This window comes from Meleagris gallopavo, chromosome 6, assembly GCF_905368555.1.
Source record: "Meleagris gallopavo chromosome 6, MGAL_WU_HG_1.1, whole genome shotgun sequence".
In the NCBI taxonomy this organism is placed as follows: domain Eukaryota; kingdom Metazoa; phylum Chordata; class Aves; order Galliformes; family Phasianidae; genus Meleagris; species Meleagris gallopavo.
In genome coordinates, this window is record NC_139409.1 from 1,158,943 (window position 1) to 1,231,031 (window position 72,089).

At 38.5% G+C, this 72,089-nt stretch overlaps 1 protein-coding gene across 1 annotated transcript; it reads left to right on the top strand.

The window, feature by feature from the left end:
* Window positions 1-15,830: 15,830 nt before the first annotated feature.
* On the top strand, window positions 15,831-34,167 carry GHRHR (growth hormone releasing hormone receptor). Its single transcript, XM_010712226.4, has 12 exons — window positions 15,831-15,976; window positions 19,072-19,174; window positions 21,069-21,169; window positions 23,344-23,441; window positions 25,057-25,189; window positions 26,083-26,236; window positions 27,122-27,182; window positions 27,900-27,969; window positions 29,360-29,451; window positions 30,032-30,161; window positions 31,539-31,580; window positions 33,227-34,167. The coding sequence occupies exons 1-12, from the start codon at window positions 15,932-15,934 to the stop codon at window positions 33,347-33,349; spliced, it is 1,152 nt and encodes a 383-aa protein (XP_010710528.1). The 5' UTR covers window positions 15,831-15,931; the 3' UTR covers window positions 33,350-34,167.
* The last annotated feature ends 37,922 nt before the right edge of the window (window positions 34,168-72,089 follow it).

Genomic DNA, 72,089 nt, shown 5'->3' on the forward strand with positions numbered 1-72,089 from the left:
CCAGAGTAGTCGAAAAGATGGGATGTTCAGTGTAGTTTCTCCATCCTTATTTCCAAAAGCATTGGAAAAGCAGGGCTGCCTGACTTTAATAAACATTGCCAGGGGAGGAGGATGGGGGTCTTGGGTACACGCAGGGCTGTGAACAAATAAAAGCAAAATCAATCATTTTCTAAAGTGTATTTCAGGATTTTGAGCAACCATCTTACACGGACTCAATGCCAGCCTCTGAATGCCGGGAGCTGCCTCACAACCACTAAGAGAAGGGACTGGTGTTTAAATATTTCAAACTGGATGAATGCTTCTTTTTACATCTCGAATAAATCTGCAGCTTCCATGGGTCTCCTGGAGATTTCCCAGTCCCTGGTGTCACTGTCATATCCTGATGCTTGTAATGGTGTGTGGATGTGTGTGTATATGCATGTGTATATAGGAGTGCTTGCATGTGTACAGATCTATAAATATCATTTCCCAGCCAAGATCTAGAGTGCAGAGTGCCAGCTTGGTATTAAGCCAATATTGTTGTATTCTGGGAAAACACACGAGAACTTGTATTTGGGTTATGATAAGAGTTCAATTTAATCACAACAGGAGCCAAGTCATCCCATATTAAAACTTAATGCAGGCTGTGATAGCAGTGAATTTGCAACACGTAGTTTTCAAATAAAATGAGATAATGTCTAGAAAATAGGAGTGGAGGAAAGGCCCTGGAATTTGCTTCTGGCCCAGTCACCATTTCTGGTCTCAGGCAAATCACATTAGGCAATATTTGCTAACTGGAGAAGAAGGAATTGGTGTCCATGTAAAAGTTGTAAATGAAATTGGAGAATGTTTGGAGAGCTTCAGAGTGCTCTCATGTCAAAATACAATATGCACCTAAACAAGGATACAAAAGATAAACACCCAAGTTTTATTTTTCTTTCCCTGAGCTGGGATTTTCAAAGATATTTGACTTAATAAGGAATTCAAATCTAAACATCATTTTACAAGGACTTCTGCTCCTAACTCACTCAAATGCTGCTGCAAATCTGACCTGTGATGTGTCATTGCCTCTGCTTCCCTCCATCTGACTTGGAGATTATGTCTATTTCAAATTCAGAGGAATTTAATTACCTGCATTTATGCAGCAATTAGAACACCAGCAGAAGGTTCTGCCTGAGTATTTTATATTTTATTTATTTATATTATTTTTCATTATCTCAGAAAGATGTTCTGACATTTGATTACTTCCTGATTTGCAAATACTCTGAGGTTTTGTTTTCAGATCATTCTTGCTATTATCTTATTGACAGGATGATGTTAGAGCCAATATTTATAGCTTATTATAAATCTCTGTGTCATGGTTTTGGGTAGTATAGAGCTCATTTTTTTCATAGAGGCTTGTGTGGTGCTGTGTTCTGGATTTTTACTGAATGCAGTGGTGACAATACACTGATGTTTCAGTTGCTGCTGTGTCAAGGAGAGACTTGGGGTGTGTAAGGAGCTGGGGGGCTGGATTGATGAAAAGGATGCACCATCCTGTACAGCATCACACTCAGCAACACAGAAAGAAGGAGGAACGTGTGCAGCCATGACATTTGTTTTCCCAAAAAACTATTGCACGTGATGATCTCTGCTGTCCTGGAAGTGGCTGCACATCTGCCTGCTGATGGGAAGTAGCACATGGATTCCTTCTGTTCTACTATCTCTATTCCAACCCACGAGTTCTCCCACTTTTACCTTTCCTGTATTGGAAGAGTGAGCGAGCGGCTGCATGGTGCTGAGCTGCCAGCAGGATTGAACCACAGCTCTCTGCTTTTCAGACATGGTCCTCACTGATCTGTGATTTGAGGGTTTTTCAATGTTAAGAAACTGCATGCCAAAAATCAGGGGGATGTCTCAGCAAGATCTACATCATACAGCACAATGCGTACCTCATTAAAAGGATGCTCTGATGCCACATTGCTCTGAGATTATGTCTTTCCTCGCATCATTGTCTTGAGAACTTTTTTTTTTTTTAATTTCAATTATTCTATCTACATTCTTTCCTCCTCATTACACAAAAGATTGCTCTTTGCAATGGCTGAATCTGAAAGACCCCAGCAAGTCACTTGCTGAGCTCTGTATCCACACTTCTCTTGAAAAGAAGTATTAAGGAAGAAAAAGAAACAATAAAACATTACTTTGAAGAAGTATGTAGCAAAGCCACTGTAATTTTCTTGTCCAAACTAGAGGGATAGCCATGACATAAACAGCAATATACATGATATAACACACATTGATTTGAGTGCATAAGATACCTGACTTGTTTCTGATACCACTGTGACACTGTGACCAAGTATTTCTGCCCTCTTTGTGCCTTTTGAAACTCCTTTCTTTTTTCATTCTTCTTCATAATGCTATAAATGCTTTTGAGCAGATGAAGATACAGTTCATGCTGTTTAGCTCTTTAAATGCAGCTCTCAGCTCGCTGCTGTCCTTTAACCACCAGGCTGGCACTGCTCTGATCTCACTGCAGGTTTACAATGAACCACTTTGTATAAACAGCTCTGTTCTCTCTTTCACAGCTGCTCCTCTTTACCCTTTTGAGAATTATTGCTCAACGTCTCATCTTTGGTTGCAAGACTTTCGTTTGGCCTGGCTCAAGGGGAACGAACTTCTGAACTTTTCAAATGTGAGAGATAGTATTCATGGAGCTACGCAGAAACCAACACATTCTTGGGAAACTGGCAGGGCTGCAAATTTATTGCTGGCAGTTGCCCATGTATGTCTCGTTAGCGTGAATCAGATCGGTGTGAGGGATGAGCTGTCTCACACTCAAAGCTGATGAAAATGCCTCTGCCAGGCTGGATCTTGCAGAAAAGTTGAAGAGAACTGGCAGCTTTTGCTCAGTGGGCTGGAGCCTGGCATGATGAAGTGAAGTCTGAGGATCACTTCTGCTTGAAAACCATTGCTGAAAGATCACAAAATACTGACTGGTGCAGTCAGAGCAGAGAAAAGGGGAAAAGTGTTTCTCAGTATATCCCTGTGGAGAAAATCAACGTTGCAAAACTCATTAGAGTACCTTGAATTCACGATTCGAATCTAAGAAGCAGAGATTATGAGGTGTAACAGGGCACTAGCATTATGCACTGCTTCTATTTCAAACTGTCTTATTTAAAAAATAGAAAAATGTCTTTGAGAAGAAAGGAGGGTCAGTGATATGGCGTGGGAGTTGTTTTTACCCATTTCTATCAAGGAGGTGATGTGAAACCACATTCCCCTAACTTGTGTAGTTTATCAGGGCAACAGATGAAAGATAAACCTTTCCTGACATTTTTGCACAAATTAGATGAGATTCCAAAAGAGAGAAAAAAATAAAAAACAAAACAAACAAACAAAAAAACACAAAAAACCAACCACTGCAAATATTTCTTATTCTATAGGAAGTGGAAATTAGGCTTGAAGAAAAATCAAGAGATGTTACTCACAAAGTCAGTGGAAAAAGATCTGTAAGGGAGTATGGCCAATGCATATGATGGTAACAGGAAAAAAAGCACTGAGGAAAAAAATAATCACAAAGTTTAAACTGATAATATGTGTATTGCAAAAAAGAAATAGTAAAAAAAAAAAAAAAAAAAAAAAAAAAGACAAATCCCACATCTAAATACCCAAAGCAGAAGTCAGAACCTTCATCTAGAAGGTTTTCGCATTATGACATGTGGAGACAACTTCCTTCTCTGCTGATGCTGTGTTTCCATAGCCTCATGTGGATATGTGTGATCAGAGGCATGGAGTGATCTAATAACCAGGGAGAGATGCATGCTGTCAGCACTGAAATCTGCAGCTCTGGGGACACTCAAGTGCAGTTCATCACACAAATCAAGCAGTTCGTGATACTTTGCTCTCTTCCACCCATCCAAACTTCAGATTGTTTCATTACTACTGTTCTTATGTAGGAGCAAGACCAAGAATTATTTCACTGTGTGGAACTTCCCAGGAATTGAGATACATAGAAGTTTATTCATAGAAATGGTGAATCAGTCAGGGAGACAGATTTCTTCTTTCTGGCTGTTCATGTTGGGAGAAAATGTTTGTTTTATTGCACTCTTCAGGGCAAAGAAATACATCTCACTGCAACTGCCAGTCATGTGAAATGCTGTTTGTTATTCATGCTGAATCTTAAATCACACAATCACAGAATCACAGAATTGCAGGGTTTGGAAGGAATCAAGAGATCATCAAAACCAGCCCCCTGCTAACACAGGGACCCTACAGTAGGTCACGCAGGTCAGTGTCCATATGGATCTTAAATATCTCCATAGGAGGAGATCCCACCATCTCTCTGGGCAACCTGTTCCAGTGCTCTGTCACCCTTACCTTAAACAAATTTTTCTGCATGGTAGTACAGAACTTCCTATGTTCAAGTTTTAGGCCATTACTCCTTGTCCTCTTGCTACACATCATGGAGAAGAGCCTGGCCTCATCCATTTGCCTCCCACCTCCCTTTAGATATTTACAAACATTGATCAGATCTCCCTTCAGCCTTCTTTCCTCCAGACTGAACTCACTCAGCCTTTCCTCATTTGGGAGATGCTCCAGGCCCTTTATCATCTTTGTGGCCCTCCACTAGACTCCTTCTAGGAAATCCCTGTCTTTTTTGAACTGAGAGCCCAGAACTGGACACAGTAGTCAAAATGCGGCCTCACCAGGGCAGAATAGAGGCAGAGGATCACCTCCCTTGACCTGCTGCCCACACTCTTTTTAATTCACCCCAAGTCCCATTGGTCTTCTTGGACACAAGGGAACACTGCTGACTCATGGTCAACCTGTTGTCCACCAGGACCCTTAGGTCTTTCTCTGCAGAGCCCCTCTCCAGCAGCTCATTCCCCAACATGCATGCAATAATTCCATCCCAGCTGCAAGGATCCACTCTTGCTCTTAAACCAGGTTCCTCCCTGCATGTTAATGCTGATTGCTGCACCTCAGTGCACTGTCTCATACAAGATGCAGCTTGAGTTTCCTTGCTCATTCTTACAGAACACACCAGAGGAGAATTGCTGTTGCCACAAGTGCTGCTTTACTTACAGTTGACAACACAGACTTTCCAGCAGCAGACTGGAGTTATAAATGGTTTCCTGCCTCCGACACAGCTTCTTCGATAAGGTTACAACTCTGCTTTGTTTGCAGTTTAATTCTTCCTGCACGGGTTTCTGCCCCCTAGCCCCCACCTCTTTGTATGGACCTGGCGTTTTGCTGGTATGTGGATGTCCTCCTAACAGAGCGAGAAGAGAATCAGAGAGGGAAATTACTACACTTCCCCCATCTGATCAGAGAACAAATGAGAAATTTTATGACTTGCTGTTTCCGAGGTCAGTTGGTCATACTGTCCATTCCTGATATTAGGGTTCAGTCATTCTCTACTGTCTCCTTTTGTCTCTATGAGGAACAAAGCTCGGAAAGGCACAAAATCAAGACAATGCCTTCTGCCCAACTTCCTGCAAACTTCTGGTCAGCAGATAGAAGAAAATAATAGCAGAATCACTTTCTTTTGGACAATGATGTTAAATATTTCTAGATAGTTCAGTGACCTGGAAACCCCAACATTCTACAAAATTGGTGATTTCAGTGAGCAGAGAGGGCAGGAAGCTGCAGAGAAGCACCAGGCACCAGTCAGCTGTAGTCAACATTTAAAGGTATGGCTGGGTAGCACTTCAGATGCATTAGGGACAAAGTGAAACAAATTCTCAGAAGTGGAAGATAGAAGATACAGGTCCTCCCCAGACATGATCTTTTCATCCAGGTCTTTCCTGGAGGAGTTAAAAATATAACCCAAATCCCTGCTGGCAGAGCTACTGTGGAATGTTAAAATAAACAACAAAAAAGCATCTTACTTCACTTTCTTTGTAGTTTTTGAGACACCTCAGCAATTCAGATTCAAAGCTCAATAGCAATGAAGGCACTGATGTGCAGAACAGCTTGAACACATGCATGAACTCCTCTGTGTCTCCTGGGCAGAGCTGTAGCTGAGATTACATTCTGAAATAATGTGTAAAATGCTCCAAGTTGTTTCTTACTCTGTGCCATCATCAGATGGAGTGTTGTGGCCTTTTTGGTCACAATTGGGTGCTAATGAGGGAACAGCATTTGACAAGGCATTCAAAAGAAATCTCCAGAGTAAGTGACTCAACAGAGCTGCTTTTTCCTGGCTCTGATACAGAAGAAAAAAAACCAAAGAACTAAAAAAAAAGAAAAAAGAAAAAAAAAAGAAGGAAATATCACAGGTATCACAAATACCACAAATTACTTTAAAAAAAAAACTCAGAGGAAGCTGAATGTTGGAATGTTGGAATGAAGATTTGCAAACAAGACTTCAGAGAGAAAGTTTAAAGAACTGGGCTCCAGAGACAAAGGGAGAAAGTGATTAACTGAGAATGGTTAAGAGAAATGTTACCAAAGAGGCAAGCATCAGTTATTCCCTCTTGTCATTATGGGTTTACAAGACAGCAGGGAGGCATTACATCAAATATTAGGAAAAGAATCAAAACTAGAAGGCTGTGGAATTGGAGAAGATGTGAGCAAAAAGAACAATGTTGACATTTTCTGATTTTAAAGGTATTGCTACAATGCTCAAGAGTGAGAAAATAGAGGAATTGTAGGAAAAATAAAGAATTTCTCATGGAGAAAGCCCCTGAGATTGTGTAAAGTCCTGGTTAAAAAATGGAGCATTGTCAGTGACTATTGCTCTACTCAGAGAATATAGTAATTAGTCCATGGATATCCTGCACTTTCTGATGTGACAGTCCTACAGTTGTAAAACTAAACTAAGAAACTGTCCTGATTTCAGTTGGGACTGGGTGAACAAATGCAGAATCCTGAGAAACTATTGAAATGTTTGGAAGAATTGTGCTGTCACCCTGGCATTTCCAGAGAAACCCAAGTCACTGCAAGCTGCTGAAGCCTGACCCACAAGCTCTGTTCAACACTGCTTAGAACTATCAGAAAAGGTCTCTGGGTCTGCCAGCAAGACAACAGACACTGCAACTAAACTTATTCATGCAACAAACACCGTGGCTGATCCACTCCATAGAATTAAAACATCACTGTGCTGTCAACGTCATCTTCCTTCTAAATCCAAAATACAGCACCATACCAACTGCTATGAAGAAAGGTAGCTTTATCCCAAAGTAATTAATAAATAGATAAATAAACAGAGGTTGGAATTGCTATTTCAGAGGTTTTTGTTTATTGGGCTAATTTCATCTTTGGTCTTTCTCCCGAAGATGGTTTTAGGATTTTAATTATATAGTCTTCTAAATTAAAATCAAACCCTGAGTTTTCTAGAAAGAAAGTTTGGACCTATAAATGAGGAGACACTGAATCTGATGACTGTCTGGAAAACAGTCACAGCATATATTCTCCACCAAAACTTATATATATGTATAACAATCATCATGGTTTAGCCCACTGACACATTCATTAATACCTTCATTTGCACGTATTTCATGTTTTTTTTCCTTCAAAAGGTATGATGCCAGTACTTCTCTAAGGTGAACAAATTGAGACGTGAACTATTTCTATAGTACTTGGGTTTGTAGGAGAGATTACTTCCATGTTATTATGTCATTTCCTCAAATAAGGGACTGTGTTGCGAGATGGGCTAGTTAATTATGGTTCCCTTTTCTCTTTAGGCATTCCTGAATTACCACGTTGTGTAATTCCTCAATTACTACTGTGTAATCAAAATAATAATATGTTTCTTCTCATTACTGCCAAAACCAATGCAACCAGAACCCCTACTTTTTGGCCAAACATTTTACAGCTTTTAGCCATCTGCAGAATAACCGCAGACTTGGGGCTTATCTGTGATCTTAGGACCACCATGGTGAACACTTGACTTAACTCATCTTCTGCTGGTGCTAAAACTGTAGAGTCAACACCATGACTACCACTTGGGTATTGCTGCTTAAGTTATTGGGCTGTAATAAGAGATCTAGCTCCTCTTCTAATTTGAGCTCCCACTCCGGTAGGTACTGTATGAATATGGTAAGAATTTCCAAGTGCCTAAAGCTTAAAATCAAATAACAAGACCAGATAAAGAAACTCACCCAAGCTTTGACATGTCTTCTGGAGTAAGTTCACTTTGTTCTAGAAAAAAAAAATGTCATAATTAGATGTATAGGTTAGGGGCAAGATCCACCTTATAAGGCACCTTATTTTTTGCACCTAAACATGGGTATGCAGGAGATGAAATTTCTGGCCAAGGTGCTCTATTTATTTGTCCTAACATGATGTTTATTGCCATTTGAGAAACTGAAGACACTCACATTGGTGCATCTAGGAACACCTGTGCTATTCCTGACCAGCTGGAAGCTAAATAGGATGAATCAGAACATCTAAGATGTCAACAGCCGCATATGTTCAGGTAACTGAATCCTGTCCCAGATGTTAGAATTTATCCATAAGCCCACAGAGATCTTTTCAATATGTAAGAAGGCAGTTTTCCATTTGGAAGAAGAAAAAAAATCACTGCTAAAAGAAGGAGATTAATCCATCTCTAATGGGCAGAAGTTCAAACACAATTGTTCTGCCTAGATCATGAGACAGAAATACTGTGTGTAAAAATAGGCTCAAAGGTACTAAATATTGTTTTATTAAAGAATGGGTCATACTTTAGGTTTCACTTTTCAGTGTGTCTTTAATGCACAAAATTTCTTCCTGGATGAGAGGAATAAAAATCTTTAATGGTGACTAGCAGCTAAGCAGTTGATTAGCAGGTGATCAGCTAAGCAGTAATGAAGAAGCTATCCATCTGCTTAATGGTTCCTTCATCTGTGGTTTTTGCTTCAAGCTAGATCATGGCAATGTTAGTTTATAGAGCTCACTACTGGCCTATTCAATGAAAATATAAAGACAGCTAACAATTGCTTGTCTGTGATCTCTTCTTTTGGTTAATTATTAACATCCTGCTGCTGTAAATGATTCCCTGTATTGTAAGTGACTGTACCAATAACTGTCTATTCTTTACTAGATTTCAGCATTCAGAAGTCAGCACAGTCTTTGCTAGTTATTCTTCTGCTATTCTCTGGTATTAACATTAGCCCAAAAAGCTTAATGTCATAACATTTTCACTAAATCTATCTGAAGTCTATGGGAAATTGTCTTATTGTGTTCTTTTCCACTTTTTTGACTGATGTTGGATATAAAGAATCATTAACTTACTTGCATTAACATAGAAAACTCATATTACCATGACCAAAAAGGAGAATTTCCCTAAGAACAGCACCATCTTCTGTCTTGATCCTCACTACAATTAATACCTTTTGTGATTTTGCAAGAGTTGTAATGTTTGCACAATGAAGTTCATACTGAAGTTCACCTCAGTGGCATGGTAAGTAATGCCAGGTTTTAATTTGTTTTCTGTGGGGAAAAAAAAGGAAGAGCATTTCCTGCTCTCTCTCACTCTGATTAAATTCTAAACTTCTTAAAAAAAGGAGGAAGAATCAAATCAATTTATTTTGCCAATACATCCAGGACATGAATTGGCGCAATCAAAAAAATACAGCAAACTTTTCCATCTCTGGTTGTTTTTAGAAGTATCTGATCTCATATAAGATTTGTAAAATGGACTTGCACTGATGAAGACTCATGGATTAACTGGCAGCGTGTAAACTAACAGCTCCATCATTGCATTGCTGCCTCAACTTTTCTAAAGAGGCATATGAAAGGGAAATTTTTTACATGTAAATAAGAGAATCAAATTAAATATCACTGATTTAACTGTAAAGAAGACAAAGTCAATAAATTTCTGTGATGCATCTACATCAACCTACAGCTTTTCAGCAGTGGGTTGCCATTTGAAGAGCTAAGTAGTCTATTTTGATCATTTACACAGGTCATGTGCGTGAGTTTATTTTCTCTTATTTCTGCATGCAGAAACAATTGGTTTATCTCAGCTTTTTATTTTATTTTATTTTTTTCCATAAAGCATTTTTAAAATACAGCACTCAAATGGCAAGACACAAGTCTGAAAGCATCACCTGCATCCCCTAGGTAGCTGCAAGACATGGTTTCAGGTTTGTTTCAGCAATGCCAACTCTACTAGCAGGACAAGGGGAAATGGTTGGAAGGTGAGGGAGGGCAGATTTCAGTTGGATGTCAGGGGGAAGAAAAGTTGTTTGCTGTGAGAGTGGGGAGGTGCTGGAACAGCTGCCCAGAGAGGCTGTGGATCCCCGTCCATCCCTGGAGGTGTTCAAGGCCAGGTTGGATGGGGCCCTGGGCAGCCTGGGCTGCTGTGAGATGTGGAGGTTGGTGGCCCTGCATTGGTGGGGGGTTGGAGCTTCGTGATCCTTGAGGTCCCTTCCAACCCAAGGCATTCTGTAATTCTGTGATTCTGTGATACTAAAACTGGCCCTGTCTCCTCTTTCAAGGGCTTCCTTCTCATTTATGAGACTTGGGAAGTTGAACAAGGAAATTGATTCTTCTGGGGGCAAAAATGTTTATGTCTTTGGTTGCCCACTCTGCCCATGGATGGCTCTGGCAGGGAGTAAGCGGCCCAAAGAAAGTCAAAAAAGAAGTGCTGAAGTTAGCACTGTGGTCCAGTACCTATGCCATAGCCTTACTGCCACGTGAGAAAATGTATCCCAGCGGAAACAAAACCAATCAGACACTTGATGTCAACTCCCAGTATATGAAAGCTTAAAAATTGTATTTAACATGGTTGCAAATTAATGCTCTACATTTCACATAGGAGGTTTTATTAAAATCCACTCGTTTGCTGTGATGGCACAAGTAAAATTTCAGACACTGTGTAGAAAAGAAAAAATAATTCCCCCGTGTCATTTTCGCTTTGAACATTTTTGATCTTCACTATTTAAATGATAATTCAAGGCCTTATTTCTAAAAGTTTTTGAAGTTCTGGATTGTCTATAGTTGCACTGTTTCAAGCATTTCTTTCTTTCTTTTTTTTTTTTTTTTGTTAAAAAACTAAACATTCATCTGTCACGTCTGCACAACAAATTTGCCTATTCTTGGAGCTGTGGTTAAATGACTTAGACCCAACTTTCCTCCCCCCTCCCCTCCCACACCTTTCCTCTAAATTTCAATAGTTTGAAAGAATTGTCATGGCAATAAAAGACTGTGGAAAGACAACCTTAGAGACAGAAATTTCCAATTTATTTTGCAGTAGATTTGACTACATTATTACAAACTTCATCACGATGGTATCTCCCCATGGGTCTAATCCTGGTAGACCACAAAAACAGTCCAGACTCCACTTCCACTTACTTTTGGCCATGCTGATGGGATTAACAAGTTCAGAGCAAAATGCTTACTCTAGCTTTTTTCTCAGTGCTGAATTCCAGTACCTTTTTTTGGGGTGTGAGCCATGGGAAATACGCAGCTGTAGCAATGTCTTCCCAGAACTCTTGGCTATTTAACTTCAATTGTTTATGTTTAGTTTTGGAAGCTCCTAATTTTCTAAATGTCAGTAAAAAAGCTGCAATTATTGTCTTCCCAAGCACAGAGGTGAGCCTCACCAGCCTGTAGTCCCTTGATTCCTCCTTCCTCCCTTTCTTGTAAATGAGAGTGACATTTCATTTCCTTTTTTCCAGTCCCCACAGACTTTGCCCAACATCCACAACTTTTCAAATATGATGGAGAGTGGCTCAGCAGCCTCATCAGCCAGTTCCTTTAGTACCCTGAGATGCATGTCATCCAGCCCCATTGGATACCATAGATGAAATTTAGCCAATCATCTAGCACCTTTTGTGTTATAAATCCAGCCTTTTTTATCGTAGAGGAGAGAATTTACTCTCTCAGATGTTTAAATGCAATGGCATGGTGTTTAGGGGGATAGGAGATATGACTCTGAATCTTGCTTAAAGCAAGCCTGGTATATATGAATACTGAATTCTCAATAACATGGAGAGGAATAAAGACAATCTGAAATAATTACAGCCTTGCTCTTGTTTCCTGAGGAAATCTATCCACTTGTCTAGAGAGGCCACCTAGCTTTGGGTAAATTTACGTTTTTGTGCATTTACTGTATCACAGTCTCCAGCATCCAAGTGTGATGAATTGACTCCTACCAAACCTTGCCATTTTCATCGTAGACAAAATGTTTTGAATAAAAGAAGCAGCCATTTTTTGCCTGTTTTGAATTGATCTCCTGTGAAAATGTGGTCTCTGTAATAGAGATGAGAGAGAAAGAAATGGCAGGGAAAATGTTTTTGAATCTTTGGAGGATGCTGCTGTATGTGTAGGGAGAAAAGTGCAGAAACAGGTAGGAGTGTTGGGAGGAGGCTACAAGCTGCTATGAAAGCCGTTGGCAGCTTACAACCTAAGCAGGCTGGTAGCACAAGCTGGCCTAATGCCATCCTGTAAAGAGAATCCTAGGGAGAGCTGTGAAAATGTCAGACTTTCACCTTTGAAGATTCCATGGGGAGAAGCGTATTTCATTCACTGCACATCAGTATCTCCACCACAGCTCTGCTGTCCCAAAGGCAATCTGCCACCACTCGAAAGAGCTTGGCAGAGAAGCATAGTGTGCCCAGGAACACACTGATCATGGATGTCAGAAAAATAAGTAGAGGGAAAATGGAGTAATTACTGAAGCATCAAACAGTTGTCTCTGCACAGGAGAAGTGTGGGAGTGGGCTTGCAGGGGTGGTGATATTCAAGAGTGAAAAAGCTTGGGCAGAGTAGGCTGGAAGTGATAACTTCTGTCTGTGCCTGTGGTACACCAGTCCTTCAGATGTGCTTTTACAGCAAAATGAAGAAGCTCAAAGTTCTGTAAGTTACTGAGAAAACTTTTTTTTTTTTTTCCAATGACAAAGCAGTCATTTTTTGTGGAAAAAAAAAAAAAAACAACCAACAGACATGTAAGTCTATTTCTTTTAGATGTGCCTTCTCCTTAATCACAAACAGCTGGGAATTTGCACAGAACAGCGACAGTAGGAAGGAACTCATTTTAATGGAATGTCTGTGCTGCAGATTGGCAAAATAATGTTGATAATTCAGAAATGTCAGGTTTTTCAAAATGAACTGTGGCCATGAGTGTTTCAATGTGGTGGATTTCAGAAGGAGACCCCACTGTATCAGTGCTCCCTACCCCTGAAAAGTGGACACCATCACAGATGTTTTCCATTGGGTTCTCTATGTGCTTTGATACTTTGGAAAGTGGTAAGCAGTGTCTTCTGTGGGTTTTTTTTTAGGCATGACTTCAACAGCACTGAATAAACACAAAAGATGTTGTGGCCGAAATGGAAATTTCTGATACATACACTGAAAGTTACTCATAGGCAACCGATTTTTTTTCTAAGACTTGAGCCAAAAATGTGCATCCCTGTGAAACGTTGAGGCGTAACTCACATGAAACAGGACTGCTTATGAGTCTTATTTGAACAAAGGTTGAAGTGTCTGTAGGCCAGAATATTCCAAGACTATTTGTAACATCATTTGAAAGTGAAGACAGTTATTCTTAACGGCATTAACCATTAGAGGGGATGTGAAGAAGAAAGGAGAGGCCTCTACTGGCGTGAGCTGCGATGACAACAACCGCCACTGTGGTTTTACAGGATTTTCAGGGAATATAATGATATTAAATATTAGTAAGGCAGTACAGCTCCTTGTTCCAGCCTTATTACTGAAGAGTCGTACAACCAGGTTATGTATCTCCTCAAATGGTAATTTGAGGTAATCAGCAAAACACTGGTGGGAATTGAATACTGCTTCCAGAGGTTATTTTAAAATCATGTACCATGACAAATTAAGACTGCAGCTTTATGTTCTCTTACCAACTCTTTTTCACAAATTTGCCAGCTGAAAAAAGGAATTTTACACGATGGGCTGAGTTCTTCATTATGTTTTGTTTAGTTTGTTTTTTTCTATGTTAGCCCTCTGCAGGGGAATATTTTAGTTCTCCAAATTATGTAGTTTCTGAAATGAGGTTAGGAAAAATGATAGGAATTTGACCATGGTAAAAGCACTGATGGGTGTTATACACCAGTAAGTCTAGAGCTTCATCCTCTGGAACTGGATGATGAATGGTGTTAGGAACAGAGGTCTAATTTTGTTTTCAGCAGCCTGTGAAAGCTTGCCTGATTTAGGTAAGGCAAAATGCTCCGGGGAAAAGGAGTAATCCTCATGTGCACAGTGAAGTAAAACTTGCCAACTAAATTCAGCTCTCTGAAGATATCTTCTGCACTGCACACACTCACTTCTCTTTCAGCTCCAACTTAAAGCCAAACCCTGAATACTTTTCATCTGCTCAGATATTTCCAAGCCCTGGTCCAGTCCTGCATAAGCACAACTTTAAAGGTGCTCCTCATAGCTTTGGTCACTCAGGACTTGTCAATTCACCTGTGTTGCAGGAAGGGGTGGAGCCTGGCTCCGCCTCTCCTAGACCTATTTAAGAACTGACTGCCAGTGGGGAAGGGTCTCTTCTGGAGATCTGCTCCACTGGAGTCTATTATGCAAGCCTAGGATAGGGTGAGCGTCTTTCTTTCCTACTCTAATATAGTAATTACATTAGCCAAGCTCCTGGATATACTATAGCATCTGTATATTCATTGATTATACACCTGTCTAAGCTGTATAGATAAATAGTAAGATGCCATGTGATTTAACTAGTGGGAAGATGGAGGAAAAAGCAGTGTTAGAGGGGAAAACAAGTATATGGGATAGACTGTAGGAAGACTTGTGAAAAGATGGAAGATGAGGCTAAGAACTAATTTGGAGGAATGGCATTATATGGATTAAAAAAACAGGAAAAATGAAAATTTTAAGGGCATTTCTCTTCTTGTATCTCTGCTTTTGCAATGTTAGCATTTGATGAATGTTGACTTTTGAATTTCTTGTCCTTCAAGACATTATCTATCGACAGACAAAACTTCATATGTACTCAAGATGACTGGAATACAGCTGACTAGATGGCACCTGGATGTGAGATATTTAGATATTTAGGCAAAATGAGTATTTCTGGAGTAGGATGGGGACCAATCAGCCTGTTCTTTGCTCTTACCCTGTTCTGAGCCCTTTCTCAGTACGCCATCCTGAAATCTTAACACAAATAGTGAATTAGCACATGAAATTTCCCAGACATGCACTGGATGCTTCATCCCTGAAGACACTCAAGGTCAGGCTGGATGGAGCTGTGGCTGTCCCTGTTCATTGCAGAGGGGGTTGGACTAGATGGCCTTTAAGGGTCCCTTCCAACTCAAATGATTCTATAATCCTTCTATGATGATGACCTATCCCAAGGTTCATCTTAAGAGAATGAACAGAGTGTACATATTTCTATACTCTGACTGCAGAAGATGTCTAGTTTAGATTTAGACACTGGACTTTAAAAAGTGAGAAGAATCACTTGCAAATGTTGCCTTCAGATCAACCTACAACATGTGCCCCACAGAAAACTTGGGTTCATATGCTTGTGAGTGGATTTTGAACCTGTATTTTGAAATGTAGTGCCAGGGCCATTATTTTCCATATAAACACACCCACACAAAGATTCACTGAAGCTACAGTAAGAATCATGTTTCATTGGAATGAACTGGTATTAAGGAGAGCTGGTAAAAGTGGGTTTGTGTTTTGCAAGCCATGTTGTTTAAATGCAAGATTAGCAACATTTGGAACTTTTATCCCTTCTGATTTATTTTGTGTCACGGAGAGATAAAGTGGCATCTCTCCAGGAGGTGCTGATCTTCTGATAATCTTGGGAACAGTCTCTCAATCCACCCATCCAGTCTTTGAGTATACTGAAAAATTAAAATGTGGAAAGCAGGTTAAATGCAGCTTAGGGAGTTGTTAATATTTAATTTCCACTTCACTGTGCTGCTACGTCACTTCTGTGCAAAGAGATAAATGCTTCAGATCAGCAACTGATGGGAGAAAGGGAAGCCAAAAGGAAGGTGAAAGATGCTAAGGAAGATAAAAGAATTAAAATCTCACTTTGCTTTGGACCACGAATCCTAGCATGTTATACCACTGTGTCCTGTACACCCTGAGTCTTGCGGTGCTTGTGAGTAATTGCATGAAATTAACTTTTCCTTCAGTATTTTTTTAATAATTGCTTGTTTTCTCCTTGGATCAGATTGGATACAGCTGTACTTCTTTGAATTGAAAATTTGAATTTTTTTTGTTTGTTTTTTAAGTTGCAGTTAAACAAGGTAAGAAGCTATGAAAAGTGTGAACAGCTTCAGAAGGGACATAATTTCTAGGATCTGTGTATCAGTGCCTTTCACTGCTTTCTTCCCACTTGCTGAGGAGAAACATCATTGGCAGAATTTCCTTTTTTTTGTGTGTAGGCTTTGAAAGATGGTAACAAGAAAGTAGAGGAGAGTTGTTACGTCAGTTGAGCAGTTCTCTTGATTTTTCAGAACATGCAGCCTTATTAGTTCTCATTTCATCTGCCTTTTTGGTAGCATTAATGCTATTTAATGTGAGCAGCTCAGATACCAAAGGTAACAAATGAGTTGAATCAGCAAGGATACTTATGATGTAGTTAGAAATATCCAACCTTAGACAGCTTAGAGGCTTTGCTGATATTTTGCTTCTGGCATTGATTAGGAAACCAGCATTCAGAATCGCACACGTAGCAGAGAAAGTATGAAAAGTAGGGGAAGGATATTTTCTTTGCTTTTGAGCTGATGTTTTCAGCATCTTCCTTTTGCTATCCTTCTGCTATACCATTTGTTCTCCCCTGAGAATTAGAATCCAGGGAACCTCTTCTCTGATGGATCGTTCCTTGAGGAGTGGCAAAGCAGTTCATTCTTCGTGGATTGAGAGAAACAAAGCACTGCAAAATCACTGCATATATTTCTATTCATGCAAAGCTATGCTTTCTTTTGTGTTGCCAATGTGACCATCTCTGCTTCCCTGTAGTCTGAGGATTGTAACTGCTCCTGTGTGGAATATCGGGATCCAGATTAATAGTGATATCAGTAATATCACTGAAGGTCTCTATGAGAACGTGCCCCATTTGTACAAGAGAAATAAGAAGAAATTTTCTTCTACATAGTCATGACAGTTATGATGTTATTCAGATCATGCACTGAATAAAACCCATGTATTTATGTGTAAGTATATAATATAAATCCCATATTGTGCATTTACATATCTTATTGTAACGGAGGTTATGCAAAAATTATTTTGCCTACAGAATGGTTTTGAAAAACAGCCACTTCTTTTCACTGTTTGCATAAACTAATAGTGTGCTTTCCTTGGAAGAGATGAAGTCAACTTTTGGAGAGGTTTTGAATGTTTTAGAGGCTGACTCTCACCTTCTATAAACAGAGGCTTCTTCTGCTGTCATCACTTGTGTGATGTTTACTGTAATGTGAAAAGAATAGAGATATTGAGCCATCCTGATGCGTATGAGAGAAAACAGTGGTAAAGCAACATTTAATGGGCAAACTTTGCATGATATGAAAAAACGCCTAGAATAACTAAAACCAATGTCTTTTTTCTTCTGTGTGCATTTCATGTCCATCTTTAGAGCATGATCTGGAAAAGGCTTTTTGTTGATTTGCTGTTGTTTGGCTTTTCTTTTGTTACACTAACATGACTTTCAGCTGAGGTTGTCTGACAATCAAGATTTGCTTGATTTTTTTTTTTTTTTCCATTCTTATGTGAAACCACAACTTCCCTGCAGAAACTAATGAACACAGCAGCTGTAAATTCATCTTCTATTTGGAACATATCAGTGTTTATTTGCAGTTTCAGTTTTCCACATCAGCAAAGAGATTTCTGGAGGACAACCTGAAATATTAGTTATGATCCTCTTGAAAGAGTTTCGCTCCTACTACATGATTCCTTTGATTTCTGCCCCTCGAAAAGGATTTGGGGGAAATACCCATATCCTCAGTATATGCAAATATGAGCACAAGAAAATCACTTACACTTTGTCTATGCTGTATTTACTTTATAAATGATAACTTGGCACACAAGGGTGGATCCTGCCAGCCAGAACCCAACCCACTACCTCTAGCATGCAGGCAGGGGAGACTGGGGTGACAACCAGTCTGTGGAGGTCAGTATCAGGATCAGTGATGGAAATCAGGACCAAAAATGGCTTGGAATGATGAGATGGAGCCACGCTGACAGGATTGAGCTAAAGTCAGGCTCAATGAGACATCATAGAATCATTAAGTCTGGAATAAACCTCTAGGAGCATCTGGTTCAACTGTCAGTGATATGGTCTATGGCCCAGAGCAGGCTTGCAGTGGAGCTCGTGACCATAGAATCATAGACTGGTTTGAGTTGGAAGGGACCTCAAGGATCACTGAGTTCCAACTCCTCTCCTGCAGGCAGGGCTGCCAACCACTAGATCAAGTACTTTATCAGATTTCAGTACTTTATCAGATTTCCCAGGGCTCCATCCAACCTGGCCTTAAACACCTCCAGGGGTGGAGCATCCACAGCCTCACTGGGCAGCCTGTTCCAGAACCTCACCATTCTCTCAGTAAAGAACTTTCCTCTGACATCTAATCTAAATCTCCTGTCCTTTAGTTTAAAACTATTCCCCCTTGTCTTATCACTACCTATCTGTGTAAGAAGTTGATTTCCCACCTGCTTATAATCTCCCCTTATAATACTGGAAGGCTGCAATGAGGTCTCCCTACAGCCTCTTCTAATTCAGGTCGAATAAGCCCAATTCCTTCAGCCTGTCTTCATAGGAAAAGTGGTCCAGCCCTCTGATCATCCCTGTGGCCTCCTCTGTACCCTCTCCAGAAGTTTCACATCCTTCCTGTACTGGGGGACCCAGATCTGAAGGGCCTCCCTGCAGGTGGGTCCTCATGAGAGCAAAATAGAGGGGGACAATCCCCCTCCCCTGCTGGCAACCCCTCTACTGATGGAACCCAGGATATCACTGGCCTTCCGAGCTGTAAGAGCACACTGTGGGCTCATGGTCAGATTTTCCAGGCTGGGAGGGGACGTGTCTCTGCTGAGAAGCAGGCTGGTCTTGTATGCCCTTCGCTATCAAGAAAGGGAGAACATTCTAGCTCCCTGGATCCAGATTTGGTAGGGACTAACGTCAGGCAGCAAATGAGTCGTGTCTTCTCAGATCCTTCCCAAAACTTTCTTCCTGATCAGCTGAAACTCCTCTTTCTGTAGGTTGCTGGGAATGTCCATCCAGAATGTGATTTTATAGCAGAGCTGAAGAAAAAAGAGGCAGAATGCCTGGAAAACTCAGAGGAGCGCAGGAATGCAACATCAGGTATCCGTTAGAGAGGGATGAATTGAATGATGGAGAATAAACACCCTACAAGAATCAGGACTAAGTCACTGTCAATGCATGTTTGATTGTTTTACTCACTGTCCCACATCGCTGGGCTCTGCTCAATTCCTCTTCCATCTGCTTCCATACCTTCACTTTTTCTTTACTAATATTTTGTTCACATTCAAACACGGACAGACTAATGGATATTTCTTTGTCCTGCTCCTTCCCCTAGCTGAGTGCTATCATGGCATCATTAGTCTTTAACAACAGCGTAACCTCTTGACATGATCTGGTCTGTCCTCCAGCAGAACTCTCCCTCCCATTTCCTAAACACATTTTCATTTGTTGCTTCATGGGTCTAACTAAAGCAGAGTAGATGGTCATCTGGAGGTGTTTATCTCTCACTATAAAATAAAAACTGAGCCTAAACTATTTTTATAAGAAATGTGAGGGGCAGAGGGTTGAAGTTAGAAAAAAAAATCTTCCATTTTGCTCAAGTGTAATCATGCTTAAAAATGTATTTCACTTTCTGTCTGAGGTTGCAAGAAAACCTGGGACAAATTACTGTGCTGGCCAGAGGCAGATGCTGGAGAGACTCTTGCCTTACCTTGCCCAAACATCCTCTTTCACTTCATGGAAGAGCCAGGTGATATATTATTTTGGTTGTCTAACTATTATTGGGCTGCATGCCTGGGGCAAGCATATCTGAAAATGATTGATGAAGATAGAACACTGATTGATGAAGACAGAACACTGCAAAAATTTCAGCCCTGTACTCAGATCAGGGGATCACTGCAAAAATTTCAATCAGATTGGAGGGTGCTGAGAAGATATCTCACATCTTATGCATGATACACAGCTACCTGTAATCCCACAGTCTGTGATAAGATCCTGATCCAAAGAACACTAAAATCAGTCAAGTGATTTGCATTGGTTTCTCCAGGATTCAAGATCATATTGCTGGGTACATTTGTACAGAGCTAGCACAGGACTCATCTAGGTCAGAAATTAAGCATGGGTCTTTGTGAGATCTATGCTCTGATTAGCCTTGGATGAAATGAAAGGCTGAGGAACGAATTATTTGATTGTTTCTTAAGACCAAGGTTGGCAATACAAAGCAGTATCTTGTCATTAAAATAGCATATGTTTGTGTTGGGTTAAACACAAGGCTATGCAAGTTAATGCCTTTTGTTAATGCTTACTCTCTGGATAAAGCTGGCCAGGAACAAACTGCAATCTCATAAGGAAGAAATGATCTTCCAGGAAATATGTAGCTTTGGCAGTTCCACAAGAAGAAAACTTTTCAAACCCCAACCTCAGCCTCATTCAGCACTTGCTAGCTATGAGCAGGGGATAAGGAAAATCCCTTTCATCTGCGTACTTTCATTTCCTCTTCTGGGATTCTCTCACTTATCCTTCATCTGACTCAGAAATCTTTTTATAGAAATGTGTTATCCCCAAAAAACAAACTTCTTATTCCAGTGCCTGGTCTCCAGAGGAAAGTAAGCCCCAAGGAAGGTGAGAGAGTAAGAAGGTGTACATTAGAGGGGTGAGAGATGAATGAGGCAGAAACCTGACGGAGCAGCACCTCCCAATCTTCTTCAGTGGGCTTTCTCAACCTACCTATGATTTCTTCCTTATCATTTCACCTCTACTTCTGTCTCCTTGGTTCTCTCACTTCTTTCTGCTGTTTATCTCCAGAAAAACAGTTAAAATTTTGTACCTGACTACCTGGATGTACGCATGCAAACGGTCCTGTCAGCAATATGGGATAACAATGGCCGTGGTTCTTTTCTCTTAGTTCAGTCTTCACACTAGCAAGACATCTCCTGGTTTTTATTTTCTTTGTCATGTAACTCTTCACTGATAAGAATAAGTGATTCTCTTTCAGCTGGGATAATAAGAAGAAACTGCACAAAGAAAGGCTGGTCAGAGCCATTCCCTTCCTATCATATTGCTTGTCCAGTTGAAGATGAGATTCCACTTGAAGAAGTAAGTTGAATTAAATAAACATGACATGGTGACGTTACAGGATTCCTTTCTATTTCTGAAGACCACTGGGGAAGGAAACTCGGCTGAAGCTGAAGTTTCTTACCAAGTAAGGAATGTAATTCAAATTTTACTCTGAACACCTATTTTGAGGAACTATGCTTTATTTTTCAGCTATAAGAGAGTAATGTTTAGAAACCCAGCTGCAAATTCTATGCAATCACGCAGCTCTGTTGAACATGCTTACAGATATAACAGTCAAGATTCTCGTTCAAAATATTCATATGATATACATTAGGGCAATCCAATAGGATCAGTCAGCAAGATGGTTTTGTGGTATCACAGCACTGGTACAGCAAGTGCACTGCTAAAACACCACTACTCTGAACTCAGCAATATCTAAGCACAGGTTAGATAGGGTTTCTCACCCTAATGTAGAATATTTAGATCAGCAAGGAAGTAAAAACAAAATATGTTTCAGAGTCTATAGCTGTGTATGGAATATTGCTTCAGCTAGATTTACACACTGGGTGATATTTAGAATTTATCTGCAGAGGAAAAATAATATAGTGCCAAATGAGGATCAAAAAATACTGCATGTATTTAGTTTATGTTGTCACTGAGATATTTCTCATCTACCCATTACTTTTTGTGCTGATTGGTGTCAGTTGTTTAACTCAGGCTTCCTTCCCAGTCTCTGAGGCACAGTACCTGCTGCTCTCTATAAAAATCACTTCTAGAAAAATCCTTTCCTTGCTTCCTTGCATTTATGCTGTAAAATAAGCAACCTCAGTGAGTCTCCAGATCTTTCTTTTTTAGCAGTGACTCACTTACCTCTACCTGAAGTCCCACTTTGTATGTTTATCTACTTAAGGCTATTACTTGCTGAGTTTCTCATCTCTGATTGATAAGTGGAAGATGCCAAGTAATGCAAGCCCAGCACAGCTTTCATACACTTCTTATGGAGCAATGCCTTCCAGACCACTGACAGTAAAGGCCACTTTGTGCAGTTTCCAGATCAATTAACTTTTCCAATCTAAAAATGAACACACAAAATTATTTTGTGTAAGGCTAAGCTAATGTGATGGATTACTTTTCTTGCTGATGGAAGGCAATCAGGCCTCATCTTCAGATAAGATGCATTGCCATCTGGAGGTGCTTGTTTCCCTTCACTAACTGAAGAGGAGCCATTCATAAGCAGTGCTGTGATAACATCTAACCAGCACAGTCCTGGGACCATGCTCTCACACTGCTCATTTTAAGATAGACTTTTCCTTAGAAAGCTAAATGCTAATTATCCAACATAAATGAAATAAGCCCTACCCAATAGCATGCTTATAATACCTTTGATGAAACTCAGAGCTCAAAACAAATACATGTCATCCTTCACCTTGAACTGTAGGTAATCACACTGCGCAGCTGCATGGTTGTTAGGATGTAAGAATATTGAATGGAGGCCCAAGAGGCAGAGCCAAGAGATAAAAAGGAAAGATCTACAGAGCTTCTTCATTCTGTTTTCTGTGTCCGTGCATGACAGCTGAAGTCAGATAATGCTCACTCAGAGACCATGTCTGATAAGAGGTGCCATTAAGATAGAAATGGATTTTGATTGTCACAACTTGAAAATGGAAGCAAGAAGAAAAAGGAAAGAAAACATCCCCAGGAAAAGAAAAATAATGTGTCTTTTTATGTTTGTTTGTTTGTTTTTAAATGGAAAAGGGAATAGGTGGCAAAATTATAAATAAGGAGATAGAGCAAAGGAAAGTGGAGAGACCATAAGGGAAAGCTGAAAGCATTCTTTATTCATCATGCAGCCTGCAGGATTGTCTTTTCATTACTGCTGTGCAGAAAACACAGTATGAATGCAATGCCTATGAAAATGGAGTTTTTTCTTCATTATGGAAGATTTACTTAGGCTTTTCAGGGCTTATAAGTGAGTTTGAAACCAACTTAATAAATAGTTCAACTGTGTTATGCTCACATACCCATAGAAAGTGTCTTTGTAAAGAAACATTAATGATTGATTTCAGTTGAAATTTCCTGTGGAATTAGGGTAAAAAAGGCTGTCAGGGCTCTGAACAGATTGGAAGCACCAAATAAAGCAAAACTGCTAGAATCAGAAAAGCAGCTGTCATCTGGCTGCAATTTATGTGACAAATCATTCTTTTCTCTTATAGCAATCCTACTTTTCTACGATAAAGATAATATATACCATAGGATACAGTCTGTCTATTACCTCACTTGTTATTGCTGTGACAGTTCTTATGGCATTCAGGTATGTGAAGTTATCTTCTAACTTGATTCATTTAACAGTTCTCTGTGCCTTAGTCTATATGCGACATGATTAGACATGAGAAAGTAATAGAAACAGACATTCTGAAGAATAAATTTAAGACTTTCAGGCAATATTGGTTTGGTAATATTAAATTCAGATTAGAAAATAAAGATTATCAGAGAAACAAATAAAAATTACCCAGTCAGCAATTCAGATAATAATAGCCAAAAGATAGATTTGCTTACTTTAGCTGGAATGAAGATAGATTTTTATAAGCAATGTATGCTTGCTTATATGAGCTCAGCAGATTTTATATCAAGGAAAATAAAAAAGAACTCAATTCTGAGCCAGTGTTCCTATGGCACTGTGTATATCACTATTGAAACATTTAGAACAAACAACATACCCGTGAATTTTAGTCTGAATTTGGCATGTTTGGTAACATTTTTTTCACACTGAACTGCTCATCCATTAGATATTTTCACATGTATTTTAGAGTATTGTATTGATTGCTTGTATTCTTATTCAGTGTAGATACGATGGTTGCTACCATACAGGATTTATTTTACAAATCTTTGCTTACTTCTCGTATCTGTGCAGAGTGAAAAATAAAATAATAAAATAGAGATTTATTACCTCTTTTTACTATTCTGTGAGAATCAGCTTTCTCTGGGGAAAGTTTCTTGACCTCTTCTGCTTCCTAGTTTATGTCTGGAAGTCAACAGTTATGTGTATTGACATCCATCCTGACCCTAAGAAAACAAACCAAGTCAAATAATGGGAAAGAAAGAAACAATTGACAGAAAGAGATTTAGAAATAGGGAGGAAAGACTTATAGTGAAGTGCCAAGAATGGGGTTGGCATTTCTGTTTGGTAATAAAATTCTGCACATACTAACTGAGCTTTAAGGGTAGGTGACCCTGAGATTAATGGATCTGAAGGGAATTCAGCTTTTAAGTCTGTATTTAGTAACAATCAGAAAAATTAATCTCTATTGATTCAGTGTGGGAATTTAAAATAGATGTGCCAAATTGTTTTAAAGCAATTATCTGCATTCATTTCATTCATATGATTAATTTTTGGTGAGCTAAGGAAGCATTCTTTAATTCTTGATAAGGCAACCCACATAGAGATTTAATGCAATTTAACTCAACCATAATATTTTGCTATGGAGGAAACTTTGCTAAATAATCATTACCTTCTTCACTGATGTTCAACTGTCTAGAGAGACAAGAGTATTTCTGCATGTTCTTAGGAGTGGAGTAGTATAGCTGTAATCAAAGTTATACCAGTGAAGACCCTTCTCCAAGCACAGGTTTCTCGTTGTCCCCAAACAATGCCAACCATTGAACATCTTAGTTTAGGCACAACGAACATACAACAAAAAGGAGGCCATGATCTAACTAGAGAAAAGATGAAGATGTAGACTGTGGGTGAATTGCTTTACGTGAGGAAGGTTTCTGTCTCTGCCTGTTTACCCGCTCAGTGGATTGAAGAGTTCTTTCTAGATGTGCCTGGAAATACCTGAGGTGAAACAAGGCTTTATCGTGTATCTGAATTACTACCAGCAAAGTCAGTGAACTACTTCAGAAGGACTTTTCTTCTTTTCTTCCAGGAGGCTCCACTGCCCCAGAAATTACATCCACATACAGCTCTTTTTCACTTTCATCTTAAAGGCTATTGCCATTTTCATTAAGGATTCTGTCCTCTTCCAAGAGGAAGACATTGACCATTGCAGTTTCTCTACAGTAAGCACTTTGAAAGCAAGATATTGTGGTACTTGATAATTTTTTCATGCCATCTATGTGTGGACTTACAATTCATTTCTCCTTTTGCTTTTTAAAAATTTATTTATCTATCTATTTATTTATTTATTTTGTGGTGATGAACACTAATCCTCAGGCACTGTGTTCAAATGTTCTACTTCCATAAGGGTGGTTATTCTCTCCACATCATTCATCAATCTGTGATTCTATTTATTCTGAATCAGATTTAGACTGTGCTGTAGAAAAGAGTAGTACCATTATTCTGTTACTCTTCTACGACCTATAACCTAAAATAAAAAATCTCTTGAGTATCTCGTAACGTATTTCTGTTTTCTGGAAAGGTTGGATTCTGTGTTCTAACCAAAGCTCCAAACTGTGGACCAGAGAATGTGCAAGAGACTGGACAACCAATTTAGCTTTGAACCAGTGACAAACATTGGCAATAAGGTTGTTTTCAAACAGAACTTAGTTAGCTGATTCTTCTTTATTGCTCATGGCCATACAAAATTTAAAACAGAGAAAGTGAAGGGTCTTTGAACATGCTTATTTCCAAAGGCTAGTGAGCATTTCAGTCTATTTGTATAAGCTACACTGAAAGCAGTCCATGTGTAGGAGAAATCTCATGATTGGGAGACCCAGCTGTATTTATAGCACTGAGACAGAAAGTAAAATACAGTGCAGACTCCAAGCTGTTAAGTCCTACTCTTTAGAAAGCCATGTTACATTTGACAGTCTCCCTTTAAACATGGCAGTAAATGTGAGATCCTACTCTTTTTAGGTCTTTAGATCTTTAGGCTCTTTAGATATTCAACATCTGGAAATATAATTTACATATCCACATGTTATGTCATAATTATGACTTTGTTTACCTGTAGACTGAATGCAAGATCTCAGTTGTTTTCTGTCACTACTTCATGATGACCAATTTCATATGGCTGCTGGTAGAGGCTCTTTACCTTAACTGTCTACTACTCTCATCCCTTTCTCATGGAAGAAGATATTTCTGGTGGCTGGTTCTCTTTGGTTGGGGTAAGTAAGGATTTTACATAAAATTAATGAAAGGCAAGATGTTACAAAAAGCTTTATTTATCTGATTAAAAAAAATCCAAAATGTAATTGAGTCTGCCTAACTGAAGTCAGTAACAAAAATCAAAACAAATGTTGAGTTTGCTTTTATTTTTAAACACACACGATTGAGGAGCAATTGAGCTTTTTAAAAGTATAGCATTGAAGACCCTATGAAAGAAATAGAAAAATAAGTACATCTGGGGATTCATATTAAGTATCTGTCCCTGAAAACTCACTGTGGAAAGCAAAAATCAGAGAACTTCCTCCTTTGGATATATGGACCAAGGGAAGTTTTGGTCAGTTCAGGAAAGGAATCCATGCATGTTGACACAAAGGTTAAGGTGATCTTGGCAACTAAGAATATCGATCAGTCTTTGTGTTTTGGGAAGATTTCAAGGAAGGTTTAAATTGGAGTGCATCACAATCAGTGTTTGCAAACTGTTCATGTTGCTATTATTTGAAGAACTGATACATTAGTCTTTTGTCATGTGAAAAGAACACATTACATCAATCTAGGTTTTAATGTGCTATCTGCATGCAAGTGCTAAGGTAAAATCAAATGTGAATTGTGTTCATGTGGGTAAGAAGTTGCAAGCTCAGACCTTCCTGGCATCACTATGCCATGATCAAGTAGCTTCTGTATCCCTCTACATTTCACATTGATGCACGATCACCAAATAGTCAACACTATGTCCTGTTTCATTCCATGAGATTTAGGGACCCACAAACAATAATTCCAGTTCCAAAAATGGCTGAGAAGCAGCATCTCAGCAGAATTCCAATGGACAAGATTTTGATTAATTGATGAAACCAGAAAACAAAGTTTTTTGTTTTATTGTCTGACAGGTTTTCCAACACTTTTCACCTTTATATGGATATTGGCAAAATTCTACTTTGAAGACACAGCGTAAGTCACTGTTTCCTACATTACTACATGAGTTATATTTTAAAAATAATGGTAGCTATGAAGGCTCATGTCATGGATATGGGAAAATAATATCAGTATGTTATTGGCTTTCCTTTCTCTACATCACCATTTAGATGAGTGCCTGCTGTGGAGTTCTGAGTTTCCATTCCCCTGTAGACATAGTGAACGGGGATTACACTATCTACTCAAATATAATCTGGCAGCAGTATTGTAATTGTGTAGGGCATCCTTCCCAGGAAGTTGATATATTTAATTTGGCTGCAAGAGAAAAAAAGATTCCAGTCAGATAAGGAAGATGATACAGCAGAATTTTTGGAGGTTCTGATACAAAATACATTTGGATTTTCTGAACCTTGGGGTTCAGACAAACTGTTTCGCATTTTAAATATGTGTCTTCGAAGAAGAAATCTGTATCTTTATATCTGTCATCTGTTCAAGTGTTTTATTGGAACTGTCACAGTCTTGGCTGTCTTTTAATGCTTCATCATAGCTCTGTGTCTTTTCGAAGAAAGTAGGATGATCTATAAGAAAATATGTCTTGTAGAAAGCAGATATATCTGCATATCTGAGTACTTGCAGTATACCTACACCTCCATAAAAAGTACAGCTATTGAGAATTTCACTGGCACTGTTTTGGGGTTCCTTGATTGCAGTGATTATGTACACCTCTTTCTAAACATATCCGTATTTTCTCAGATGCTGGGATATTAATCAAGACTCTCCTTACTGGTGGCTAATCAAAGGACCTATTATAATTTCTGTTGGGGTAAGTATTTCTAATTTTCTGAACACTACTTGGAAGAAAAAACAGTCTTCTAAATGCAAATCTAGTTACTGTTTGATTAAATGTTTTAGTTTTGAAGTCAGGAGTGGTAGAATTTATACTGTTAAAATGTTCTATCACTTACCTACATCCAGTGTAGGCCAGAAAGAGGCAGAGCACTGCCCTCTCCCCATTACTTACACCAAACATTCTTCAAAGAATTGAAATTTTCCTGGAATTTTTAGTCTGATTGAAATTGGTGGTGAGTGATTAAACTATTCTTACAGTATTTGAACAGTGAGGTTTTAGACTAATAATCCAGAATCAGCCATAAATTTTAATACAAATTTTCAAGAGTAATAGATTTATTTCACAAGAGATAATAATAATAATACCTTTTGATTTTTATGTTCACTGAATAAACTGATGGGCCTTAAATGATTATGGCATGTGATTACTCCTAATTGTCATTAAGCTCGAGGAATCTGAGATATCAGCTGTTCTTAGAGTGGATGGCTTTAAGGACATCTATCTAAAGATTAATTTATTTGGATCCCAGATGCATACAAATAAGGCATATATGACAACATAAATGAATAATCTCTTTGAACACTGATCATAGTTGCACATTCCAACAAAATGTGACATTTCTTTCTACCACAATTAGTTTTCTGCTTACTTTTCTGTCTGACATCCTCATCTGATTCAGGGAATTACAGTGATGAATTCCCTGCTTGGATGTACTTAATGTTTCACTGATGGATTTTAGAGTGCTAGGCTGATCCATAGATTTTAGCAGGGCCAAATAGCACCTGGATAAAATTTACTTTGCAAGTTAGGATTGACCCTAGCCAGCTCTGGAGCTGAGATTCCTCAGCTTTCTTCAGAATCAACCATGAGAAACAGGCACCACTGGTATGCGAATCATTTGATGTCTGAGGTTGGAAGTGATGATCCCCAACTCCATCTGAGACCTTGTGGGTTATCTCACTCTCCACTGACTGTAAAGAGAGAACAGGGTGATTAGCTCAGATGCAACATTCGTAGCTATCTATATTCAACATATTCAATATTCTAATGTCTAAAGAAATGCAACACCCAGCTCAAACAAGAATAAAAATATGAGCTACAAAGAATATGAATCACATGAGATACTGACAAAAGTAGCTTGCTTACCAGAGGTGAATTCTCAAGTTCTTGATCTCCTCTTCTGGGAATGCAACCTACTGAGAGGGTTGAATGCTGCAAACAGGGATTATAATGATAATCTTTCACAGGTTTCATTGAAACTACACAAATGACAGTGTAACTGAAGGCAAATAGTGATGTTCATTGAAAAATTTAGTATGAGAAAGTAATCTTTTTCTTTTTTTTTTTTTTAAATTTTTAACAGGTCAATTTTGTTCTATTTATCAACATCATCAGAATTTTGCTGAAAAAACTAGACCCTAGACAAATCAACTTCAATAACTCATCTCAGTACAGGTAGAGTATGGAACAAAAAAACCCACTGTCAATTAATTTAATCACAAAAGTAACTTTTCTAAACAGAAGTACATGCCCAGTGCCAAAACCAGACTCAGTTTTGCTGGCATTTAATATTAGAAATTCCCAGTGCTATCTTAATCCCTTTGAAAGTCATCAAAGCAGTCAATTGCTGTCTGGAGTTGTCCTTCTATGGACACGAACTATACAAGGAGACTGTGTATTTCTTCATCTTTGTTCATTTACAAATAAATATCAAAAAATTCAATGGCTCAAGTAGAGCAAAAAATAATTCTACTGCTTGTTTTTTCCAGAATTACAATTCCATTTAGAAAAGTGAATGCCAAAATACCCTATGTCATAAATATAGTCTTCCTAATAAGTCAATAAGCACAAGAAGTGTCTTTCCAGCTATTTTCTCATTATGCTTTCTGGCTAGCATTATAGTCCAAGGAGATAAGAACTCAATACCTAGATATTTAGATCTCCTCACTAATTTTTGTTCATCATTATTGCACACTGCATGCGTTTTACTCTGAAAAAAAATAATTCCCTTACTTCTTCTCATGGCTCATGTTAGACGCCTCTCAAGGTCAACGCTGCTTCTAATTCCATTATTTGGAACCCATTATATTGTCTTCAACTTTCTTCCGGAATACACCAGCCTTGGCATTCGGCTTTATTTAGAGCTCTGCATTGGATCTTTTCAGGTAAGTTCACTGCTTTGTAGATTTTCTGTTTTAATCCTGTTCCTATAGCACACCTAGGAGCAAACAAAAGATAATTGTATCTTGAAGATAGTATCTCCACAAGGTTCTTTGCTGGGATACAGATCTGAGGATGCAATACATATCCTACCTGGCTGTATGTTAGATTGTGTATTTGCAGGTCGCCAGTACATGACCAAGTTTTTGATATACGTGTGTTAGTTCAACATTGGGTCAAAGTTAGACAGAGCAAAGCCATCTTTGCTAACAGCCCACAGGCCTTGCCTGACTTCACTGACAAGATCAATCCATTTGGGCCTGATGATAGAAGAACCAGAGGCAATCAAAGCTGTAGGTCCTGCCCCCTTTCCAATTCCTTGGCAAGCAATAAATTGGTAGTTCAAATACGATAAAAAATAGCTCTGTTGAGTGTAGATACCTCAGACAGACTGCTGCTCTGGGAAATTATACGTGTTTCCCCCCTGTGGTAAGAAAAAAGTGTTTCACGTACTTTGGGTGTCCCAAGTACTTTGAATTGACATACAAGGCATGAACAGCTCGATGAGCTTGCTGCCAACTGGAACAGCAACTGGGGCTGCCCTGACATGCCCCTCCAGGTAGATTTACTGCCTGAGTTAAGAGAAGACAGCACTCTGCTTCCCTTTGCTTTCCTCTCTGTCTCTGTGCCACATCTCAGAGTAAAAGAAACAGATGTGTGCAAACCAAACTTCAAAAGGGAGCACATTTCTCTCTAAATAGCTGCGTGGCATCAGTTGTCAGTTAGCATTACTGGAAACCCACAAGCTGTGCTGGTTCAGTCCTTGTGCAAATTTAACTCTTTGTGCCAATCCTGTGCAATCACACCTGAACAACTGAATTCTGACCCTCCATAGCTGGATCTGTCCTTCACTGTTAACTAACAAAGTAAAAAAAAGTTAAGCTGAACAAAAAGATGATGTGTTTGGTGAGTAGCTGATTATATAGATGCACTGTCATTCTCAGATTTTCCTTTGTTTATCTTAGTTCAGAAACTTTATAAATGTATTCAGTAGGCAAAAATGTTATCTGATCCGTTGCTAAGACAGAAGTTGACAGAAAAGCCCTATGAGCTCCTTGGCAGTAGAATGGGCATACATTGGTAAGCATAATTTGAGGGTTAATTTGCTGTATTGTGTATTCGTGTGAATGTCTATGACCTTACTTTGGTGATGGGCAATTAACCAGTTGACTACGGAACGGATGGGCTTTGCTGGAGGTACATGATTTGTAAAAATAACTTAGCTGACTCACATGCACAGCACTTCCATGGAGTCTGTGCCAGTGGCTTTTTCAAACAGTGATAACACTCAACTGCTCTTTTATTTTGTGTTTCATCCTCAGGGGTTTATTGTAGCACTCCTCTACTGTTTCCTGAACCAAGAGGTAAGGGAAATACATCCTTTAAAATACTGATTTCACATGCAGGTTTATGGAGCTAATAATTAGTATCATGCAAGCAAGTAATCTATTAATTTTTTTTAGTTTCACGGGATAGTTTGTTAATGCAGGAATCGGTGAAGTTGATTTGCATTTCAATGTTCTTCATGAGAATGAAGCCATCTAGTGGAGAAATGAGCTATTCCATCCTTTAGAATTTCTACCTGTCGCTCCTATGAAGGGAGAGTCTTAAGATTCATGTATGCCACCACACAGAGCACCAGCCCTGAGGGTATCAGAGCTGTGCTTAGGAGCTGAACCGTGTTCCTAATCATAACAGTGAAATGTAGAAAAAGATTCAAGTACAAAGTGCAGTCATCTGTGATAGAGGCAGCTGATTCCTGGGTTGTTTTGACTAGATCACCGTTTTCCAAGCCTAAAGTTTTAGGCTGATTAAGATTGAAAACAGTGTTTAATTGACTACTCTGCCACGGTCAGTATTTTCTTGATTATTTAGTAAGAATTTTCTCAAATATTAAACAGAGTGACTTCAAATATTTTAGCACTTCTTAGCATTTATGACTGCACATTTTTCAATTGTGCTCAGCTAATATTTCTGTTCATCAGAGATTATTGTCTCTAATCTCTTCTGATGATAAACTCATTAGCTTTACATCCAGATTGACACTGCAGGCATCCAGCACTTCAGTTTAGATATTTCCTTCCTTGAGCATCTGGGAAGAGACGTTTCTAATGAGATTCAGTTGTTAAAACAGGCTTTGGTGTCTGGTCTGGACACAGTGTGTGTTTCTGTGAACATGCCAAGGCACGGCACACATGCTTGTCAACAGCAGAAAGCAAATGATTGCTTGTGGCTTTTCTCCCTTGCTATCTTAAATACAAAGTAGTATTATTTCTTAGCCACAAATCGAGGAGTGTAGACTAAGGAACTCGATGCAAATTATACTGTTCTAGAAACAGATGGGAACAAGAAGACATCTCTTAGTAATTGGGGAAAGCAAACAATGTGGAGACAATGTGTTTAATTGCACAGATGGTATTGGTAGCATCACTCCTGGAATAAATTTCCAAAGGGTTTAAAAATTAAAAAAAAAAAAAGAGAGAAAGGACAGAATATTCTGAAAAAAAAAAAAAAAAAAAAAAAAGCTAAGAAAACATTCTATTGGTGGAGAAAATCTTTTTCAGTGCTAGAATTAGAAAACTCAAATTATTTACCCTCCCCTCCACTCCCGTCCCCTCCTCTCATAATAACCTTTGATTATTGGGCTATAATCATTAAGGATGAACACAGGATAGAGCAGATCAACATAAAGTATGTATGTCTTTAATCCTTTACATTAAGAATGAGCATCATTTACTGTCTTGAACATTAGAGGCCAAACCTGAGCTAGCCACGTAAGGCTTTTTGATCAGCACAGGGGAATGAACAGACTAGGATAGGTCACCTGAACCACTCACTGGAGGGTCCTAATTTTCTGTGTCAGCTAGAATGGTAGCCCAGAGGAATGATCTTGCTCAAGAATGCCTGAATTTTAGCCTTCTCTAGCTACCAGTTGTGTTTTTCCTCTTTCCCACCCTTCTCCTACTCAACAGTAGGAGATCAGATAATAACATTCTCCCTTCCTTCTGAGGTGCAAACGGAAATTGGCCGGCGATGGCACGGTAAGAGATATGGACTTATGCCAGTTTGGAGAAGGACAAGATGGACTGTGCCAACCAGTTCTGGAGTAAAAATGAATACATCTGTGTGCTAAGGACAGCCTCAGAATCTGGAGTAATCACAATAATAAGCCTGATTAGGGAAAACAAACAACAGCAAAAAAATCCTTAACAATGACATTTTATTGAGAGCAAATTGGAGGAAGATCCACTTCTGCCCACCAGCTATCTCTTACATTACAAGTGCTGAAGTGATGGATTGACTGATTTTCCAGTTAAAATTGCCCTCTCATGGATAAACTATTGCAACACAAACTGCAGATATTGCCTCTTTTTCATTCCCTGTCCATACATTCTTATTAATGAATTGTATAGCATAATATGTCAGAGAATGGGCACCAGGAGCACCGTTCAGTGACACCATAGATGACCAGCTCTTGAAATGAGTACTCAGTCTTCACACAATGGGTGCAGGAGTCTATTCAGCTTGTTCAATCTTTGTTCTTTATTTCAACTCTGCAGAGATGTGAATAGAAAATGAAATGCCTTGTCAAATTGCAACACATGACTAAAAACTTCTGTTTCTTCTTCTATACTTTATTTACATAAAATAGTCTCAACATACATGGCAAAAACAAATACGCTCTTATATTCAAATGTTATTCCAGTAACTACAGGATAGAAGTCTTCTGAAAGCCAAATATCAGAAAGAAGAGGACATGGCTCCATAAGATAGTCATTAAGAAATAACTCCTCTTTGCAAGCAAATTCAAAAGAAAAGTAATAAATGTGTTCTGCACAGAAGAGAAGGGCTAGGGGAGCATTAGGAATATTGCTAAGTATTTTCTCATGTCTGACTGGTTGTGCTCTCCAGTGTTGTAATATGTTCAGAAGCCTGTAAATAAACGTGCACTTCTATTATTTGTATTTGTGATTTTACTTTTTCCCAAATGGTTGTTGTAATCTGTAGATGAACTGATTGATTCGCCTTTTTGTGAGGAACATCAGAGCTTGGAAAGGAATGAGGAAAGCTAAATGGTACTGAACAGCAAGGACCGTCAGACAATGAATTTTTACTCTACTCTTTGGGATGTTCCAGTGCGCTGCTAAGTTGCACTATGCAACAGAAATGTTGATACAAACATGTGGAATTGTCCTCCTTTCTCCTTCATTCTATCCTGATAATTATAGTTAATGGAATTTTAGCTAACTAGAAAAAATGGAACATTACGTGAACTAGTTCATGTGTGAAAGCTGAATGCCAAGGCAGTATCAGCCTTCCTCTTAAACGAAAGTGTTTTTGTTTCTTCCTTCCAGCTTGTGAAAAATGCAGCCATGTTCGATTTCAGTGCTGAGTGTTGGAGGAGAGTCTGATAGAGTGTGGGAAGGTGTTTGTTTCCATTTCTCCATAGAACACAGGTTATGTTGAAGACCCTATGGTGTCATTCATTTTTATTCCCTTCCCTTATCCAAAAAGGTTGAAGACAAGCTAGATGGAAGAATGTGCTGAGTGATTGATGATTTCCTTCAAGTGAGTAACAGAGGTAAATTTGCATGGCTTTCACTGATATAGAGCATCCAGCTAGTGTGCAAAAGTGGCATGGGAATGAATGTGGGCCTGAATGCAGAAATATTTGAGTGAGTCTTCTTTCCTGAAAAAGGAGGTGTTTCAGCCTAAGGAGATTCTGGCCTCTACCCATTAGAAAGAGAGACTACAGTAAGCAGTTAGAGTAAAAAGTCTGCATGTTACTGACCTCTACCCACAGACATTTAGATATAGAAAATCTCCTACAATTTCTGCATTTCTGTTCTACAATTAACTGCAAAATTTCCCCTGAAGGCCATCATGCACTACAACTGGAAGATAAAAGGAGATTAAAAAACAATCAAAATTCTTCCCTCTACTGAACAGATCAGTCATTGCCTGGCTCACCCAGTTTCTGAATATGTGATGGCATTTTGCTTGTCTCCATGTCTCAACCAGTGGTATAACATGTCATATTAGGTATTATAAATACTTACTGTATTGATTGGATTTTCTGGCTGGTAATCAGGTACTAAAACTCTGAAATAATATTACCATGATCACACTGAGGTTAAACGGACATATTATGAATAGATAGGAAGGCACATAAATGCACAGATTTCTCAGGGCTCTTGTTCTCTGCTTTTATAGAAGCCTGCATTAAGGGCTTGGACCCCAAGCCCTCTGAATCAGGAATACCAGCTATCTCTCCAAACAATTTTGATTTGCATTTTAGAACATATAGTAAGGAAGGTATTTGGCTGCATTCAAACATCATTTCAACTAACGTGAACAGACGTGAAATGCAGAGAATATGGCAAAAATTATGACACATTATAAGCAAATTTGATCTTGAATATGCTGTGTTACACAAAACTAAAAACCACACAGTCTTCACTGATTTTCAGGAAGGGAATTGCATTGAATTTAGATCATTTCTATTTAACTAACTCTACTAGAACATGTGCACACCTATTGCATAAGTTTATGTTTCAGCACGTTCCTGTCCCTCACGTGAAAACTTGTAAAATAGGTATGAAAAATGTGAGCAACAGAAACTTCTTGACCTTTGAAGAGTAAATGGTGCTGAGTATGATTTCCTTTTGCTTGGAGTAGGGCCAGAACAATGAAAAATTGACCTGGAGTGAGCAAGTCAGGCTCAGGGTGTGGAAATTGCTGCAGGGCTTACTCTGCAATGAGTAAAGACAGAAGTAAATCAGAGCTCCTGGGCACACTGTCTGAGCTAAATGCACCGCAGGCTGCAGCAAGCAGAAACGTGCTCCATTTCTGCCACTGCCAAATAACTGAAATCACTTGGACTTGGCTTTCATGTTGTATCACAACTGATTGCACGGTGCTGATTATCTTTTCTCTTTCTACCTTCAAAGTCACCTGCTGAAAATAAACACTATTTTTGACAGGACGGCTTCACCTCATCTTCCATATTTTATTTTATTTTTTTTTAATAGAAGTCCTCTCCACTGGTTAGCATTTGAGTAGTTTCTTCAACATTACACATTCAGATAATATTTCCTGTAAGACTTTTGTCCATCCACTTTGCCCTTGAATTTTTTATCTTTTTTTCTAGCAGGCCATCACCCTTTTACAGTGTTTTTCATAGAATCTGTGTAGCCTAGTTTCTTACATTTCTTCCCAACTCTACATGACTGTCAATAACCTTGAGATCAGCAGGAAGGGCAAGGTGTCTCTGACTAACAGCATACATTTGATATTAAAAACTGAAGTGATGCATTGATAGGATAGAATTGATATGAGTAACAATCAGTGTTTTTTATGAAATGAAACAATTTCAGATTCTAAAGAACAATGCTGGACTCGATGATCCCCATGGCTACCTTCCAACTAGCAATATTTTATGATTTGATGTCTAGTTCAGTATTTCGCTTTATTTAAATTACAATTCAAACTATAATACATTAAACATCACCTCACCAAGGGATATCCTGCAGTCATAAGGACATTGACCTTGCCAGAGGAAACTGTAGAGAAGAACTGACATAAAAACATAGATATAGCCCAATATATTTAGTAAGATTTAATGAAACTTATTATCCTAATAAAAACTGTAGCAGTAAAAAAATTACCTAAACCAATATCCAAAGCCCTTAACCCACCCAAGCACTAATATTTCATCTCTTCAATGTTGCCTGTATGTATTTATAGGGAAAGAGAGCTGTCCTTGTCTACCTTCAATGGATTGGGCACAAGCATGAAAGGGCACTTAACTATGAGAGCACTGATCCCTGATGATTGGGAGAAGTCTGAAAATTAAAACTGAGGTCAGATGTGCAATCTAAATCAGCTTTGATTGCAAGAGAGACAATTATATCTTCACTGTCTAGCTTGAGTTGTGCTCTCATATTATCAAATTAAGATATGAGCAGGGTGTTCTTAAGGTGGAAGTTCTTGCAAGTTATTCTATGAAGAATAAAGCTTTTAATCATATCTTGCCTACTGTAAAGCAAATCCACCATCAGTGATGATGAACTTTCTGCATGGCGGACGTGATTTGATGACATACTGTGGAAATCTAAAAACCAAAGCACTTAAAAAGAGAATTTCACCTGTCATGAATGTTTCATGATTTTTTGTACTCGCAGAATGTCCTTTAGTAACAAATAAAAATACATAATGCTCATATTACGTATCATATTGCACTACTGGAAGTGGTTATTTGTACTATATTTTGGCTCAAATGTAATCGTTTTTAACATATACAAATATTTCAAAATATGAGAAAAGAAAGATTATTTGTAATTCTATACAGAATAGTATTGTCTTGTAATCTTGCATGTGAGTGGATGAAACTGCTGTTTTAAAGTGGACAATGAACACATTTCTTAAAGTTACAGGAGAAGATGCAGTCAATGTAATTTATAATGTATATAATGTATGAAAATGTAAATAATATTGTCATGTCTATACAAATGGCTGAAATATATCTGATTTTTTAATTTCCCCTATTGCCTTCCCTTAACTTGACACACTCTTTTGTCTGTACTGAAGTCAGTGTGTGCAGAATTCTGTAGATGGTGATGATGTTCCTTGCTCCATGCTCAGCCTGTACTGTCCTTTCTTCTGGTCAAGCCACTTCCAGGTTGAAGGGCTACATCTGTCCATTCCCTTTTCCCTAATTTGACTTGTTTTGCATATGTAAAATATTACCTTTTTTCCCCCCTTTAATCCAGCCTCTCTTGGTTTTAAACTGAGCCAGGGGAGGTTTAGGTTGGATGTGAGGAGGAAGTTTTTCAGCCAGAGGGTGGTGAGGCACTGGCACAGGTTGCCCAAGGAGGCTGTGGATGCCCCATCCTTGCAGGCATCCAAGGCCAGGCTGGATGTGGCTCTGGGCAGCCCCATGATATTCTTCTTCTTATTGTGTTTTTCTCTCCAGTTGGATAGACTGAAATAAGGTATAGTTTTGCAAGGAAACACAAAAACATGTTACAATAAAATAAGTAGTGATTATATGGCAGTGTAGAAGTGAAGCATTTCACCCTCCCTGTTTTTCCATAGGGGTGACAGGGAGTACTTGAGCTGTCTCAGAATGCAGGGTGAGATGACTTCAGTGCTCATTTATATCCCATTTTCTGTAATTATGGTGTGGTTCTGACCTCAATTTCATTGGTGCCCATGCGACCTTTTAGCTACTTTATCTTTTCTTAAGTGACAAAGATATTTTACCTTCAGGTAAATTCTCTGCTTATTCCCATACCTGCAGTTTGTCTATTTATTTTTGTCTCTATCACAGCTCCACTAGATGGCAGCCAGGACCTTCACAGATCTGATCCCATGGAAACCCTCGACGCTTATCAGTTAAAATGTTCTAACCAATCAATGCATTCTATCATCATTTTTCCAATGAGACTCATTGCATTCAGTACAGCACCAGTGGACTCCACTATCCATCCTACAGCCACGACATTACAACTCTTTTTTTTTTCCCTTTCTACTTGCCTTACTTCTCCGAAATGATCATAAAGGCACATGGAGGGCTTCCTTCAGAAAAGGATCATGTGTTTTCATTAGATATCCTTGTAGAGAAAGACAAAGCTGCCCCTGAAGCAAGCATCCCAACCCAGGACATCCCTTAAATAGGCTGAGTGTGGATTCTGGCGTGGCTGAATCTTGAGCTCACCCCAAGCATGGTCTGCAGGCTCCTCTGCTCTCAGGTAATGGTGACAGGACAAGAAGTGATGGCCTTAGGTTTCAGGGGCAGTTCAGGTTGGATATTAGGAAAAATATTCATTGGGATGTGGCACTTGGGGACACAGTCAGTGAGCATGGTGGGAGTGGGTTTGGGAGTCTCAGAGGTCTTTTCCAACCTGAATGGTTCTGTGATTCTATCATTCGATGAAAGGGAATACATTGCAATCTCTTTGGGGACTGCCAAGCCTCTTTGCATTGCTGCTGGGAGCATCTGGGAGGAGAAGGGATTCTGTGAGGCTTTTCCCTCCCATTTGGGCAGATGATGGAGAAGCAAGCAGATGGCAAAGCTGACAAAGCAAAAGCAGAATCACTTGTATGTATCACTCAGTACCTCAAAGCTAATGGCTGAGAGAAAACCACTCCTGCCAGTTTATTCCACCAAGCAGCAGGTGTGGATGCACCTTGTGTACAAGCAGCAGTATTGCTGTGGTTGTAGAGAGCCCAACTGAAGCCACAAAATCCACCTGAGTTGCCAGGAAACAAAAATAAATTGAATTAAGATGCGGTCTGTGCTTGGTGCTGCAGTAGTATGGTTGTTTGTTGGGGTAGGAAATGACCTCAAAGCTGTACGGAGTGATTTGGGACAATGGAGGATGCATGTGTTAAATCAGGTCCCCAAATCATTGTTTCTTTTTCTCTAGATTTGTGACAAATTTTCTGTATTTATTTTGTTCTACTCATGCGTTTATCTTATTTTCATGTATTGTTTTAATGCTTTTTTTGAGAGAGGAACTTGTGGGCTTGTAGTGTGCCTAAAATGGGGCCTGAAATGGGGGATTGTGATTCTAGGAGGCCTTGGTTTGGCTGTGGAATTCATTTTAAAAATAAGTATTTTGGATGTTTGTGGGTGGGCTCAGCAGAAAGAATGAGCAAAGAGTAAATTTTATGCTTAGAGAAGTGTTAATAGAATGATTTTCTGCATGTCACCATCACTGATTGCAAAGCTGTCATATCTTCTTCAGGGGATTTAAGGAAAATTGTTCCAGTTCTGACTGAAAAAAGGTTTTTCACTTTTTTTCTGATACAGAGAAGGCTGCAACAAGTGAAGCATTGAAAACATTACCTTACTGTTTTCTTCGTAACTAAAGTTAGGTGGGATATTTTTGAAAAGTCAATGTTTTATCAAAAAATGAACTCCTTTTCTACTGCTTTTACAATCTTTGAAATGTTTTTGAGGAGTTCTTGTATCCTTGGATAAAAGTCTGCACTGGTTGCAGAAAACAACTGGACCTGCTCATTTAGTGAAGGTTGCCCATGTGCTCAGGTCTCTTCTTGGAAGAGGGATTTTGTTAATTCAGAGCATTTTGTATGGCTGGTTTTGGTGTGATTTTTTTCTCTTTTTTTTTTTGGTGTCATTTTTAATGTAAAAATGGCTCCTGTAATTTTGATCAGGAAACAAAGGGGTGCATCGCAGGGTTTTTTCCTTGTGACTATTTTTATTTATTTATTACTTTGTTGTAGATATGCTTGCTATGGGAATGGTGTGTTCAAAGTGGGAGAACGAACCTCTTACTGTTGGATAGTCATTAGATCTCCAGTACCAGCAGCATGAATGCACTTGATACCTGGTCATATCATGACTTCCCTCTTTGACCTATCCAGAGAATCTCAAAGTTTTGGTTTTGCTTATTTTTTTTTCCAGGACTTAAGCTAAATGGGCACTTATTTGTTTTGCTGGTGTGTGGCATTTGCTTTGCTTTGCTGGCAAGTACCTGAGCATGGGACATGACGCATCAATGCCTGTATTGTCTATTCTCATCCTTCAGGTTTTTTTCATGTTTTCCCTCCCAGAAGCTCGGTGACAAAAGGGAAATAGCTTTTAATGACTGGTCAGCTTTCAATCACGATCTCTCTGCTTTAAAAGCTTTAGGAAAAAAATAGAAATGCTTTTAATAAAGTAGCAGCTACTGGAACACCAGTAGCAATCTTTCCTCTCAGAGACACACCAGAGAATATAATTTAATTTCATTAATTCATAGCCTATATGTTCTCTTGCCTATTTTTATATATATACATTTTTCCCTTTTCTTTTCCCCCCTACTTTCTTCTGGCACTTGCATTTATCAGCTATTTGAGAACAATTCCGATGCTTTTAGCAGGAAGCGGTGAGCAGCAAGAGAACTGCCAGAACATTGGTACCTTGACTTCTGATGTGTGATGGAGGGAAACATTTGGTGAGTCATATAATGGCATATTGAGACAAAAGGAAGCTAAATTCCTCTATTTTTTTTCTGCTCTTTTCTTCACAGGTGACTGCTCAGGATTTGGTAATGTACTACATTTCTATCACTACTACCCTTGTCTTTCTTTATAGCTGCATATTTGAGCAATGAAAGATGAAAATAGCAGAAAGCAAAATGAAATAATACGTTTCCATCAAAGCTGGCTGGAAAATTGTTTTTGGTGATTTCTTGGCTGTTTTGGGAGGTCAGTGCATGTGTCAAAAAATCTTTATTCCATGAAAGCAAGGCGTTTTGTACAGACTATTGATTTTGGAGAGGGATTTTTGACCTCATGCTGGAATGTTTCACTAGTCTGAAAAAGACCCAGATATCAGACCCATCAACTTAAGTACAAATGCTTTACTTTTAAATGCTTTACTTTTTCATCTTTAGGTCTCCCTGTTGGTGTAAGGATTTACTTGACGTTGCCCTCCTTATGGCAAAACAACAGTTCACAAATACAGGTTGCTCTTAAACCATCTGAAACCATTGACCTGAAACTTAAACTCTGGAAGAAGACTTTTGGAGAAAAATTGAATTATTCCTTTCCTTTTTCTCAGTGGGGAAAAAATAGGGCTAATTTTTTAGCAATATAGAAATATTAAGTACACGCACACACACACACACACACACACACACACACTTTTTCCAGAATTACCTAATTTAATATTATGTTGTTTTTCCTATATAGAGATGTTTCCTTTCCTGTATATTCATATTGCTCCACTACTACACCTCTTCCAAGTCACTGTTCCTCTGCACATCTATTTATCTGAGAGCTTCTAGTTTGAGCTCTCCTGGCTCACATTTCCCCCTTTCTGATACACTTTTCAATATTATTTTGGGGAAAAATCTACCCATCACTAAAATGACTGTGATGGGTTTTGGCTGTCCTAGTTCAGAAATTCTGTTACGTATAGTTGGGTTTTGTATGATCCAAAGCAAAGTGTTTCACAGGCTTCCTTTGTGATCAACATACCGTGTAGGCAGTGCCAAGGGATGGTCTTTTTTTTACCAAGCAAAACACTGGAGACACCCAAAGTCAGGGGACAGGGCTCTGAGCACTTGATGGGGCTGTGGATGTCCCTGTTCATCACAAGGATTGAGACTAGGTGGCCTTTATGGATCCCTTCAGCTCAAACAATTCTACAATTCCATGATTCTATGATTCTATGCAAGACAGGGGATCAACTGCACTCCTGCTATTCCTCCCCAGTGGCTTTAAAGGAGTTGTGCCTCTAAATGAGATTCTTAATTTTTAGGTATGTAACCTTAAATGTCTAAATTACAGCATATGAATCCCAATTCCAGAATCAAAGTTGACTTCTGCCTTTATTATCTTTATTTGTAAGAGTGGGTTTTCATTGCATTAGGGTTTTTATTTTTATTTTTACTTTTTTTAAGATTTTTTTTTTTTTTTTTCCCCCACTGAACTTTAGAAGGGAATTGACTAAACGCTCTACACTATCACATTCATCTCTGAAAAACAAGGCAGGTAAGATATTCAGTATGAGAAGGAAAACTGAAAGAGAAACAGAATAAAGAGCAGAGGTGCTCTGTGAGACGTTGCAGTTACAGAAGGAGAAAAAAGAAAGGAAGAAAAGAAAAGGAGAAAGGCCCACTGGAGTAAGCATTTGAGGGAGATGAAGGACCAACACAAGTTTTATAAGGTGCCAGTGTGTGTGATATCTTGTTACTTGGATGTTTCTGACTTCACCTTGAAACCTAGGTATAATTATCATTCTTGTTCAGCAATTTAGGTGTTTATCTTGATCTCCTAGCTAGTTCTGAGAACAGCACCTTAAGATAGACTGAGATTACTGATGGAGACTATTGACACTATTGTGGTACAATGGAGATGTAGGTGTTTGCAATCTTCAGCTGTGCTATGTGGTAAAGCAGGGCTCTACCAAGCAAGCTGGGTAGGGTCTGTGAGGACTCATCCAGTAGCACTGCTGCTACTATGGAAACATGCTTCTCTGTTGTTGCAGTAGAGAAAAATACGACTTTATTTTTAATGTCTTTCTGGGTGGTTAGAAGCCACGAGCAACTCTTCGTTCTAGCCTCTGCCTGTAGGATCTTCTCAGGAGGATGCAAATGAAAGCATGAAGACTTCAAAGAGGCTCAGAAAAATTGAAGACAGAGAATGAGAGAACAGAAGAAGTTGAAGCAGCAGAATCTTCTTCTATGAGATATTCCTTTTGAAATTTGTGCAAAGAGAATGCAGCTTTGTAAAAGGAGCTGAGCGTAATTCCAAACACTGATGAGAATGCTTGGATAGTGAAGGCAAGCTGCTTAATTGTATATGTAAACTGCTGAAGAATTAATTGAAATGCCCCCATAGAGCATTATTGCAGTGTCTGTCCTCCTAAATAACAGAAGGCCTGAATTAGAATATATTCTTTGTATGTAACTGCTGCATAGGTGACAAGAGAGATTTTTCAAAGTCACATAATAGATTTTGATGTATAAATCACACTACATAGCAATTAAGTTAACACTGCTAATTGCTGTGGACATGTTTTAAACCTTCCATTTTTACATTACATTTTAAAATTTAGACATTTCTTCAGAGAAGGCTGTGGTAGCAGGAGTATGTGCAGGAAGCCTTCAGATTTGTAAAAGAGGACTTAGTGAGTGATGAAGATAAATTAGTCCAAATAAGCGAGCAAGTGAAGATCTTTTATTTATTTAGAAGTTAGAAATCAAATCTAAGCTTGTTGTGCAGATTCTCTATAGTGACTAAAATGAAATACAATGAAATGATATCCAGAACTTCCCACATGTATTTCATCTACTCTGTTACTCACATCTCAAGGAAGATTGAGTTGATATTTGGAAGTGTTTGTATGTCTCTACTGACCACAGAAACATCCTACAAGTGTAACCTGGAAAAGGCACTTATCTCTTAGATGAGTTGAATTCCATCATGCCTGTCTGCCCAAACCAGTGAGACAGATTTTTCCAAAATTATAGTTAACCTACATGTGCAGTTTATGGTGAAAGAGAGTGGAACATGCACAGAATCTCCAAGTACCAGAGTAGAAATGCAGAAATAAAGAGGACTTCAGATTTATGAGTTGCATTCACTTTCAGATGATTGGCATTTTGCTTCTGAGCTTTCACCGACCTTAAACTTTTACTTCCCTTAATAAACGCTTATACTGTATTTAAATTGAAAGTTCTTCAGAAGCTGAGAAAGCCTACCTACAAAAGGCAACCAACAGAAGATATATACATTATTTATTTTCCCTAGAGGACGGGTATAATCCAGATTAATTACTTTTGCCAAGCAGCTGCTGACAGGTTGACCTCAGCTGTTATTATAACCATTAAGTTTCTCAGAGGAAGGTCATTAATCAATCAGTTCATTAGACTTGTAATTTTGACATCTGAAACAATCAAGGAGCAGCAGATCTACTTATCTGTTTATTCTTCTACCTGTTTGTGTCTTCTACATAGCAAGCAATCTATCTCTCTATCATTTACCTACTCACCTACCTACTTCTCCTCTAATAAGCCGTATTTTGTAAGGCATCTTTTTAGGTGGTAATGACACAACACTCTTCAAGCCAGTTGAGCATCATGGTTTTCTTTTGCCTGATGGGTCAGCCCAGTACTACTTCCTCTCTATAGAGTGAGTTGCATGAAAATAAAAGCTGGAAGAAAGGAAACTGAAAAGAATTAACATTCAGATGAGCTGAAGCAGAAAAGTTGAAGGAAGCATAATGGAATATCAATGTAGGGAATTTCCTTTCTTTCCATTTCTAGGAGCTTTTGTATATGAAGGATAAGCATTTTAGCTTTCTTTATGGTGCAATTAATCAGGACTTAATTACAGATTCAGTCACAAATAGGTATCATTGTCAACAGCTGTTTACATTAGTATATTGCATAAGTCATCTCTCTACTGAATAATCAAGTGTAGAGTATCCTGGTCAGAAAAGACCCTTCCTTCCACATTTCTTCTGCCACGCATGTTAGACCTGTTGTCTTCAAGGTTGCTGTTCATGGAATAAGATAGTCCTCAGTGTAATAGTGGCCAAAGAGCAGAGAGGAAAACTCAAGGATTGTTCATATTCTGAATGTCAGCAAAGCTTTTCCATGTGTTATTAACTAATGAGAGAAAAGGACGATTTACAAAAATGCTCCTGTAAATCAAGCATTTCTCCATCAAACACCTTCCAAGATGTGTAAAAAAGCCAATTTATTTGCTCTGTGTTATTGAGTAACTGAAGACATTAAGGGAGGAATAATAATATGAATTTAGACCAGTTTGTATCCTTTGCTTACCTAAGTAATTATTTTAGATATTTATGCAGTCTGCTCCTAAGAAAGCAATCTGTCTGGAGATTCTTCTCACTAGCAGACATTATAACTAATGACTTTGTAACTCCCTGAAACAACTCCTGCTGAGATCTAAGTCCTTTTCTTTTTGTTTTAGCCAGAGTAGGTGCAAATGTGAATGCACATCTTTACTTTTGACAGTCAAAACTGTAAAATAATTCTTTCTCTAATTTTTATACAGACTCCTGTCTAAAAAGGAAGATAGATTTGGAAAATCCTACAAATCAAGATACCAAATGCCAGAGAGAGAAACACAGAAGTGAGGAACAAAGACCCCTCACAAAGAAACTTCAGTGTTCTGCTGTTCTTTTTGAATCAACCAAGTATGGGTGAATGGAATGGAAAATAACATTGACGAGAAACGGGAGTTTCACATTTATTATGCTTCCCCAGCTTTACAAAATGATTCAGGTTGATAACTGATTACAGTTAATTTTATCATCAGAGCTCTCCACTTAAATAAACAACATATACTTAAAGTATTTTGCCAAAGGTCCTACTTATCAAGCATGCAATTCACTGCACCAAATTGTAAAAATATAAAAGTTACATATCTCAGTTTATGTTAGTTTCTCTCTTACTGTTTTTATAGTCACTGAACAGAAGTAGGCACGTACAGAAAACATTTTTTTTCTTAGCATTAGGCAACTCAACCTGTCACTATTTATTTATCTCCAGTGAATATGAAGAGGCCCCAGGATGCCTAATTCAGGCTTTGACAGGTAACTTGCCTATGTCAGAGTAAATGGATCATTTGAGGCACTGCACTTACATAGATATCTGCATTTAGAAAATTGCATTTGTGTAATTATTTAATGTATAAAAACGAGTTCCAGCTATATGTAGGAATAACCCCACATAAAGTATCCAGAAATACAAGTTTTTAACAAGAACCTTTGACTATTGTTTGAAAGAAAGAGGTCTCTGCTTGCTCAAGAAATGCTCTGTCAAACGAGGCTCACTATGAAAAGTATTCACATAATCTTTTGCAGTAGGATTACAGTCATTACCACGTTATTTAACTGCCACCCAGACGGAGATCATTAATCTATGAAGCAGCTTACTAAGTATACCTAAGAGGTTGCTGAGATAATCCACACCGATTATCCACCAGCGATTCCTCACTGCAGCAGAAAAATGGATGTAAGGATATGCATATAAAAATTTTACGTCTCACAATTTCCTTCCTGCTCCTTCCTGCAGTAGATAAATTTGCTTTTTGTCCAAGTGAACATTTCAGGATCTGATCTTTTAATCTGTAAAAGAACAGAAGTATTTCTCGTACTTATTATTGGATTTAAGCCAGTGGACAGAGAAAATTCTGACAAGTTCCCTCCCAATAACTTGCAGTACTTTGAGAGCTAAAGTACTTAAGATACTTAACTATAAGAAATTTAGCCTCCGAGGCAGTTCTTGCTTTAAACTAGTCAAAGCTCACGAAAATTTCAATTAGTACTCTTGAATTCCGCATACACACTAAATTCTGGGAAATATGATCAGGAAGTAACTTAGGATAATTCAATGATGATGTAACACATCATATCATTAATTTTATACATTGATTAATAGTGTCTATAGAAACTCAGCAATTATTTCACATCTGTGGCTGCTATGATATAGTGCAGTCTTGGAGAAATGAAGGTCCAAGGGACTGTCATATGTAAATAACTCATTAGGATCAGTCACTATATCTGATAGTGTAGCCACAATATGTTTGTTTTCCTTAGCAGATCCTAAAAATTTGAGCAGTTTGGGTTTTTTATGGATCCATTTTGGAAAATATCTTTCTGCCTTTCTTCAGGTAGAGAAATATGGAATTATTATCGGTGAGGACAGCACAAAGAAAACACAAAGGAGGCTGCTCTTAAAATAGATAGCGAATGACTGTTGTTGTCATCCCTTTTGTTTGTGCAGTAGTACAAGGTTGTATTATTTCTTCATGTTGGCAGTTCTTTAGCAGCATGTAAGAGAATAAGATAAAGCATATACAGGCTATAAATAAATGGACAATGATATCTGCTGGCAATGTGATAGATATAGGAGGAATGGGAAAGGAGAGGAGAGGAGAGGAGAGGAGAGGAGAGGAGAGGAGAGGAGAGGAGAGGAGAGGAGAGGAGAGGAGAGGAGAGGAGAGGAGAGGAGAGGAGAGGAGAGGAGAGGAGAGGAGAGAAGTCATGCCTATTAGGATTTATAAAAGCATTTGCATAAAATCCTAGAAAGTGTTTCAATGCCTAGCAATGGCCGTCTGTAGAACAACAAAGAGAAATTCAAATAAACTTAAGTTTAATAATAAGGGCAAATCTACAAGTTAACTATTCTCTTTCCCAACCTCCATTTCACAATGAACGTGGCAGTGCTTTTTTTTCTAGGTTTTGAAATGAGAATTCTCAAATCTGAAATCTTTCCAAAACATGAAGAGCTCGTTGTCTGCTTGGAAAAATGTCAGCTAAACATTCCCTCATATAAAGTTTCTTATTTGCCTCTGATCACTGTCATCCGCTTCGCTATCATGATTATTGTTTAGCACAAATGCTCAGGCTTATATATCTTATAACAATCTTTTTCTTTACTCTGCCTTCAGTTTATCGTTTGGTATGTGCAGGCTATAAGATATTTAATTGAGTTAATATGACTAGACCCAAACAGGGTTAGTTGGTTTGCTCAGACTTACCATGCTAATCATAGAGTTGTTAACTCCCCCACACATCATAAAATATCAAATGCAAATAAATAACTTGTTTTGCTACTCAGCTACCCTTGTTTCCACAAGGGCCAACAAAACTACTTCTATTCAAAGTTAGTTCTCTTGAGCCTTTTGGGAGGTCTTCTCTTTAAGACCTTGTCAGTCAGAATGACATTTCCTTTCTACGCCACATTTAAAAAACAAGGAAAAAAAGAAAAAGATAATTTGATTTTATTTCTTATGGACAACTTTTTTGGAACATACTAATCTTCCTAAGTTAAAATAGGAAAGAAACCATCGGTATACCAAGCTGGAGAGGGAAATTATATTTCATGTTACAAAGTGAAGCATTAACCACGAAGCATCAAGATAAACATAATTGAGTTTCTGATCCCACAAATCAGAATTCGTCCTAGGGCAAATGTTCATGACTGAATTCTGAGATGTCAAAATGTGACTGAAAAGCATCTGGTTGTTAAGACTCTCAGAAGTGAAGTCTTCAGAGAGGGATGATCCTGTAGGTCAGGTACTACATTAAGATTCAGGAGACAAGTTCAGTCCTGTAGTCTGCTGCACACTTCTTGTGTGAGACTTAATAAATCACTCTGGGTCAGATCTGTGAAGGTGAATAATTTGTCACAGTGCTGCTTGTTACAGTGCCGTCAGTCAAGCTGCCAAGCAGAATTCACAGCATCCAAGCCAGTGCTAGAAGCAAAAGGAGATCTGCAAAAGCCACTTCTGTCAATAGGATACTACCCAGGCTGGGTAATAAGAAATGCAAATAGGATGTTGTGTCTCGAGTTCTGCAACTTCAGAAAGCTTAGAGCTTGTTTTTTTCTGCTGTAGGATACTGCCTCATCCTCTTAGGGAACTGACAGTGTGATATATACTCTTGGAATTAAATAACTTAGTCTCTTGTTAAATAAGTAAAGAAATTTAAAAAATATTTATGAAAAAAGAAAGGAATCTTCTGTGGAGGAGAAGAAAAGATTGCTTCCTTATACTGGAAAGATGTGAGGTTAAAGCAGTTTGCCTTGTTCAGCCTGGAGAAGATAGGGCTGTGGGGAGACCTCACTGCCTTGCAGTACTTGGAGGGAGATTACAAGCAGGAGGGGGACAAATTTTGTACACAATCTGGTAGTGATAGATTAAGGAGGAATGGCTCTGAACAAAAGGAGGATTAATTCAGATTAAATATGAGGAAGAAATTCTCTACTTAGAGGGCGGTGATGCCCTGGCACTGCCCAGAGCTGTGGGTATCCCATCCCTGGAGGTGCTCAAGGCCATGGATGGGGCCCTGGGCAGCCTGAGCTGGTAAGTGACATCCAGCCCAAGGCAGGGAGTTGGAAGCAGGTGATCTTTAAGGTCCCCGCCAACCTAAAGCTATTCTCTGCTTCTGTGATTCTATCATCTCTGTGCCTCCAGAGATCGAGCCTCCGCACTAACCAGCAGGCCATCAGGAGGGGGTTGATGTTTCAGCTCTCTCCTTAAGCCACTGTGCTTTGCATGAGATAATTCACTATGAATTAGACCAGAGAGAGAGAGACAGAGACATTAGTGAATGTAATTTTTGTACCCCAGAGGCTAGTCAGCTACTGGAGGGAAGGGAGCTAGACTTGAGTCCCACTTCTCATTAACATAAGTAATGTATGCATTCATTGGAGCATGGTGTAAATGCAGCTTCCTTCCTTTCTCCTGGGTTCATGCGCTAACTGCAAACCCTATTCCTTTCTCTTGCTCAGGTAACTGTTAATTAGCATGGAAAACAGCAAAAAAAAGACCTGGCGGGAGGATTTCAGAACCCACCAGACTGCAGCCTAATGGTTAGGACATGCTTGTGTGAGTTTAACTGTTCTTAGTTAAGAGACAGACTTAAAATCTCTGACTCTTGGATTAAAGAAAAAAAAAAAAGAAGAAAAAAAGAACGAATACTGGATAAAATGGAAATAAAAACAAAACACTTCAATTTGCTGAGAATGGAATTGGTGCAAATGCTTTTTGCAATCCTCAACAAGATTCAGAGAAATGATTGGTTTTTAAACCCTGACAGTGCATAAATATAAATTACATGCTTAGCTGCTCAGTGCCATCAAAATGTGCATGGTTCTGGGCATACCCTGAAGGAAACATTTATCTGCTGGTAGAAGTTGACTGGTGGAAGTGCAATCACTTAAGGAACCATTTCTGTTAATGTGAAGGCTGCTGTTGATGACTGCCTGCTGCTTTCTTCTTGGGGACTGACTGCTTGGCTGACTTTGAACTTGTTGTTTGGGTTTTATAAGAACAGAACGTAGCTGTTTACAGCATAGCTATCTACATTTGACCCACTGTCCTTGAATCCTTCCCTATTCAGTTTGTTTTTTTAATATGGAAAATTTGAAGATCTGTGAGGAACGTATTTGTGTTTGACAAAATGAAGTTCATTCTTTTTAAAGAAGTTTTATACATATAAAGGAAACAGATGCCGCCAGAGAACAGATGATTTTGTGATGATGTTTTTGGATGAGGCTGAGAAAGTTATGACGTGAAAAAAAAAAAAAAAAAACATTTTTTTAAACTGTAAAGCAATTCTCACATGTGTTCTGGCCAAGAGTTCCCAGGAAATTTTGTTCCATGTTTTGGCATGTGGTGCTGTCATTCGCATCTCAGCACAGATCCCACACAACAGTGTGGTTCAGCCTTGGCAGTATGCTAAAGTATCACCAGGTTTTTGCTGCCATCAAGATCAGATATTGTGAAGATGCCACTGCAGTGAAGAGTTAAAACTGCAATAGATTCCAAAAGTATTAACTGTTTTACTATACAGAAAAGAGGTTTTCAGGTTGGATAAGGTTGGAAAGATTTTCTTTTTTGAAAGAATGGGCAGGAACAGGCACAGGCTGCCCAGGGAGTGATGGAGTCACTGCCCCTACAGGTGCTCAATAAAGGGGTAGATGTGTCACTGAGGGACATGGTCAGTGGGCAGTTTTGGTGGTAGATGGACAGTTGTTCTTGATGATCTTAGAGGTCTTTTCCAACCTCTATGATTCAACCTCCCCTATGAGGACAGGTTGAGAGAGCTGGGGCATTTCAGCCTGGAGAAGAGAAGGCTCTGAGGAGATCCTATAGCGGCCTTCCAGTACCTGAAGGGAGCCTATAGGAAAGCTGAGGAGGGACTTTTTATAAGGCAGGTAGTGACAGAACTAAGAGAAATGGCTTTAAGCTGGAAAAGGGTAGATTTAAACTAGATATCAAGAAGAAATTTTTGACTGTGAGGGTGGTGAGACACTGGAACAGGTTGTGCATTGAGGCTGACGATGCCCCCTCCCTGGAAGCACTGAAGGCCAGGCTGGATGAGGCTGTGAGCAACCTGGTCTACAGAGAGGTGTCCCTGCCTATAGCAGGGGGTTGGAACTAAATGATCTTAAAGGTCCCTTCCAACCCAAACCATTCTGTGATTCTATGATTTCATACGGATAGTCAACGAACACTTCTTGGTTGAAGGAAGCTTCAACCTTCTTGTTTGCCTACTCATCTTAGGAGCTGGACTCAACAATCCTTATATGTCCTTTCCAACTTGGGTTATTCTGTGATTCTATAATATTCATGATAAGCTCATGAAAAGAAATTCAAAAAGGAATCAGGTTAAGAGAATTTAGAGTTAGTCCTAGAAACTGGGAGCATTCATTCACATAAGTATATTTTTTTCTTCATACAGTCCTGTAACATATCAGAGGTGATTTAGGAGAGAGGCTATTAAGCCATCAAGTGATGGTCCAATGCTTTCAACTGTCAGAGGAAAATGAATATAGCATTATGGTGACTGTCAGATGGCTTTTAAAAACAGCCCAGCTAATACCGTCAAAAAACTATTACATGTTATTTATCTTAAGAGTGATAAAGCTCAATTAAAGACCTTGATATATTTCTGCTCCTTTTTACAGTTTGTAAAACCAGCATTTTCCTCAACATCCATTTACCTGATTATTATTATTTTTTTTTTTAAAGAAAAACCTCTCCCTTCTGATTCTGAGTGAATATCAAAGTAAATATTCTGCTGTGTGGTTTCAAGAAAACTTTCTGAGATAAAAAAAAAACAACCAATAACTGTATCAGAAGATACTGTGAGTCTAAAAAGACACAGCATTCGATTAAATGAACAAGACATGACTTGTAGGCTTCATCATTAGTTTGCAGAAGGCCATCATTTCAATTACTGTCCCTCAGATAATATCAAATGTAATAATTTTTAGAAGAAAATCCCCAGACCACAATTTTTTCTTTATTCTTAAAGCCTTTAAAAGTTACCACTGAATTGTTAAGGTTGTAAAATTTCAAGACCTTGAAATGAGACTGAAAGAAAATGTCTTCCTGGAAAAAGAGGCACTGATCACTAATTGCAGGAGGTATGCTGTCTATTTTTAGGTACACAGTTCATATTCTCCAACTTAAAGCTCCAGATACAGACACCTAAATTTAGGTGTTGCAGACTATATCTCTATGTATGAGTTACATGCCCGAGATTCTATCAGATATGCAAGTATAGAATCATAGAATAGGATAGGATAGGATAGGATAGAGTAGAGTAGAGTAGAGTAGAGTAGAGTAGAATAGAATAGAATAGAATAGAATAGAATAGAATAGAATAGAATAGAATAGAATAGAATAGAATAGAATAGAATAGAATAGAATAATGATTTGGGTTCTATCCAGTTTCAACCTGCTGCTATGGGCAGTCACCTCCTACCAGACCATACTGCTCAAAGTCCCATCCAACCCTGTCCTTGAACACCTCTAAGGATGGGGCATCCACAGTTTTTCTGGGCACCCTGGGCCAGTGTCTGACTACTTTCATTGTAAAGGTTTTCATCCTTATACCTAATTTAAATATGCCCTCTTTCAGTTTAAAACTCCCTACCCTACACTCTCTGATAAAGTGTCTCTGCCCAGCTTTTCCCTAGGCCCCCATTAAGCACTGGAATGTCCCACAGCCTTCTCCAGGTTGAACAAGCCCATCTCCCTTAGCTTGTCTTTGTAGAAGAGGTGCTCCATCCTCTTGGCATCTTTGTGGTCACCTCTGGATCTGCTCCAACATCTCCTACATTTCTCTGTACTGGGTGCCCCAGAGCTGAACCCTGCAGATGGGGCCTCATGAGAGCAGAGTAGAGGGGGACAGTCCCCTCCCTGACTTGCTGGCCACCCCTCTGTTGATGCAGCCCAGAATATGATTGGCTTTCTGGGTTGCAACAACTCATTGCAAGCTCATATTAAAGTTTTTGTCCATCAATAAAATACTGGTCTCAATTTGGACACTTACTGCAATATCAGGTGTTATGGGGTATCAAAAACGTCTGCATGGATTGGAAGATGGAAGAGAGAATCTATATGAGACTTGTCGTCTGAGCAGGCAGGCAAGGCCATTTATGTCTGCTCAGACTGCACTGCTGTGACTGAGATGAACTCCCAAACTGGGTGGCATGACCATCCTCTTTCCACTTACAATTACAGAGACTTCTGAGAATAGATGCAAATATTTTTAGGATGCTATGAGTAGATAATATGAATCTCACAATGAATTTCCATAATCCCATATCTCAATTGGCTTGGGGGTATCATGAAAAGAAGTCAAGTTGAAAATATTAATGTTATGTGGACATTTTGGACACCTAGATTTTTTGGGAGCAAGTAAAAGATTTCTGAGTTGTAGATTCATTAATACTTCTAGAATTATTTTTTTCAATTTCTCACGACTTTAAGCATACCAGAAACTCTTTGCTCTTTTCTTTGGAAATCTTTTAATTTTAAGTTGAAGTTCATGTGGGAAACAGATGAAGAGATTGTTTCTATAGATAATTCTTGAATATGAAGTTGTAAAGTCTGCAGAGGAAGCCTCCAGTGCTGCCCCTTTTTAAGATAGAGCTTTGTTTTCAGAGAATTAATTGTTCTAAATCATTCAGGGAATTCTATCTAAAGTAAATTAACACAGGCAACTCTGTGTCTTGAGCAGAGAAAAAGAGTAGTGATGGCCAGCTTATGGTCTGTACCTCACATAACATAAATTCAATGTAAATATAAAAGTATTTCAGAGATCTCATTGAAAAGAAAGCTTATCAAAATTGAATATTTATTAATAGTAACCATTTCAGTGAAAGTCTGAAGCAGTATAGAGTTAAATAATTTTGTGTTTATCAGACCACCCACTTTATAGGTAACTGAATACCACTCGGGTATTAAAAGACAATACAGTGTTTCTGGATAATTTTCTTAATTTCCTTATTAAAACTCCTGCTCTGAACTTACGCATATTTATCAGCCTCCCTTGAGTATTAGACTATGTTAATGAAATCTTAATTCCAGCTCTCACATTACACAATCAGATAGAATAAAGATCCTTGGTATCCAAAGCAACTATCAAGGGCTGATAGCAGCTTATTTTTAATTCACAGTGCCGTGTACACTAAATGTCATTTTCCTTTCCTCTCGTCTGCAGCGTGGACATTTATGGGGACATTTATTGAATGTTTATTCTTTCTTTCTCCCTCTTTTTTTTTTTTTCCTCCAACAGAATTATTAGTTTACTATAGTTACAGATTTACCCATGTAAAACTTGTTCACACTTGCGAAAAATCTTCTGTCCTTCATTAATGCAGTTCAATTTAATTACACACACAGCTGCACATCCATGCTTCTGGAAGAATGTCTTCCAAAATTCATCAGAAGAAATGTTTTTCGTGAACTTTGGATTGTACCTTCATACACAAACTGTTTAGCTTTTCACTGTTAATTTAGTAGAATACATGAAATGCCAGTGAAAATAGCTCTTTCCTTTGTTAAGGGATGGAATAGACATTTTGTACCTTCCTTTCCTTTTTTTTTTCCCTTTGTCAAAAGAGATAGAGTCCAAAAGACTCTGCATCTTCCTCCAAGCTCACCCTCTGCTCTCCTCTGTCTCTTCAAGCAAGCATTTTCCTCCAGAGCTTGCTCATCTGATTAAATATTGTATCTCTTCTAGAATAAGAAGTATTTCTTCCTGGAAGTTTTAATTTCCTTGTATGAGTTTCAAAGGCAACAGCTATTTTAAAATTAGACATCTACCTTTTAAATGCTTGGATGCTTAAATTGAAACACATGAACATATTCTCTCCTGTGTTATGAGTGATGGGGAGTTTAACCCTTGCCAGATCATCACTTAAGCTGCTTGCAGTGGCTTTGCATATACAAACCAGGGCTCTTTTACCTTTTTCTAATTGAGTTTCTTGCTAAAAAATAAACAAAGACAACTACTTGATAAGATGTAGGGATCTTCTTTTCCACACACGTTAAACAGTTTTGATTTCATTTCATAGAATCGTAATCATAGAATCATAGAATGGCCTGGGTTGAAAAAGACCACAACGCTCATCCAATTCCAACCGCCTGCTGTGTGCAGGTCACCAACCAGCAGCCCAGGCTGCCCAGAGCCACATCCAGCCTGGCCTTGAATGCCTGCAGGGATGGGGCATCCACAGCCTCCTTGGGCAACCTGTTCCAGTGCCTCACCACCCTCTGGGTGAAAAACTTCCTCCTAATATCCAACCTAAACCTCCCCTGTCTCAGTTTAAAACCATTCCTCCTTGTCCTGTCACTATCTTAAGTCCTTGAGTTTCTGGCACATTATCCATAATAACAGAAAATAATGGTCTATAGCATAGAATATAGTGCAGTATAGTCTTGTATCATAACATAGAGCACCAACAGACACTGCTTCATCTTAACTATCTTGTAAACCACTTTCGAAGTGCATCAAAGTGGTTTCTATGGTGATATAAGTACCTACTTGTGTTTACTATAACCACTGCCCAAGCAACTAGATTAGACCATTAGACGACAAAATGTAATTAAAGCTCATTAAATGTTACAGAGTTCTGTATTCTGGATCTCACATTTCAGCACTTCTGATCTTGTTCTCCATGGGATGATGCTTTTACATCTAGAGGAGTTTGCCAGAGAGTTTTGCCATTTTATTTGATGTAGTATCAGTTTGCACATTGCTCAGCATGAGCTGTATGACCTACACACTTTCATGTAGACTTTATTTTCCCCTTGTTTTTCACTGGATTTCATTTAGAAAGCACTCTGTAACTTTCTAAGCAGGGGAAGCACAGAGGGAAGTTCCATTCTCTTCTCCTTGTTGATCAATGATAAAACTCTTGGGAATGTCACAAAGCTGCATTGAGGTGTTAGACTGGACATAAGGAAACCAAATTTCCACACATTGTTTTGATCCTTGAACTGGTGCAGTGAATTCAAATCTGTTTACCGAAAAACTATGCAATTTCTACTTTCCTGCTTCTTTTGATGTCTTTACAGCCACAATGTGCTGTAGGAAAAAAAATATAAAAATATCATGTGCTTGGTTTTGAGCGTTTTATTATCAAGTACATAATGAGTTTGGAGGAGACGGATACTGCAAATGAATTACACCAGAGAGGAAACGGCAGATTTTCTACTAATAATTTTTTCTGTGTGCATATTATAGTACTTTAAGGCTAACTGAAAAGCATTTCAATTTTAGCAGACACCTCTAGGCAAGTGAGTTCTTCTTTCCATCAAAAATACTTTCTTCTCAAGCAAAACCTAATTCATTTCCTGCTTTATGTTCCCAGAATAACTGTATCTCACTCTCAACTGAAGTGAAAAATAACATAGAAAATGACTTTCTGCTTTAAGAAGTCTAAATAGTATTGATTCACTAAAAAAGACTTGAGTTTTAGTGGAACAAAAAATGTTCTCTTTGCTTTAAAATGAGGGTGAAAGTGGTTCTATTTCAACTGAAATCTTTGTAGATGTAGAAAGTGATTTTTGCCTGAAAATGGCTGCAAGCAGGAAATAATAAAAGATGCTTGTTCACTTGGCAGTTCAAAGATGCATGAAATATGGTATCTGCAATCTGGCATGCAGTGCAACTAGCAGAAAGATCTGCCCATCCTTGTCACGATTCCTTTCTCTGTGATTCCCACTAGTATTGCCAGGAATCAGTTTTGTGCACCACTTGGATTTCTCTCTCAGAGAGAAGGTCCACAGATTGCCCAAACCCTTTGTGCCTCCATGGAAGTCTCTCTGAGCACCTGACAAAAATGCCTGCCTGTACTTCTACACTTCTGCTGTGGGCACTCTTTGGGTGTGATTTAATGGCACTTAGCACCATTTTGTGATACTAAGGGACCGTCAAGTGGTCTACTGAATCCCATCACTAAACCATGTCTTCTGCATTTCTTACGTATCTCATGGGGTGGGAGCTCCACCACTTCCCTCAGCCCTTTTTAATGCTTGTCCACTTTCTCCATGATAAAAAATTCTTCCTGATGTTCAATCTAAATCTCCCACAGTGCATCTTGAGACCATTTCCTCTTGTCCTTTCACTTGTTGTAAGACAAAAGTGATCAACATGCTCCTCACTGCACCTCCTTTGATGGAGCTGTAGAGAACGACGTGGTTTCCTCTCAGCATCCTTTTCTCCAGATTGAACCCTCAGTTCCCTCAGCTCTCATAACTTTTATTTTCTAGCCCCTTCATCAGCTTTGTCATCCTTTTCTGCAAACACTGGAGCAACTCAATACCCTACTTGTAGTGGGAGACCCAAAACTGAACACAGTATTCAAGGTAAAGTCTCACCAGTGCAAAGTACGTTCCTATCCTGCAGCAACACTGTGTCTGATACAAGTCAGGATGCCATGGGCCTTCTGGCCACTTGGGCACACTGGTGGCTCAGTTCACTACTCAGCAGCATCCCCAGGTCCTTCTCTACCAGGTGGATTTCTCCAAGCCCATACTGCTGCATGGTATCGTTATGAGAAACATTAAAAGACATCTTGAATTTTGGAGCTATTGGTTCTGCAACGAAGACAAGATGAAATAAAATAAAACAAAATAAAGTACAGTCTATTGAAGAGATGGGTGGTAAGAATGGACCGGTTGTTTTGAAAACCTGATGTATTAAGGAATATTAAAGTATTAAGTTTTTCTGAAAGTTCCATGCTCAGCGGCAGAACTAAAATGAAAAAGAGGAAAAAGGAAGAATAAGTTTGTTTGTTTTTTCTTCCATTAGGTCTTGCTGAGGATGAAAAATAAAATTGCATCATTTTTGTGTAGCAACAACAGAGAACTGAATGTTCCTTCCTGGACAATTTTTTAAATATAAAGATTCGTATCCTACTGAAAATTTCACCAATCTGCTTTTTCCTCTGATTCTCAGACTGCAATCAAGAGAATTAGAGAGCTGTATGTTGTTACTATAGTAATGAATGTTTGCAGTGCATAAAAAGAAATTGGGCAGTCAAAGATATGTATCTTCCAGGGAAAATGGAATACAATTTTTCATAATTTTGACCACTCAGTGCTTTTGTAGCTGTGGGTCCTAAGAAATGAATGTTCCTATGGTAGTGAAAATGTTTGGTTACTCATTTTTTCATTTTCAAAACGAACAGACATTTGAACAATTGCTAAAGACATGTTATTTGGAGGCATGCTTACCATTGCACAAAACTGAAGAGTCATTCTGGATAGCCTGAATACCCTGAAGAAGGGCTACTAGTTAGTGAAATAACAGTGAATGGTACTAGAGACAAAAGTCATAGACCTGGGGTAGTAAAAACATAAAAAGTTTTGTTTTAAGTGGAAATTTGTCATATGCAAAAATGACAAAGAAAAGTATAGAGATCAGACCACAGAACTACAACAGTGTGAGCAAATTAAAGATGTTAGGGCAATAGTCCAGGCATTGGAACCAAGAATGGACACTGGTATATCATTATAACCATACTTGGTATATTTCTGGCCAGGATCATCTGGGACTCTCTGGCATGGTTCAGTTGTTAGGTTAGGCCATGGGATGTACCCAGTAGGTGGGTTGAGTACAATCGCTCTGTTTGAAGGCCAAGAGAATTTAATCATATACTCATGGGAAGAGTATGTAACTTACCTTGAGGCAAGGTAATGGCCCCTGCCAATGGTTAATATTACTGCAGACATGGCTGATTACTGCAAGCTAAAATGAGCGAAGCCTATACAAAACAACTTCTTCCAGTTGATATATACTGCCTAATAATTTGATGACAACCCCTCTTGCTTAGGAATGATATGCTTTTTCCTTTTTTTTAAGAGGCAGCAGTTACTGGCGAAGGCGAATGTGTTCCAAAGGAGGTCCAATTTTGTGGCAGATGATTTTGTGTCTCCATTTGCTCAATTTGTTAATGCAAAAGACCCTGACTTTCAGAAGGCAAACTACCTCGGCATAGCTCCAGCAACCTCTTCCTTTATGATTCAAGATCTGTGTGCTGACAAAGCTTTCTCGCTCTTGAGCAATGCCTGAAAATAGTAGAAAGCAGATGGTACTTCCTCACTTTCTGTTAGAAACGAACAGAAACACAGGAGCATTCTGTCTGTTTTTGGTTTTCACTTAGGCACGGGCACGACTGTGAAAATCTGACTGAGCTCCTTAGTGACTTAATATGGATAAACCTGAAGTTAAAGCAGCCTTCAGACAAGCTCACTTGGATCACCAAGAGGGAAGACATTAATTAAAAGCATCAGAGGTTTCTTTCTTTTCTGTTTTCCCATCCAGAAATAATCAGATGGTGCTGACTTAACTGCACGAGCTTGTAAGGCTGGATTAAAAGATCATTTCAATGAACAAGGTCTCCATTCCTTTCAGTGTGTCCTCTAGACCTGGATACAACACATCTCACGTCACATCCTTTTCCCTCTCCATTCACACTACACCCTCATGGGCAGCATGTACAAAGCCAATGTTCATGGCAATACAGCAGCTATTAGGCTATCCGATAGTCATATTTTGAGCTATGCCTTGGAACAGTGTGGAAGACTCCACATGTTTATACAAGTCTATGCCTTGCCAAGAAGCCAGAAGTAGAAGTCTTCAATGCCAAGAGCTGGAAGACATGAAAAGAAATGCTCACAGAGATCTTCATGTGTTACACTGACTGGTAAAGATGAAGAAAAAAAGTATTTTTTTTCATTTTAATACAAATTAAAACAACTCTCATTTTTAATAAATTTGTCCTTGTGCAAAGCAAATATGGTCTGTAATTTCTCCAAATGTGATCAATTCTCCATCCCAAACACCTTTTATTTTCATTGAGTACCTCTCAGACATTGTCGTGTCTTTTTTATTTATTTGAGGGGATTATTACTGGCTTTTATGAGACAGTTTTATGAGACATGACAATAATTATGGAACTGTTTCAAAAATGCTACATTCTCCCTTATGTGCTGTAATTAGATGACAACAAATGCAGCATTTTCGTGTGTTAGCTAGCTCGGGAAGGAAAAGCCAATAGCTTATTTATAAAGGCTTTGTATAATTTTCTTCTGAAGCAAAATTAATCCATAGCTTGAAACTCTTTGGCTTATTTTAATAGCCTTCAAAACAATGGGCATATTTTTATTTAACTGACTGTAACGTTATATACTTCCATTAATTCATTTGCAGAGTATTCAAATCTACATACCAAAAAACTAAAGGTAGATCAGCCCTTGCCTAGCTGAGACCAAAGTGAGTGTATCTTGCAGAAGATGTCTTACCAGCTTACGGTTTAGTCTTCATCTGGGATAACATATATTTAAAAATTGTGTGTTGTATAGTTTGTGGACAAGAGCTGGAAGTAGAATTTTCTTTTGAAAATGGTAAGTGGCCTAGCATAACTTTTTTTTTTTCTTTTGAATTTTTTGGGGAAAATTTAAGAATTAGAAAGAAGTGATAGAAGGTATCTGTTTACAGTAAGACAACAGGATGCACTCCCTGAAGGTGTTCAGGAAACTTTTAGATGTTGTAGTGAGGGACATGGTTTAGTAGGAAAAGATTGGTGGGGAGTGAATGGTTGACATGGATGATCTTGGAGGTCTTTTCCAACCTTGGTTATTCTATGGTTCCATGATTCTATGAAACTGTAGGACTATGGCACCCAGGGCTGCTACATCGAAGACTGTACATTCAATGCCTGTCTTCAGACATGAGATTCCTTCACTTTCTTTTGCCATGGAAAGGATGTACAGCAAAACCCCAGATGAAGGAACGATTTGGGAGATACAATGAGACAGCATCATTCTTCCCATTGGTCTTTTTAATTTGCTGCCCCTCAGTTATGGTACTCTCCAAAGCTGAGATCAGGGTGTGTTGTGTCCTAAAGGCTTGTAGGTGAATACAGACATCTTATGGAACTGTCAGCATTGAATAAGTCATCTGGAGAGTGCAAGTTCACTGAAGAGTCATCACTTTCTTCTTTCAGATTTCCATCGAGTTTGGGGAAGATGTATTTTTAGAATTGGGGATATGTGTTTTGGCATTAAACAGTTTCTCAGAGGCTGCCCTTCCAAGCCAGCAAATAATGTGAGCCCTCACAGGAGAACTTTACTAAAAAGGGTTTGATTCTGAGCCCGTGCAAAGATTTTTTTCACTTTGAATCTACATGTTCAAAGCTAACATGTCCCTAATTCACAACCAGATCTACTAATTAGCTGGAAACGAAAGAGGGACTTCAGGTCAGCTGGAAACAGAGAGTAACTTGGAACTCAGTGCATTTCATAATTTCCTGTTTTGCAAAATAAAAAGTACAGTTTATTGAATGGTACTAAGACTGCTCTCTGCTATAGTTACTTTTTTTTTGTATTTGTTATTTGTCCAAGTTCACTTAGAAACATAACTAATTTATATCTTTTCTCTTGTTATTGTTACCTTCTCTGAGAGACTCTGCAGCCACAGGGAACAAGGAAAAAATTCTCCTGTTCTGCAGTTGCGAATAATTCCAATAAATAAACCTGCCTTTTCTGTTTGGCTTTGAACTCAGGCACAGCAGTGATATTCAGGATGAGCAGCTCATAAAAGCTAACAGTAAAATAAACAGTAGCAAAGAGAAATTTCAGGAAAGCAAATGGAATTTAGAGAGGAAGGCCATACTGCTAAAGATTTCAGCATGACAATAAATAAAATGAAAATCATTTACAGAATTGTGTCTGGCAAATATCTGAAAGATAAGCATCCAACAGCAATGCCACTGTCATTGTGAGATTGGGAAAAGAGTTGATCCACCATCTGGCAACCACAAATTAATGGGAAATAGAACTTGTGTGTTCCAGTGCTAATGTTTGCAATAGACTGATACAGAGCTTCCTCTGGCCCCTTGCTGTTGCTAGCAGGGTGTGCATGACATGTCCAGCATGGACTTGCATTGAATAATAACACAGCTGGCTCTGCATAGGCAACAGGCTTCTGTCAAATCACATTTTCTACCACCAGGGAGAAATAGGTAGGAGCAATGCAGCATGACTTTCCACCAACAGCCACATTAGACAAGATGATCTGAAGGTTAATCTTCATGTAGCACTGATAACTCTCTAATTGGGTAGGTTCCTAATGATTATTGCTACTTGAAATTGATCAAGTAAAGAAAATTACCATCTGCTCCTTTGTCACCTAACTGAAAGTACCAAATTCAGTTTGGCTCAACATCTATACACGTTTGCTATTGTGTTTGTTAGCACATGTACGACAGAACAGATGTAGCCAATAATGAACGAAGACCTGGTCCAATTCATGTTGGTTTGTGCCAGCTTTGGGTCAATATTTTTAGAAGTGGATGAAATTGTTCAAGCGGTATTGAGAGAGGCAGGTTTTGTGGGGCAAAACAAATAACTTCTTATTCACAGATTTTTAAAAAATCAGAATAAAAGCAAAACAGAAACATTTTCAAGCACAACATTCATATTATCTTTGCCATGGAATCACTTTTTAGATCCATAAGCTGATCCAGCCAGATTTGCAAATGGCAGCTAATGTCAAATTCTGTGTTGCTTATATACCAGTGTCAGAGAGCTACATTTGAGAGCAATGGCTTCACAGTGTCTGGAGATAAGAAAACTTGGTCTTATTGCAGAACAGTGTCATAAATGTTAGTGCTTTTAATGAGTCCCAAAACTGCTTTACTGTTTAGCGAGAACTGTTGGTGATAAGTGGACAGTTGGACTGGATCATCTTGTAGGTCTTTTCCAATCTTGGTGATTCTACAATTCTATGATTTTCTAACCTAAAGTAGGATCCAGACTATAAAGTCTTTGGCAGTTGTCATTTTACAAATATGGCTTGGGTGTAGATAAGGAATGAAAAGGAAACATCTGTAATATCAGCTCTTGGATGAAGGAAAGAAAGCAAATGTGCAGATAAAAGGATGTCTCAATAGGCCTCTGGGCTACTTTTAGTTATTCAGTAAGCACGAATACTTAGTCTATCAGGAGGCATTTAGGGAGTGTTATATATATTAGAACAGTCATTTGGTGTTTGTACAGCCTCATTTCCAGTGTTATATCTCTAAAGAAGTCATGTTATTCCTAATGGGCCAAACTACAAAGTAAAAAAATGTTTCCCTGTGACTTTTTGGAGAAAACAATCAATCTGACACCTCTAAATTCTCTTTTGGAAGATCCAGAATCACCGCACAGCTCGAAGTATAGTTATTTCTTCTTTCTTTTGACAACCTGATTTGTGTGTGAAAAATAGAGATCCTCTGAAAGGCAGATCTTGAAGGTGAAATGATTAATGGACTGAGTTTGCAGGAAGAAAAAAATCCTGATGGGAAGAAATTTTGAAAACAGGAGATGAAAACTCAGTGGCATATTTTGTAGAAAAAAAACATGAAATCAGCGAATTGGAAGGTGTTGCAGCACATTGGTAGAAACTCTGTGAAATTATTTAAGCACATAACCAAAAGAAGTCTTTTCCTTCTGTTTTCCCATTCTTTTTTTTTTTTTTGGATGGCACAGTTCCATCACCTGTGTAATGATCTTGATCATATACAATTAAAATTTCTAGATCATCAACGATTAATTCACTGACATCAAGGAGATGTTACATTATGCAACAAGCATCTGCTGAAGAGTTCTTCATCTGTTAAAACATCTCATTTCCTATTGCATGAGATACTGGAAATGCTTTGAGCATGAAGCGCTATCTTATCCTGAAAATTTCAGGTCATAAATAATATTTATAAGTCCCATGGGACAGTCATAATATATACTTGGCATGAAATATGAGAATAGAGAAAGTAAGTAAAAAATGAGTAGTGATTCATTTTTTTTTTATTGTTCTACTGCAACATCAACCAGCAGGAAATGTCTTCATCCTTTGCAGATATTAAACCATGAGATGTAGTAGTATTTCTCTGATATACAAATGCAGTTCTCAGTCTGTAGGTGCACCTTTGCTTCAATCTGGCACATGCTGGTGCTTCATGTGGAGCTTTTCTGCTATGCAGCGTTCCTGTGGTTGCACAAAAACAAAAACAAACAAACAAAAAACATACAAGGGATTTTATCAGTTGGAAACAAATTAGCTTTAAAAAAAAAAAAAAGAAAGAACACAAAACTTTACAGCTAAGCCAGTTCTTCTCTCTGCCTGCTTGTATACAAGTGTCGGTAAGGGGAAAGTGGAAAGAATGAAGCCATCAGTATGTCCATGCTGAAAACAAAAACAAAAACAAAAATGAATATACATCTGTGTTCAAATATTGGTGAAAAAAAAAACAAATTTGGATTACAGCTTTTCCTTTGTTTTTTTCTTTTTTCTTTTTTTTTCCATTTGTGCAAGACTTTTTGCTCTCATTACTAAAGTGTTCGGAGGAAACGAGCCATGAAGAGAAGCATTGAAGTGGTATGGGACGTTTAGATCTTTTTCCTTCATTTTCCCCACCATGAGCAAATAATAGCTGTTATGTAGGTGAGGGGGATGTAAGCAGTAGTGAATCAAGCTATGCTCAATTTCAAAATCTGTTTTCTAACAACATGAAAGAGGAAGCCTGATGTCTAATTCTGGTAGAATCAGTCTGAAGTCTCAGTAACTTGAACATATCTACCAGCTTCTCAATGCTGTTCATCTGGAGTGGTTTTGTTTGCCTTTTTCTTTGTTTCTCTGTCTTTGTTTTTATAGTATTCTCTCATCTCCATGGATATCCAACCTTTTGGCTTGCCAGGGCTGCACTGAGTGAAGAGAAGAATCCTAGGACTGCATCTACGGAGGTTGCTCCGAAGGAAATGCCTCCTATTTATTTCCATGGAAAATACAGCAGATGCAAAGAGCACAATAACACTATTTGATAGAGCAAATTCTTGGCTACAAAACACCATTTTTCAGCACTCATCACCATTTACTATGCATTGTCACTGGTGATGAACAAGAGACTGAATGCCGTGCTTGTGCAAATCTGTACCAGTGGAGGTGATCCACTGTCACTGTCACCACTGCTGAAAAGCATGGTCCACTGCATCACTGCACTGACATCCACTGTTTGGTCATCACAAATATTCAGCAAGTGTTGATGACTGTCAGTGGGTTCCATTTTTCCCCATGAAGGCATTCAATGACACATCTTGACTTCATCTGCATTTTCGTGTCAGACACCAATCTGTCAGACTGCCCCTCTGCTGCTATCTGTCACACAGCAACAAAATGTAGTGTAGTATTGGTGGGAAGGCTCAATCTTTGTTGCCATCCACCAACATCTGCCTCTGACATGGTGGATCAACATCATAAAATAGGAGGCATTACTTTCAGAGCAGCCCTCTTAAAATATATGGTATAATTAATGCACACAAAAAACAATTTTTTTTTTTTTATTACAACACATAAAAAAGGAGGGCAGCAAAAACATGAAACTAGTGGATATTTAACTTCATTTTTGTGAAAGTAAAGCATCAGTAGATTTGATGGCAGTGATTGTAATTCTTAGTGAAGTCTCAGAGATTTTTGATGAAATTTTAATCTTCCTCTGCTTCATCTTTGAAAACATTTGTTCTCAAATATGTGAACCACTAAAAGTGATGATATGAATAAGGCATGATGAGGAGGCTTACAAAAATCTGGTAAAGGGATGTGATATTGGTGGTGGGTGGATGGTTGTACTGGAAGATCTTGGAGGTCTTTTCCAACCTTGGTGATTCTACAATTCCATGATCAAACTGTTGATTGCAACTCTATACATTCCATTTGAAAATTGTATTTATGTTGACTGCAAATGGAGTCACAAATAAAACCAACCCGTTGGTCCCCAAAATGTTTCTCCAATAAACTACTGCAGTACTATTGACTAACACTCAAATTAATGTCTGTTTGATCCTGCTTCTAAAAGCTTATAGGCAAAAATATATTAGATGTTGAAAAGCTTGAGAGAATTCAAAAAAGGCCAACAGCTTAACAGAGCATTTTGAGCTGGAATGGTCTGATAGAGTATATATATCCATGCCACTGACAAGACAGTACTTATTTTTACTTAGATGAGTTGTTTGTATAAACCTAAAATCTCCAAAAATTACACTGTTCTTTTGCAGTTGTTGTTTAGGTAAGCAAGATGTTCTACTTAATCAACCCTTAGTACACCTCATTTATTCGTTTAATCAGTTCTTTCCCATATATTTTGCATTCTGTCAATATTGTTCAGTGAAACACTGCAGATGCCTCATGGCAAGTGATAAATATAGTGACATCTTTTAATTTTGGCAGTGTAGTAGGACCGAAAATATAGATAATTTACGTTCACTGTTCCAGAGAATATCATTTCTTCATTTCCATTTTTACACTTGTAGGGTTCATTCATGCTGCCAGGCATTTAGATAAAGGTGTAGATGCAGTAATAATCCATGAGTGTTTTAAGGGTGGTGGTGACAAGGAGATAAATGAGTTAGTGCTCTCATTATCACTGAGTCCTTTATAATTATGTCTAAAAATCTGCAAAGAAGAAGATCTCATAACACAAGGTCCTGGAAGAGTACACAAAGTAGGGAGAAGTGCAGGTTCTGAAGAGCTTCTGTGGCATTTGTAATCGATTTATTTTGTTGATCATGAGATCTAAACTCTAGCCTTCACTTGTTTTTCCCAGGACGTCAAGAAAGGTTCTGAAATTCATAGGTTTGGCCCTGGGACAGGAAAAGAAAAAGAAAGTCTATATTCCTTAGTCTTTCCTTAATTGTTATGATTAAATCTTCTATTTGAGTAAACACCAAGCTCATGGAGATGCACCTGTAGTCATGTTCACTAATCTGCAGTCTTAAACGTAGGTATCTTGACCATCCAACTGAATCCTGCCCTGAAATGGTTGCAGCTACACAGACAGTCTCCTCTTGGGTATTCTTACACGCTGCTATTGACTTCCCAGCTATGAACAGAGGAGCATCTCTGCTTTAAGAAAATATTCAGAATGTGTAGATCCTAATGGAACTAGGACCCTAATGTTTAGCACTACTTTCTGCCTTCAGGAATCATTCATATATATAGCAGTCACTAAGAGTCTACCTTAAATTTTTGGTCAGTGATCACAGATTTTTATTAGCCTTGAAGTTTTAATTTGTAGGTGAATTAGCTCTGGTTTTCTTTTCTAGTTGTGGGGGAAAATATGCACTCTTAAAATAAATTAATTAAAATCTTTGTGAGAGGCTGAAAGATTTCTACATATCCTGTCTTCCAAATTTCCATGCAGGATCACAGGAGGCAGGAATGGCAAACTCATACAACACTCAGCAACTTCTGCACTGTTTCCCAGAATGAAATTTCAAAGGATAATGGGAAGAAACGACCTCTCCCACTTTACCCTTACACCAGCAAATTTTCACAGCAAGAGCTGAGAGTTAGTGAGGAAGACACAACACAACTGCTACTTCATATGGTTTGATCAGACTTCTGTCCTTGGGATGGGTTTCATCCAGGTAAAAAGGTGGACAAGTTTGTTTTCTATTGACTTTTTACTGTTTTCAGTGGAAGATCCTGACAGGATTTGACTTTTTCATTATGTATGCTGTTGATGCTTATATACACTGGCAAAATGGATTCAGGCTGGTACTTCTAATGGATCTAGAAATGTGCAATATTATAGCAACACAAAGTGCCTAATGTCTTAGGACATCTCATAATCATGAGTTACAAGCTGTCAGGATGTGGAGGACTTTTGACCCAAAACTTATTGCCTGAAATTCTTGAGCTTTTGGCTGAAATCTCACACTTTTTTCGTTGAAGTATAAGGAGCTTGCTGGAAGTATAACTGGACAGATAATTGTGCCCTTCTAGAGAAGGAGATTAAAATAGCCACAGTCATATAGATCTGTATATTTTTGCTTCTTATTCTGTAGTGAATGTCTTGCTTCACATGAAGATTTTTACTGAACAATGATAAGATCTCTCCAGAAAATACATCTTACACCTTTGAGTTACAGTTCCCAGAGTGCACCTCATCGATATAAATCTCAGGATCCATACCCAAAGTTGTTTCAGCTGACTGGCATTTTGTAATGAATCAGCTTACATGTGTAGTACATGTCTATTTATATCTTTCCTGAAGTCTTTGGGGTGCTCAGAGACTGGGTAAGTAATTTTCTGCAAGTGTATTTTAAGTCCCATTTCATGCCATTCTGGTCACTTCCAAATTGGCTTCCATAGCAATACCTAAAAATATTATTCATTTCTGAAAATAAGGAAGTCCTCCAGATGCTTCCCACATGTAATTCTCCTTTTGTGACAAACAGTGTATTCATCTCTGTTAATATAACTAAACTATAGAAATGTTGCCATTAGTTTTGAAGAGATTTAAATAGCTTCTTACAGAGTTTCACTGGCAAAATTCTCTTTGGGCAGCAAGAAGAATGTTTTAATTCCTGCAAAATATCAAACATCTAGTAACATAAGAAACCCTGAAAATATTTACAAAGTACATCCAAATTAAGTTGAGTGGTGAATGCTCTTCCTATTGAAGTCAATGATTCGTCTCTACAACCAAAAACAAATGTGATGGAGAGGAGTGGGAAAGCAGGAAAAGAATGCAAACAACAGTCCAATGCCTTGCAGTGAAAGGTAATATGGTCCAGGCCAACCACATAAAAAAATTGGCTATACAGAAACCACAGAGGAGTAGAAAACATGTTGGTTGGAAACAGAAGCACAGCACATGCAAGAATTAATTACAGGATTTCTAGCTCAGGGATTTCTGTCCATATTCTCCATTTTAATTATGAAGTACATCCTTCTGTCTGTTTTGGAGTTGCTATCCAATCCTATGTAAGACCACTGTGTTTTAAGTTTTGCTGACACTTTGAAGTTAACAGTGGTTGAAATGAGAGGTTGGTCCAGATGACTTAATATTATTTCTATTCCAAAGCCTAGAAATGAACTGTTAGCTACAGGTTTGTTCTTCTCTGCTAACAAATGATTTTGGTTTAATGGTCTTGGGAGGGGTTGGACAATGGGATCTCATGTTTCCTAATTCTTTTAAGTAGAGTATCTCAAATGGAGACATTAATGACACATTAGTGACAACCAAATATTTTATAGCCACCTTCTCTCCTCACTATTAGTACAAGTCAGTCGTGTAAAAGAACAAGATATTAGAATAAGTGCAAAAATATGGTATAAAGTGAATAAATTAAGAGGTATATCATGAAATGCTTTCAGAAAGCAAGTTTTGTTTCCCTATTGAAGTCTTTAACAGGAAATTAATGAGCATTTCAGAGACTTGAGAAGATGAAGCCTGTTAATGCTGAAAAATTTCTGTTAGAATTTGCCATATGGACATGATTGCCTGGTAATATTTTCTGTAGAGATATATATTTTTCACTTCAGCACAATAATAGGAATGCTTGTTCTTGACATGAGATATAGTCATATGTAGTCTCTTAAAGACCAGGATATGAGAGGACTTTGGACACAAAGCAGATGAAGGACAGGAAGATTGTGTTTGATTAGTGTCCTTCTTCAAGATAAAAAGTAGAGTTTTCAAGGTAGCTCGGATTTGAAGCACAAAGTGATCAATCTTCTATTAGAACTTTTAAAAAGGTACAAAATTTCAATTTATTATTGAAACTGAGAAACATTACAAATGAACTGTGGTATCCCATGGTAGTGAATGTTGAAATGTAGCACCCTCAGATTCTCTCACACACCCCCTAAATCCTTCAACAAGAATTGCAACAACCTCTTAAGCATCTTTTCTACCCTTTCACTTCTATCATACCTTCAATATTTGTTGGTAGAATATCACTAGAGCAAGAACCCAACCAGCCTTCCATTTTCCCCAGACTTCCTCACTCCCTTCATAACATCACTGACCCTCACCTACAGATCTTTTTCAGCAGAAGGGCAAGGGATGTCAGTGCTGGTTGGCCACTTGACCCTGGACCCATAGATACTGCATTGAGAGACCACTACAGAGGAAAGAAACAGCATTTCAGGCTGGCTAGAGATCCTGCACTGTGTGTCTGTTTCATGTTAGAACATAGTATCTTCAAGATTTTGATGCTTTGCAAAATTTGCCTGAAATTGGCGACTATTAGGTAAGAATGAATTAAAATATATAGAGGCAAACAACATGACTGCTTATCTCATTTGCCTTTGTAAATCTAGGCCACCCCCCACGCACACACAAATAGGCACACGCACAGATTTCTCTTTCAGGAAGATTTTCTTATCACACTGCTGTATAGTAACAAGTACGTTAATGGTATGTTGTGATTTCTTTTTCAAGTTGGTTTAAAAAATGTTCATCTTTCTCTTCAGGGCTAAAATATGCTATTAATTTTGTGATCTCATCCTCTCTATTCATTTACCCCACTGCTGTCTCCAGCTTCCCTTTATTTCAATGTCTGTTATGTTTTAAAGGTCTTTTTTGGTAAGGATAGTTATTCCTTACTATTTGATATGGCATCTATCACAGCTGGTCCCCAAAGGGGGAAATGTCTCAAGCTAATACCTCAGTACACGACAGGATCCTGAGTAGAATTTACAAGAGCGGAAGACTCCTTTAAATATTCATCAGAGCTTGACCTCTGAGAATTTGATAGCAATGGCTCATAGAGAAATTCATGCAGAGGAGTTGTGATGGTTGTTTTCTTTATGTTATTTTTTTTTTTTTTTTCTTTTTAGAAACCAAGTAGGATAATCCAGGCAACTCTGACTGTAAAGCAGACCTATTCAGCAGCACAGAGCATAGCTCTGCTGTGCACAGGCTGCCCAGGGAGGTGCTGGAGTCACCATCCCTGGAGGTGTTCAGGAACTGTGCAGATGTGACACTTAGGGACATGGTCAGTGGTGGATTGGGGTTGAACTTGGTGATCTTGGAGCTCTTTTCCAACCTTAATGATTCTATGATTCCATGACTCCACTCTCTTATTATATCCCTTACACGACCATCAGCCAAGCTAAGAAGCCAGGAGAAAACAATTCCACCATGTCTGGAGTCATGATGTTCAAGCTTTCTTTACCATAGTTTTACAGATTTGTGGAAGAGCCAGTCCTACTGCTGTTCTATTCTCAGTTCTGATGTTACCATTTAATACGCTTCTCTAATAAGTGGAAGAGCAACCCTCATTACCACTAAACAAACAAGTGACAAAAAAAAAGAGAAGGGAAAGCTGACTTGAATGTGAACTCTGTTTTAATTGGGCCCACCATTCATTTCATGGTGTACTTACAAAGCTCTGTAATGCTGTGTGAATAAAATTATCACATTAGAAAATTGATAGAACAGCAGGGAAATACACACGTGCTATCTATAGAAGGCTAGTGCATATTTCTAAACAGTAAATTTAACAGGTGGATCATTAGCACAGCTGCATGGTAAGAACAGAAAAATTCTAGTGTGTAAGACTGTATTTAAACATATGATCCTACTTTTCCATTTGCATGTTGTTTTCTGAGCGTTGGTGCACTCATGTAATCTGAAGTTCAGCTGCATGTGGTTACCTTTCATCATGGATTATTCTGCTGTGTGTTAACAGCAGCACAGTGGGGGATGGGTTTAGCCATTTCCAGACGCAACCACTCTTGTTGA

Excerpts from the sequence above, each read along its gene's own strand:
- GHRHR (XM_010712226.4), top strand. The coding sequence starts at position 15,932 with ATGTTATACCACTGTGTCCTGTACACCCTGAGTCTTGCGGTGCTT. Across the intron at positions 27,183-27,899 it reads TTCTACTTTGAAGACACAGC|ATGCTGGGATATTAATCAAG; the intron begins GTAAGTCACTGT and ends GTATTTTCTCAG. Across the intron at positions 27,970-29,359 it reads CTATTATAATTTCTGTTGGG|GTCAATTTTGTTCTATTTAT; the intron begins GTAAGTATTTCT and ends AATTTTTAACAG.